The 71,811-nt window shown below is 46.2% G+C and overlaps 1 protein-coding gene across 1 annotated transcript; it reads right to left on the bottom strand.

Moving 5' to 3' along the window:
- Positions 1–13,225: 13,225 nt before the first annotated feature.
- On the bottom strand, positions 13,226–71,327 carry GAP43 (growth associated protein 43). The gene is made up of 3 exons (XM_040056721.2): positions 71,021–71,327; positions 40,270–40,897; positions 13,226–19,230 (listed from the first exon to the last, which is right to left on the bottom strand). The coding sequence occupies exons 1-3, from the start codon at positions 71,048–71,050 to the stop codon at positions 19,142–19,144; spliced, it is 747 nt and encodes a 248-aa protein (XP_039912655.1). The 5' UTR covers positions 71,051–71,327; the 3' UTR covers positions 13,226–19,141.
- Between the last annotated feature and the right edge of the window lie 484 nt (positions 71,328–71,811).

Raw genomic sequence — 71,811 nt, 5'->3', positions numbered from 1 at the left:
ACCGGAGGGCTGTGAGGATTTGTGCTGCTGGCTGCAGAGAAGAATCCACTTCCTGCGGGCAGAGGTGGGCACTCTTTGTAAACCAGCTCCTGACTCCAAGCAAACCTGAATCAGCTTGAGGAAAAGACCTCAAGAAGCTCAGAGGACATCTTCAGTGCTGTCCAAACCCTTCCTCTTCTACTTGTTACCCCCATTACCTAACTAAAATGGAAATAAAGAGAGATATCAAACATCTCTGGCAAGGGGCTGTAACGCTTGCAGATAAAAGTTCTCAATTGCTCTAAAGCATCTCCCTGGCCCCTGCCCCAGGCAACCACCCCAGGCAGCAATGTGTCCTTGGAAACAGGAGGGATGGGGCATCAAGAGGCAGCTAGATCAGACTAACAGCATCTGATTGCCACTAAGTGACAGCTGAGTTAACAAACCAAGAGCTATTAAGGAGAATGACTGAAGAAAAGGGGGGAAAAAGGCACTGGAGGCACTTTGTGCCTCTAATGATGGCTTTGATGTGGCAAATGAGGGAAAATTAGCACCAGACAGACAAATGGAAACTCATTTCAAGAGGCATTGAATGACACAAAATTGCAAAGAGAGGCTCAGAAGATTGATTCCGTAGCAATGAAACTTTATTGACTTATTAAAGAAATATGGGTATTGATCTAGTATCAATACCCAGCTGTGACAGACAAAAACTCTCCAACAGTTTAAAGTCAGGAAGTGTATGTTTGTTACGGCCAGGCAGCACACAGGATAGCTCCCTAATATGTGCAGCGAAACTCACAGGTAATTACAAGGCCTTTCATTTACAAAAGTGTTGAATACCCAAAATACAAATGCATATTCATACCCCTGTCACCTCCCATTCCTCTCTTTGTATGCTAACTGGCAAAAAGGCTATTAAGCATGCATACTTTGTTTCTTAAAATGAGTCGGGGGTCTATTTTGGGGAGGGGTCACCTAAAATGAGGAAGTAAGATGAGTCTTCCTCGTCCTGACCTTTCTACCTTTTCAATGCATTCATGACAAATGAATCCTTGGTAGAACTTACAGTTTCCTGTGTTCAGTGGGTCCTTTAAGCAGGAAATCTGCAGCTATCTTGTGTCCTATTTACCACATTTTGGGTTTCGTTACAAGCACAGCTACATAAACATAAAGCTGACAAGCAATGAGTTACTAAATCCAGGATATCTTATCTAAGATCTGGCTTCTGTTAACTGTGAACAAAGCTTGCCTATCTACTTCAGCTATTTCAGCAACTTATTATCTTAACTTTCCTAAAAATCCTCAGTTCTTCAAAATAATTGTCTCGTTATCTCCCAAGGAATCCAGTGTTCTCACTCACTCCCTTGCTCCCTGTCAGTACTCTGGGAGCTCTCCCTTCATGCCCTTTTAGCGATCCCCCTCGCTCTCACATAAATACTAGAGCTGAGGAAACAGTTATTCAGAGCAGGAATGTGAATTTGTTTTGCTGCTATCGTCCCTCCCACCTTTATTAATTTGTGTCTGCAGCACTTTTTTACTGTGTTGAAGGTGAACAGGAGCAGGAACCCATCAACACTCATCACCGCATGACGCTAGCCAAAATCTGTTGTGTTCAGCTTTGCACAGCAGTCTGAGAAACTGGGATGGTCTGATCACAGCTAAGGTCAAGGAGGTTTGGCTTGGGACACAAAGAGAAAGGCTGTGTGAGGTGGTTTTTGCTTGCATACCAGGGCAAATAGTCCCCTTCCTCAGTCGGCTGGGCAATTTAAATTAATGAATTGCTGAACTCTCTTAGTCTCCAAAGCACTGGCAATGCCATTGCATTCTTTTGCTCTGTGTCTGTGATGTGTGGCTGCTTGGTAGTCTTGTATCCTCTTGCCCTAGGAGACAAAAGCTTGTCAAGGATGGGAAAAGGTGCATGTCATGAAGAGGGAGCCCTTGCAGTGCTCTGTCCATCCTTCTGCATCTGGTACCAACCCCAGGGTCACCTGTGAACAAGGAACAGGCTTGACAGCCAGGCCAGGGTCTTGTGTTCAGTCAAAGCAGCACAGTAATGTAGGGAGTGGGAAGTCTACAGCCTGGGACTCTCCCTGTGGCAGCAGTTCCTGCCCAGTGCTTACAAACAGTAGGGATTCGTACCAGAGGTAGACTTGTACCTGCCTGAAGTCCCTACTGGCACCTCCGGAGTTAACTGTGCCAGACCTGACCCTGGATTAAGCCTCAGTTCAAAAGTCTGGCACCAGCTTGGAGTGAGCAGATACTCAGTGGTGAATCGGGCTCGAATGGGGTCTTTTTGTCTTTGAAGCACGTTACCAATGTCAGTGGATCACTCTAAGAGGAATAGCACAGGGACATTATTTGTGCTCACCCGCTGCTCTGTCATGTGAAAAGGTTTCTGTCATTACTGTGCAATTTCGATTCTCAGCACAGAGACCTTCTTTGAGGACCTGGCACCCATGTGGTGAAAATCAGCACTGCTGTACCAGCACCAATGTTCCTGCAGGGCTGGCTAGTGAGCTCCTCTCTCATGGCAGAGTTATTAGACATAGAGCCTATAAACAGAAGGATTCCCCCGTGTCACATGATGATGGGCCTCCGTGTTTGACATGTACCACAGAGGAAAAGGTCAGGTGTGACATCTGCTCTGGAAACTTGAAGTCCCTCTGTTCTAAGATGACAATCTTACCTCAGAAACTGAATATACAGGACAGCCCATTTAGCAGAGCTGCCCTTTGTACAGCAGCCCTTTAAAAAGGCTCTGTGGGCGGTCACTGACCTGTGCACACCCTGTGTTTGCCGTGGGACCCTGACACTGGGCTCACTGGTCCCTCTGATGCTGCTTGCACGTCCACATCCCTCCACTGCCAGCAAATGACCCTGGGCAAACCCATCGGAGCCGAGGGCAGTGGCTGAGTCTCACCCAGGGGCTGGCAGGTACCAGGCTGCTCTAGTAACTTCCTTTTAATGAGTAAATTAGCTAAATCAAAACCAGCCTCCAGAAACTTTGTGAATAAAGACTAAAGGGGTGTTTGGTGGGTGCTCAGCTCCGTTCTTTTCTATTCTTGTTCTCTTGCTCCTCCTGTTTCCCGAATCTCCTTTCCCCCTTTATTGGCACGAGGTGTGGTTATTTTCCTTGCTGGGTTAGTGCTTGTCTCTTCCCTCTCTGTTTCTCATGCATGAGTTTGTCGAGCAAACACAAGCCATTTGGCCCACATTGATTATTTATGAAGGTGGGAACCTTTTATCTCAGCTGCTTAGTAACTTAGCGCTGGTGTAGAGGGAGGCTGCCTGCAAGAAGCTGCACGTCTTGCAGGAGCTGGGGGACAGGGAAGGAGGCTGAGCAGTTTCAGTGTCTGATAGGAAGGGCTTGGAGAAGGGAGACAAATAGGGCTGAACCCACTCTAAAAGGTGATTTATCTATAATGCCACCAGAAAGTAGGAGTAAAACGACACCTTTGGGATTTGACAGTGCTTTGCGTTTGCCTTGCAGAGTTCCTAAGAAAATATCAGTAAAAAGTGAGGCCCATTTTTATAAATTCCAAAAAGAAGAGATGAAATTTACAGGAATGGGTGCAAAGAGAACATGGCACCTCTGCTTTTGTACCTGCAGATGCCTCACAGTTGCCTGGGTGCTGGCTGTACAGCCTAACTTCTGTGAGTGAGGGCAGAGCCAAAAAGAACAAAAGATTTCCAGTTCAAACCAGGCTTAATGGGAGAGGAATTGCAACCCTCCAGTGGGACCTCATACCGTGATTTCTGCAAAACCAGGCAAGTCAAGCACTTCTAAGGGGTCACTGGGACGTGGTCAGGTGGAAACTGAAAATGTGTTTGCCTCCTTGGCCCCCACACTTTCCAAGCCCAGTTTTTTGTGTTTTCTCCCTTTTCGTTGCCTGTCTGCTCACAGTGCATCCCACTAGTGTGGAAGATGGGCAAGAAATGCACCTGGCCAAATGTTCTCTAGGACATTTGCAGAGGGTCCCATGTGAAATGTGCTGTTGGGAAGATCCATTCTCAGGATCCGACATGCCAATACAAGGCTGGCAGCCTGGAAAGGTGTTGTCCCTTTCATGTATACATAAGTATGCAGGAAGGCAAATTCATTGTGTGTTGGAAACTGGTCTAGAGCAAAAGGAATAGATCGACACCAAAGGACAGGAGCTGAACTGTTTTATGAATGGATATGCTATTAGCGTGCACCGCAAGCAGGATAATGGAATATCAGCTGAAATTTCATTTTACTCTTGCTACTAAATCAAAATCCTACACAGAGTTTAATATAGTCCTCCTAAAAATTTCCTGTCACTTCTGCTCTTCCCTTCATCCAGCAACAGCTGAACATGTCAGATTCCAATCTGTCCCATGGCTTATGAAAAAAAAAAAAAAGTATAGAAAAAAAAAATTTACGGGAACATAAATTTAAATGCTGCTCCAGCATCAGTGCCTTTCAGACAGAACATGTCACAGGAGCTGCCTTTGAGGTGACCAGCCAGAATAGAGTACGGGTAATGTGAGGAAAGGAGGAGGGCACTTTGCCCCCTTCTTTAGCTGCCTGTTGTCAGGGTGTGCCGTGATATTCTCCGCTGGGATGGAAATGGGACGATGGCAGGGCGTATCTGGGAGGCATCTGCAGTCAGCCAGATGAGTACACACATGCACCACGGGTCCTGTGCCTCGTTTAGCAAAGCACAGTCCCAAGGATCTCTGCCATCCCTTGTGGCTTTCTCCCCCACAGGCAGAGCAGCAGGCATGGCTGTGGAGGGAGGCTGATGTCTCTGTGGCAGGGACACGGTGCCCCCACCCCAGGCGTGAGCTCTCAGGGCCACCTGTGAGAGGAGGAGGCTCAGCTCTTGGGGTCCCTCTCAGCTGAGCCAATACCCAAGTGCAGGCACTGTCAGCGTGTTCTGCTTTTCTCTCAGCCGCTGAGCGAGGCTTTCCGTGAGGCTGGCTGAACAAAAGGCAAATCGAATTTTCCCCTCCAGCAGTCTCGGCGGCAGCAGAAAGCAGGGCTGAGCTGCTCTGAGCAGCGCAGGGATGCTTTGCTGCGACTGCCATGCAGACTGCGGAGCTCTCTGGCTGCCCCATCTCCAAAACCTGCTCCTGCCCCTGACTCCCCGGTTCCTCAGCAGGGAGCAAGGCATGCACCCCCAGCCACCGGTTCAGTGGTGCTTTGCCTTCCCTGTGCCAAGGCCTCCTAAAATCCTCATTTTCCTTCCCTGTTACACCAGCTGCTGTGTCACCACGTGGCAGAGGCTGCCCGGTGCGGGTGGCTGGTCATTGTGCTGCCGGTGGAATGGCAGTGGCACTCAAACCTGGATATTCCCAGAAGCGTCAGGGGTGACTGGCTGCGCCCATGTGCAGCGCCAAGGCCCTGGGCACAGCTCAGCTGGCACAGAGCAGCTGAGGGAGCTCAAAAGGTGTTTCCAGTTTAAAATTTGATCTCATGAGCTGGCTAGGGAGGAACTGAAAGAAAGCCCTGCCCTACGTGTGCGGAGTTTCCTGTGAGAAGCGTTTCCCCAGGCGCAAGGACAGGATGCGCTATTTAGGGAAAGGCAGAGGCGGGCGGCACATCGCGCTCTCCCCGGGCATTCCGCTCAGCGGAGCGCTCACCTACAGACACACCCCCCGAGAAACCTCTTCCCTGGTGGGTGTTCTGCTTACACAGGCATTCCCCAGAGATCGTCCCCGGAGACAGTTTTAGCCTGAGAGGGGAGCTTTCTTCATGGCGTGTATTTTTAACAAGGCTTAAAGGTATGTGTTATTGCCATCCCCTTCCCTGCAGAATAAACACTTAGGGGCAGAGCAATTACAGATCTGATCTGCCCGAAACCCCGAGAGGTTAGCTCAGCCGTGTGCTCTGTCACAGCCTCTTCCCACGCCCCTGGGCAAGCGGCAGAGCCCTGCTGCCCAACCAGGACAAAGGTGCCACGAAATGTCTGGAGGGTCTAAGCCTTCACAGCCCTCTGTGGTCACAATTACCCTTCCTACGGTGCTCCAGGGGTTGTGCGGATAGCACTGATAAGAGTACTGACAGCTCCCGGGTGCAGGGCGACAGAAATGCTGTGATGCTGAGGCTGGCAGGCTTCGGAGGTCTGGAGGCATCACCAGCGATGCGAGACAGTCCTTAGGTCTTGGCAATACTAACACCAAAGTTGAACAGCTCGAGCTGGACAGCTGCCCAGGCACCCAAATGCTGCTGGAGCATCTTGTTTACTTGTGATGGCAACCAACAACCAAGTGCCTGTGTGAGCAAAGGCCTGACATACACAGGGTCTTGAATAGCTGATGAATTGGGATGTGGAAGATTGGGCAAAATGGTTAAATTTTTCCTTTATGAGCTGAGAGGAAAAGTCGCATCTCTTTGTGTAAACACGCCTGGGTGGAGAAGTGAGCCTGTGTCTGTGAACTCCCTCCTCGCTTCAGGTCAAAATGCTGGTTTGATTACATCTCTCTGACACCAGGATTTGTATTTTAAGTGGAGATTTCTTGCCATGTGATGTCAAGCACAGCAGAGACAGAAAAGGAACCAAGGGTTCCCTGGTTCTGGGCTCTCTGGTCCCCAAGCTCCACAAAAAGGGAGTAAATTAGTGAAGTGTGACCTTAATAGCCCTAAATGCTTCCAGGGTGTATAACAATGTGATAGGACCATCACGAGGTTTTGCCAGTGCAGTGCCACAGGGAAGGAAATTAAGTCAGCTACAGTTGTCTGAAGACTCCAAACCACGTCAGACTCACAGATGGTAACTACAGAGTGATGCCTGAACTACAGGGGAAGCCTGGATCTTTATTCTGCCTGTGCCTAGCATCTCTGTGAAATCACCTGAGAGGTTACATGAGGGATTGTATGCTGTGGGGCTGATAGAAAGTGCACTGACTAAAAGGGAAGACATGGCCAGGATCTTTGTTGATGCCCACAGCCTCAGTGCAGGAGATCCCTCAGAAAAGTTTTGAAGAGCCACTAATGCTGCTCTTTGCTGCCTAAGAAAGTGCTTTCTTTTCTTACCTCTGCGGTGTGTTTTCTGACTGCCTCAGCTAAACCAAGCAGTCCTTCATTTCTTCAGAAAGTGCCCATCTGCTGAGCACCCAGATGTGCCAGGCTGCGACCCATGGATGGCACAGCTTCATAGTTCCACAGCTTTTTGGTACTTAGATTCTTGATTTTTGGTTTTTTTTTTTTTTTTTTTTTTTTTTTTTTTTTTTTTTTTTTTTTTTTTTTGTGGGGTTTTTTTTTTTTTTTTTTTTTTTTTTTTTTTTTTTGGTCTTTCCTACAGAGAGTTAACTGCCAGACTATGGACCTGGTATGTTTAAATCTCTGATCTGGCCCAGTTAAAACTGGGATCATTCACGTCTCTATCCTGCATGGAGAGACTGCTGCAGAAAATCAGAGGCAGCCAAGTCTCACCCTGTGACACTCTCAGTGTCTGCTCATGACCTGCTGCTGCTTTACAAACATCTGGGACCAAATAAATAACCAGACAACCCAGCAGCTCAGGTGTGAGGGCCCGAGCTGTCGATGGGGAGCCGTGTGTGGCAGTGGAGGAAAAACTGCAGAAAAATGAACAGACTCATTCATGGAGATGCTGCGTGGAGCTGCCCTGGGAGAGCCTGTGGGCGTCTGCTGAATGCTTAGTAATTAAGCTGATTCTGGGCATGCTGATTATCATTTCAGGGAGATGTGGAACATCCTGCAAATACTTGCATAAACATCTGATTGCCAGGACACACGCAAGCACGCGTGTATGGGTGTATGGGAGGGAAGGGGAAGCAGCCTGACTAGTGAGTGCTTTGAGAGCAAGAATAAATAGGTGCTGTTGCATCTGTGACATTGTTTTGGTTTTTAATCCAGCGGGGAGGAACCACAGGAAACGGTACATTTATAATTCTGCTTTCTGTCTCTGTCAGCCAGAGTGAACAACTCATTAGCATCCACATTTTGGTCTTTTTGTTCTTCAAAGCAGTAACGCAGAGAGAAGCCAAGTGAACTTGGAGGCCCATTGTTGAGCATCTCCTGTACTTTTTGCAGGGATAGCAATGGAGGACCACTCTGTTTCTTAGGGCACTATCCAGGTTCTACCCCGGAGTCCTTGATAAAAATTTTCTTATGACTTTAAACTGTGTGGTTTAGGAGTGTGACTGCTGCAAAAAAGGTTTGACTCTGGAGCAAAGCTGTGAGAGTTCCACCTCCCTCCACCTCCAAAATCACAGAATGTTTTGGAATGGAAGGGACCGTAAAGGTTATCTAGTTCCAACCCCTCCCTGCCATGAGCGGGAACACCTTTCTCTAGAATCCTAGAGATATTTGGTTGTAGACTTTGGTGTGGATATATCAGTTGGACTGTTAGAGCCCTGGTTTAGTACCTGACAGGTCTGGAAGATGCTCTGAGATCCCTCTTGCCCCAGTCTTTTGGGACATTTCATACCCCAGAGTGCAATCACAGTATTTATTACACCCTTTCTCCAGACTTCCCACCGGGATCCTTGCTGTGCCGAGTACTGCAGACTACATGGGGCATCCGTAATCCAAAACTCCTGTGCTTCTGTGCTGTCTGAGGGAAGCTCTGGACTTTCCCTGTATCCTAGCACAGCATTAGTGCTGAGGCGAGGAGGGAACTAATTGCCTCCAGGCATTTTTTGTCAGCCTGTGCAATTCTTACAGAGCTCTTGGCCTTGCACATTATGAAGACAGGCAGGGAGACAGATGTGGGTGTATCTGTGTGACAGGGGCGGGGGCAGCAGCTCCAGACAGTGCTCTGCTTAATTGGTTTCCTTCCTTTCCCGCTGTATTAATCACCTCCCTTTGCATGCTGCCCAGGGCTCATTTCCAGTCATTTTGCAGGCCTAGTGAGAGGGCCATGGAGAGCCCAGGAATGGATTGCTTCCCAGCAGTCCCTGGGCAGAGGCACAGGTCCCTTTTTCTGTCTCCCTGGCTCCACAGCAGCCTACTTCCCACCCAGTCCCTCTTCGATGCTCGTTAATGGAGAGGGAGGTGAGCATGAAATGGACTGCTAAAACCTATGAATATTTCAGAGGAAAAAGTCAAGGGACTCCATTAAATCCTGTTCAGCCTCTGCAAATGGAGCTGGGGGGCGGATGTGCTGCTTAATGAGAAACTCCAGTGCCGTGTGACCTCATGATGCTTTCCAAAGCCTCCCTTTCGCAGCATCCCCATAGAGTCACCCAACACTGCTGCCACCCTCTCCTTTCCCAGACGAGTCCAACATCTCTGCTGTCAGCCACGTCTCCTGCTGCCTCAGCCTGCCCCTACGTACACCCCTGATATTCACCAGCCAGCTGTCCTCAGCTGTACCTCTTCCCCATCACACTCACGGCATGAGGGACACCCTGAGCCGCCCAGCATCCCAATGTCCCATCAGCCCACCAGCTACCGGCATCCTTCCAGCTCACCTGCTGTCTTCCCCCAGCCCCTTCCCACATCCCCATCCTGATCACAGCCTCCTCCAGACAGCTGCTTCCCCCCCCCAGCAAACAGCGAGAGCGGCGGCAGCTTTCAGAGCAACAGACAGAGCCTGACAGCCCCATATGTTTCAACAGAGACAGTTCCTCCCTCTAATGGGCCCAGAGGAGCGCGGCTTTCAAAGGATTCAGCGTGGAAGTGACAGCCTGGAAAGTCTCATTAATGGTCTGTGCGCCGGCGAGGGGCCGCAGGCGGCGTGTGCCAACAGCCCAGAGGGCACGGCCAGGCAGAGCCAGCCCTCCCCAGCCACCAGACCTTTCCCTGGGGCGAGCAGAACCCTTCCCTGGGGTGTGAGATGGGATGGTGACGGGCCTTTGGCTTTTTCCTAGAGACCAGCCCGCATGTGAGGTCTTTCCAGACCGTGCACCCTGCATGGCACTCTGTTCTTCCAGCCCTGACTGCCAAACGTGCCCTGTGGAGTGTCTGGCACCAGGCTTGGCTGTCACGCATGGAGAAGAGCCTGGGGAGACAGCCCACAGCTGTAGGTCTTCTCTCTCTTTGCTACTGAGAAGCAGCGGCGTCAAGGAAGCCGAAGTGTCGGCGTGCAGGAAGTGCTCACCCTTGTGCTGGGTGCTGGCATTCAAACAGGAATTGTCCTCCGGCCTTTAAGGGACTTCTAAAGAGGGTCACCTGTCATCACTCACAGTGCTGCCCTTCTCCGTGGCTTTCAGGAACACTGGTCCTCCACATCCAAAAGCTCAAGATGTCTCTGATGTTAGACACCAGCACCCCTTTAGGCCACCAGGAAGAGTGGCAGTTTCTTAGCTTTCACTCTGTTTTTCCTAAATCACTCAGGTCTGCCTCAGAAGGGAAGAGACCCAAGAAAGAAAGACTCAGGACCTGGGCAAACACAAGGAAGGAGCCTCTGCCCCACAGCACCCACAGTGAAATGATCCCCACGCTTAAACAACGAGCTGCTTCAGAGAGAGGTGTTGAATGAGGCTTCACTGAAATTTAAGCTACAGACTGTACACAGATAAATGGCCACAGACACCCGGTGTAGAAGGGGAAAGTGGAACCCTCTCCATTACACCTCACCTCCTGTGAGAGAAACTGCTTTTCTCTCTCCGGCTCAGGGTCCTAAGGATGGCCACAAAACCCTTCAGAAGATGACTGTCTCAAGGTAAGAAAAGCATAATTATGGGCTCAGCAGGGAGAGGCCTCACCAGTGGTTTTCAGTTCACCCCAATTAACTCTTCCTTGTTATCCAGCCACCAATGACCTGTACCACCCTTCCTCTGTCTCACCACAGATAATGAATCTTCTCTCTCTCTTGGCTTACCATCCACCCACTGCTCCTGAAGTGCTAATTACATTTTACTCATAACTTGCTTAATCAACTGCCATAATTAAATTAAGCAGTGCCTTTCTACCTATATACAGCTTGTAGTTTGGGTTGTAGGCTGATGCATTTGCAGAGACCCACGTACCTCAGTCTGTCTTGCACAAGCTACCACCTCTCTTCAAACCCTGCCTCTCAGCCACAGTGGTGTTCCTCTGAGATAAATGGGCTTTCACTTCCTTCCTTCTCTTATTATTAATGTTCACAGTTTCATGCCAAGCTAGAGGAAAATTATTTCCTCTTTAATACGTAAAAGTGGCTCTTCATGGAGAAAAATAATTTCATTTTTAATAAACAAAAGTGATCTTAGGTACAGAAGTGCATAATTTCCTTTCTCTTTTTCTGCTCGTCTTCAAAAAGGGAGTAGCCCTGTTCAGACTCGATGCCAGCTCTGTATACTGGTAAAAAAGGACAAAGTGTTGCAGACTGGGAGACTGTAAATGTCTATTACAGAGGGCTTCATATTCCCTGCTGGGTAAAGGAAAGCAGACTTAGAAATTCAAGGGATTCTGTGAGAAACAATGGTCTTCTACCTGCAACCTCAGTAGAGCAATGAAGGTGGCAAGCGTGCTGTCAAGCTGTTGGCATTGTCAAAAATGGGGAAAACCTGAAGTTCCCGTTGCAGTTTTCCCAAGGAAAGGAGGTCTCTCCCAGCCCAGAGTGGGCTAAGCCAGGGGACCACCAAAGGACTGGGAAACACTTGCTCACTGAGAAACTGGGGAAAGTTTGCTGGTGCAGCCTGTGGATGTGGCAAGATATCCAAAGGGAGTTCACCTGGGCGACTGGGGGAGGTTGAACACCCAAGGTGAGTCATGGGTCATTTTCTAAAATTCAGGCAGAAAGCTGATTTCTTCTTGCAGTGGCAAGCATGTGACTCTGGAAGTCATGCAGGGCAAACTTTGTGTGCCTTGTTAGAGTCTCAGGTGGAGATTTACATTCAGCTGAACTCCAGCTGACACACATGCCCTGGGCCACCTGTTCAGCTCCCGCCCTCCCCCTCTGCTGTGCACCAGATAAAAGAGTGCAAGGCAGCCTTGGTACCTCAAGACAACCATTTACTTGGAGAGAGGTCTTTGAGTGTCCTTTTAGAGGTGTTTTGCCCCACAGAAGCAAGGCCGGTCTGCCTGGGCTGATCCCTGCAATCCAGTGATGTGGCTAATTGAAACCACTTGATTTTGAATGCTTAATATTTGTTTGCACACAAGATGTAGTCCACGCCTTTTTTGGAGAAGCCACGAGGCAACTGATGATTACATACAAGAATACAGACATCTAATTGTGTCATTTGTAAATTGGCACTTTGTCCAGAACCCATGCGAGGTGCTGAGGTCTGCTCTGTTTCCCAGGCAGCTCCTTGGAGCCTCATCAGGAATTTTCTGGTCCCTTGCTAAGCCAGCTGCTGTATTTCATAGATGTGATTTCTGAACAGTGGTTGCAAAGCTTCCTGGGATGAATAGATGTGACAAAAATGCTTGATTTCAGCTCTGCTCTTGAGCTGCTGTCAGACACAGCTCAAGATTAAGTCAGAAGCCTTGCAAAGCCCAGGCAGCGATTCCTGCTCTGTTCATGTATCATTGCACTTGGCACAAACTTGATACTGAAGAAAAAATTGGTGGGGCTTCTTAGCTGCTGAAATATATATTTCTATCTCAAAAACTTCTGGAGTTTCCCAGTGAGCTACTGAAGATTTAAATCCTATGAGGAATTTCATACTTTAGATAAGCTTGCACAAGCTTGCCTAACTTCTTTCCATTGAGGGTGGCAGAGCACTGGAACAGCTGCCCAGGGATGTCGTGGATGGTCCCTCTCTGGAGACATTCTGGCTCCTGTGCCACCTGCTCTAAGTGACCCTGGCTTGGTAGAGGGGTCGGGCTGGATGATCCCCAGAGGTCCAACCATTACTGGTTGGTGTCCCCCATTCCCATTTCCACATCCAAGCAGATTCCTTGACTCAGAACATCCCAGGCCCAGATATGGCCATGGACATTTTGCAGCTCTGTGATGCCCAAGCACAGTGTTTCTTAGTGCAGCCTTTTCCAGGCAGTTTCCAGGCAGTGCCGAGACAGCCACTGGCCTTTCCAGGGTCAGAGCGTCCATGGGGATGTCTGTGCCATGCTATATAACAACCCAGGACTTTTGCACAGGAGACCACGGCTTCCATCAGGCCGGTTGGATACTCTCCCTCAGCGGATACTAAGCACAGTAAAAACATACTGGCCTCTATGGCCTTATACTTCACTGTTTCAATTTAAAATGGCTTTTTACCCAGACAGAATTAGAAAAAAGCAATTTTTTTTCCACAGCAGTAGGACTTGACTGAGAAGGTCAAAGGAGAACGAAATAAATTTTTTTTTTGTAAAAGAATCGAAGTCCTACACAAGGAAGAAATTTCTGTTCCAGGAGCAAATAACTGCACACAACTGCACATATCTATAAGTGAGAGACTTTATTTGAACCAATTTTTCAAATACAGACATCTGTATTATTCTCACTTCTCGGGAATGTTTTCTGCTCATTTTTGAAGCTTGCAACCTTAGGACAATATTCAGGACATATGTGTACATTAGATCTCTGCAGATGGACACATTCATAATGCACAAGTACAATGAGTGAGAGACTCTTTCCAGATCCTCACACAAGAGCATCGGAAATGGGCCGCTCTAATTGTCAAGTTCTGCTCTTTTTAGCTTCCAGACATGTCACAGTTCTTGATATCTCTAGGCTGTAGCCACCTTCTTCAGGCCCCGATTTATTACTGTGTTACTTCAGCTGTATGCCAGTGGAACTCCTCGAAATAGGGCTTAGGTGATGGACAGGGATTTGTTTTATTCATTGGGAACAGGCATGAGCAGAAAAACCAAGCTATTGGGTGAAAAGTTCACCCAGGATTTTCTTTTATGAGAGTAGTCTAGGTCTCAGGCTGGGATTTCTTTTTTTTTTAGAAGTGACCAGTGGTTCTGGGTGTGTAATACATGAATCTTGATGCTCAGAGCATACAGGGGACCTGTGGCTTGGACCCCAGTGAGTTGTCTCTCAAGTTGGGCACTCCAGATGTGAGCCACTGGGGTCACTAGTCTGTTCTGCAAATCTCGACCTTCACCTCTTCTTCCAAGTATTGCTCAACAGAAGAATGTAGTAATAAAGCATTGTAGGTAAGAATGCAGGCTCGCACATGACCTGAGATCAACACCCTGAAAAATGGATAGAGGGTAGCGCTTTCAGGACCACCTAAATGACTCATGATCTTCAGTTCCATTTTGGGAAATGACTGGAGAATTTCAGGCCTGAGACCCCCAGATGCGGTGCAGAGAGGCGTAGGGACATCCTTCAGCATCTGGGCCTTAGGAACTTGTGTCTCTTTGAAAGCCAGTGAAACGTGCACTCTCAAGTGTCCACGTCACTTAGGTTATTCTGAAAACTGTACCCTATATACATATAGGTAGTTAAGGGGCAGACTTTCACAGGCACAAGTGGCAGTTAGACATGTAACTCCCATTGATTTTTTTTTCCCCCTCGGGGACCTGGAAAATCCCCCCCCTCCCCGAGGAGTTGAATCCTCCTCTCGCATTATTTTCACACCAGATTAACACCACTGGTTCCAGTGGAGCGACTCCTGAGTTACCCCAGTGTGAGCGAGAGGAGAACCAGTCCTGAGGTGCTCTAAATATCCAGTGAAAGTGCTAATGTGGCAATGCAGAAAAGCAGGGAATCTGAGCACAGGCCTGGAAGAGGACACCCAGCATCACCTCTGGTGTCGCTGAGCTGCAGGTGACCACCAAGTGGACTTCTTAGCCAAAAGGAACCTCCAAAACATTCATTCAAACCCTTCCCTCCACCTCTGCAAACCACAGCCACTCCATTTCCTTCCTAAGACATCCACGACAAACTGCAGACTTCCAGTATGAGAAGTCACAAGTGCTAGTTTGCTGTTTGTGGACCACAGGAAAAAAGAAATAACTCCTGTGGGGAATTCCCTCTTCCCATTTTTCTTCTTTATTTTTGTTCTAAACTCCTCTCCATCAGTCGTGATTATTTCTTTCATCTAGAGTAACATGTTTCCCAAGCAATTGTGTTTATGTGGTCACCACGGGTGAGTTCCTTCTGGCTAAAGCCTCTCGTGGGGCTACATTAAGGTTTAGGATTGGAAAACACAGGGTCTGAAGGGATCTCAGCAGGATACCCTTCCCCTCCCTTTGGAATGTGGCTCATGGAAAAGCTCCTTGGCTGATGCAACTATTGCAAGAGTTGTGGGGTTTCATCTGCTGTCAGCGCAGACAGTCAGGACACCACAAGCATTGCAAAGCAGACCAAATTCATGCTTACAATCTACTGCATTGATGGGGAGTTTATGTTGGACTTTTTTTTTTTTTTTTTTTTTTCTTTTTCAAGGCTTAGTCTGGTGAAATGTAGCGGTGAAATGTCAAGAGCTGGCCTACAGCTGGTACGAGCATTCAGGATAGCTGCGGGTCACTAGCATATCTTATGGCAGGGGCGTGGGAAGAGCCCCTCTAGGACCCTGAATTTCCACAGCACTGCATGGTGAGGTCAGGCACCATACTCCCAGTCTTAGTCACTCTGACATGCCCTGCCCTTTTCTTACATAAAATAACAACCACAGACACCTCCAGGAAAACCTCTATCCTCTTCAGGGAGAGAGAATTAGATACATACTCCCTGGGGAATTTCTGTTGGTTGTTACAGCAGGGGTAGTAGAAAAGTTTCAAGTACTCTGCTGATGACTCTTTGCCCCACTCTTTACTTCTGGGACCTCCTGTCTCTTCTGCTGCTTTCAGCTCACTTGATGTCTTGCTTGAGAAAAATCATTCCTCAAATACCCTTGTTCTCTTTCCAGTTTCCGTCCCATGCTACATCCTTTATAGTGTTTCCTTTTAGCGTTTGAAAATCTGGCTGAAGGGGCAACTCAAGGAAATCCAAATGCTTTTCTCTGCTCTCTTCCTGTACCCTGAAGACAGCCCAGCTTCCTATACAAATCTTGTGTATTACACATTAAACCACTGCCTGCTCAAGGCAGGGTTTGTCTCTGTGCTCTCTCTCACGCTCTCTTTGCCCTGACTCTCTGGCAGGATCAGGACACGGTACAATAATAAAGATAGGGGGTGCTTGGTTACAGCCAGTAATTTTAAACTGGAACCAAGGGAGAGGAATTAGTATTTAAATTATTTAGGTTTGCAGTTGGTAACCACACATCCCATTCTCTTCGTGAGGGGAAAAAAAAACAAAATAGAAAACCCAACCCTTTGTTCTCTAAGCAACATGGCAAAGTATGTTCTTACAAACGGTGACAAAACACGCGTGATGCCCCAACCATCAGCCAAGGGGGAGGCAACATGCGAAATACAAAGGTAAAACGTCCCTGGGGAGAGAAAGCTGTTTCATTTTTTGAGGAGGGAGGAAGGCCTATATCCGGGAAGACATGAGAAGCAGTTTTCTTTTCCTTATAAAGTTAAAAGTAGTAATAACAAAGTGGAGTCAAGATGAAACATTTGGGGTCTGAAATCAGAAGACCAGGGAAACCACAAGGTTTTTGCGAAAACAGGCAGGACAGAAAACTTTTTTTAAATGGTGATGAGAGGAGATAAGGCCAAACAAAAGCCATGGTCCCTCCTTCCTGCCTCCTCCCAAACACCTCTCCCACAAATCCTGAGAGCTGAACCTCGGTTCTCTCAACTCGGTGCTAGAGACACGGGGTGTCTGCGGCGTCTGCGCTGGGCTGGGCCCCTCGTGTGCTACGAACAGCAAACAAACTGTACACCTCTCCTCCCTACGCCTCAGCCCCCGTGTCCCTCAGGGCGCTCTCCCTCCCAAACACCATCCACACCCCGCTGCTTCCACGGCAGACACGGGCGGGGCGGCGAGACCTGACATACGGTCCGAGCAATGCCTGATGTCTGCGCTACATTTGCTGAATTGAGGTCAGGCTGGAAGGTGTCTCAGGGTTTACCACCCATCATGACATGGGAATATTAGCATATATATCATTTATGAAGTATGACACAATACCTATCTGTCAGTCAGCCCATCTTTCTACCTATTTATCTGCCTAATCTACGTTAGCTATCTACGTTTCACTATCTCTATCAATCATCTATTGCTCCATATTATCTAATTTCTTCCTGTCTCTCTCTCATCTTTTGCACTCTAATCTTTCTTTCTCTAGCTATACTCCCCTCTCTCTCCCTATCATCCATCTATCCACTCGAAAATCTTTCCCCCCCTCATCTCTCGAATCCCTGTTTTTTAAAAATCTTTGTCCAATCCATCTCCCACTCTCTCTTTCCCTCTCTGTAGAAAAAACCCTCCCTGTCTCTCTCTCTCTTATTTCTACAGAATGCCAGGAAGCACATGGAAATGAGTCCTGACACGTTTTGATGGCACTTCCAGTGAGCAGTCTACGTTCAAAGTGATAATTTCTGAGGAGACTCCGTTCATCTTTTCTCCCTATTTCCAACAAAGAGATGGAGGAGAACAAAGGAGTGGGACAAGGAGTACCATCCAGCCTTCCGAAGGCCATGGGGCTGCCACTCCAAGAGCCATTGACCACCAAAGGATGCTGGAGATGTCAGCATTCCCATTTTTTGGTCTTCCTGTTGTGTGGACAATTTAATCCTGGTCCCGCAGCATCACACAGTTATGCTGCAGGGTACTCTGGCTGTCATTGCCAACGAGGCCAGGAAACCATGCAGGAGCTGCTGGGAAAGCACATGAAAATATCCAGGGCAGTGAATGAGCAGTAATTAGTTTTCATAAAAGCCCAGATATTACTAAATATATTTTAACTGTTTGCTCCCACAGCTCATAAAGACAGCAGCAGACCCAGATGGCTGTACAGGCTCAGGGTTTGGTGTCTGTCAGTCCGCCACTGGGACAGGCTGGGTGGCACCAGGGAACAGCCCACAACCTGTGGGAAGCAGTGGTGGGGCTTTGCCCACAGCCATAAATGACAGCTGAAAGCCTTCCCACTCATCAGAGCTGGGTGAGGCACGCTGGGTTCAGCAGGAGCAGGAATGAGGTATTTCCCAAAGTGCCATCAACTGGCTCCTAGGCCACCAGGCCTCGTCCCGCCCGTGTGCCTACTTATTCAATAAATATTGAATAATAATCGGCCCGATTTATTTTGCCAAAGAGAACAATTTTGGGGGGGCCACGCTATGCTACTCAGGGACTTCAACTCCAGCCCAATGGGGTGAACATCCTCCTGCTGTGGCGAGAAGCTCAGGTCCTAGGGCCCTGTCCCCTCACAGCCCTTGGCACACCCTTTGGCAGGGGTTAGACCCGGGCACGGATCGAAGCTGGTCCCCCTGCAGGCTCACACCTCCAAGGTCACCATCAGTTCTCCAAATCAGGGCCTAGAGGTCTCCTAGAGGGACCCTTTCAATAATCTTTGCTGAAACTGATTTGGCTAGTTTCGTTATTTATGTTAGTCAGTGCTAACATCTCGCTCAAAATCCAAGCCTGCTCCCCTTAAAAATCCCCTCAGTAGTGCCAGGGAGAGCAGTCGGTCACAGACTGGTGGCCAAGGAGCACAGCTGGGCCACGCAAGAAGCAGCCCACCGAAGACCACAGGCCAGCAGGATGTATGGCAGCATAGAAATGCGACACGGTGGTGTTAATGATAATTATTCTCATTTATTATAATTATTGTTCAGTTTGAAAAAGGAGCCTGGAGCCAAGCATTACGCTAATTGGCACATTTTCTAGTTGTTGTTTTAGTTCTGAAAACAAACTGGGGTTTAGTATTCTTTTTTGTTCACTTGTTTGTTGTGTTTGGTCTTTTGTTTGTTTTGTTTTTTGTTTTTTTTTTCGTTCATTCCATCACATTGAAAAAGGAAGAAAAGAACCTTTTTTTTCCCCCCTCTTTTGTTTTAACTCACTCGGTAAGTCTGGACTCCTCAGATGAACGTAACATTGCACACACACACACTTGGAGGGGAGAGAGAGGAGAGAGAGAGAGAGAGAGCGCTCGCAGTGGGCAGACAGACACACGCACGCGCCAGGTCAAAGAACTCTGATACAGTGCAAGAATTTTCCCAAAATGATTGGATCATCATTACCAAAAACTTGCCATAACAACACCAAGAAACAAAGAAATGTTTAAGCCACACTGTTTGACTGGGATTTTTCCTGCTTTTTTTTTTTTTTTTTTCTTTTTTTTTTTCTTTAAATGTTTGCCACACAGAGAGAAAAAGGGTTTAAGTGGTAATGGGAGAGGGACAGACAGGCTCACGGATGTGAGCAGGAAGGGGGGAAATCGAGATTGGGGTGGGAAGGAAGGATAGAGGATAGGGGGAGGGAGGGAGGGGCAATGGGGAGTCATTTCTTAATGTTCAGGCATTTTCTTGGTCCGCCTTGCTCTCTTCTTCTTTCACCTCTTCCTGCTGGGCACTTTCAGTAGGTTTGGTTTCTTCTACAGCATCTAGTGGGGAAAGAGACGGTCCAGCGTTAGTCAGCCATGATCTAGAGCATCCTGCATGTGCACACAGCCTGATGGACTGCATGGCTTCAGGCTTCTCTCTCTCCAAAGTCACCCAGCTCTCAAAGTCCCTGGAATTTCTGCAGCATGGAAAGAACACGCCAAGGTTCAGCCCAGCACGCAAATATGTAGCTCTCACAAAGCACCTTCAGCCAGAAAGCATGTGCCACTGGAAGGAGCTGCCTTGCTCGCTGCTGATGTGCCAGACAACCACTGTTCATTTCATTAGGGGCACTGATTAGACTCCTGGCTTATCAGCTAGACCACACACCCTTTTACAGAACCCACAGTCTGTACCAACCACTGTTAATCACTGTCACCCAATTACAGTAGGGATACTCCCAGCCGAGACTTAAAGAGAGTCACAAAGCAAAAACTCTACACAAACTTGAAGCCTGCAAGACCCAGAGGGAAAATTTTTATACCCTGCAACTCAGACTTCTCTCACACTGAACAGAGATCTAGAGAAATGTCTCTAGCCTTCAAGAATGGAGCCTTCATCCAGAGGCTGCCACATCTCCCCAGTTTTCTGGTCTCTCCTTTCAAAACCACAGCTGCCCTGCGGGGAAGCAGTGAGTATGACTGGAAGCTGGGTCTGCCTGTCAATCAGACACCTTGTTCTGGCACACCATTCACATCAGAAATTAAAACTACTGCTAGGAGCTATCCCACAATGAACTAGGCAGAGCATCAGAACCCAGGGGAAGGCAGAGGCAGCCAGGAGGAGCAAGACAAATGAATGGAATGCCTCTCAAGCTGAAGTGATCTCACTCCTGGGTTCATCTAGCCGGTGCCTCCTTCATTTGCAGGACAGACTTAATTGTCTTGGAGTTTCTACTGCCCAGCTCTCATCAGGGTACACTAACGTGTTCCCAGCCTCTTTCAGAAACAGTGCATGTACTGTGTGGATTGCTTTTTACAGGACAAGGTGGTAGTTGTCCCAGGGCCGCAGGGCTGTGAGATAGAATAATGCACAAGGGTCTTAGTGCACTGTAGTGACTGGGCTGCTCCACTGCCATCTCTCCCTTTTCCTCACTCAGTCCCACAACATACACAGCCCATGGCGAGGTCAAGCAAGCAGCAATCCAGAACTGGGAAAAAGAACAGGGAAAAGAAACACTTGGGATACAAAGAACAGGGAAAAGAGACAAGCACTGAAGGACTGTGTGGTGTTGGACAGACCACATGTCATTGGTGTGACACATACCTGTACCCATCTCAGTCAGAGAGCACTGTGGGTTCCCTGCACAGCTCCTGGCTTCTCTGTTGGGCTAGAAGTAGATCATACTAGTAAATAAAATGGGCCAGGCACTGCTTCCTGGCCCCAAGGCCAACTGGCACCACACAGCTTATGTCCATATGGCCAACCTCTTTTCTTCTCCAGAGCAGGGTAGCTGTGTCTGGGACCCGTCTGATGCCAAGCTGCACAAAAATCATGCCAGGGCCTGTGCTGTCAGCCTAACAATGAGGATGTTCAGTTGCCAGTGTTTAGTTTGTGAGGATTAGCATCCTCACACCCGTGTTTCATGAGAATGCTAACTGGGATGTGAAACTTCCATTACTGACACCGTTCACACATCTTGGCCTGGTCCACTTGATGCCATCAGATGGCAGACTTGTATTTGCTTCCAATACTGGCAGTAGGTGCTACATTCCTGCTTCCCTCTTCCCCTCAGCTCTTTTAGCCTAAGTTTTAAACATGTTCCTGAGCACCACTTCCTTATGAATCACTTTTAAGTTGTGTGCAACTTTCCATTCTGAATCATCTTCATTAAAGGCTCTGCTTCTGGACCTTCAAATAGTTTTTATCTTAGTGAATACTGACTGCCGATTTTCCAGAGGGAAAAAATTCTGTGGGAACATCCCCATGGCCTCAGCCACTGCATCTGCAAACCCCCTGTCAGCAAAAACATCTGTGGAATTTCCTTCCCTTGATACAGCCTTGATACAGAACAGCTAAGCAGGATGCTATTCAAGGACTCCATCTATATCTGGTACAGCTACCACCACAGACCAGACAAAATAGGCTACTGATTAAAATAGGATCGTAATAAGTATCATTGGGAGGCAAAGCTTGGCCTACTTTTTTAATTTTCCTGAATGACTTGATCACTGGGAGGGAGGAGAGTCCATTTAATGTCGCTCTTCAAGGCATTCATAGCAAGAGACACACTGAATTACAAAGCTGAGAGTAGAATCCCAGTGTGCAACCATCTACCCCTAAATTTGAGTGAAAAGACTACTGTTAGCCGGCAGCAAAGTCTGATTTCTTACAAGGCTCTGACAGACCCTAGTAAGGCATGGTTTCTGGGGTTTTCACCTCACATAAATGGAAGATGAGTGAAAGAGCAACCAAGAGACATAACATGGTCTCAGGTGGACAAGTCCTGATGCTGCCTTTCATTGTGTTTAAAACTTTTTTGTGTCTTCCTAACAAAAATGCGCACAAGTTTTTGCTGGCAGTCCCACAGCCCACTCAGGACAGCACAACAGACAGGCCCATAAAACAGCAAGCACAGGGACAGACAGACACTGGGGGTCCTGCACATCTGCTGTGTTACCAAGACACACAAATAGCTGAAAGTGGGGTCCAGCTCCTACAGTGTGGGCTCTTGAAGGAGGGATGGGCAGGAAATCTGCTCATGCTCAAGGTGGAGGAGCTGGCAGTGGTGCTGCTTAGCTCACAGTGTTCCCATGCTGTCCTTGCTCTTAGGATAAGCAGACAAGCTGAAACACAATTTTCTGCCATGTTCTATTCCCTGTTAGCTCACCACAGTAGCAAATCTAATTTCCAGGGAGTGCCCGTGGCGCCTACAGATCCCTGGCTGGCAGAGGAACGGCACAGAGGTGCCTCACTGTCCCCATTAATGTTCTCTGGGGAACAGACAGTGGCAGGCAGATGACCTGCTAAAGAAGGCCAGAGACTGCACTGATTTCTGCCATGGATGAATAGGCTGGACTAACTGGGATCACAGAGCAGCAGGAACAATTTAAGGTCACTTCATCACACATTCAAGTCAACAGAGAGGGATCACACAACTCAAACGCTGGACTGTGCATATCCCAAGTATAAACAAGAGCTCTAGCTTTTTGAATAAGAATTATCACACCAAATTCTCTTGCATGGTATTGAAGCAGTAAGAGGAAACACTCTGGGAGCCTTCACCTACTGGTACACCCTGCTAAGCTCTGTCTTATTTCCTACAGGCTTTACCAGCACTTCATCGATCTTTGGGATGAGGGAAAAGAAGCAACTTGGTGTTACCATGTAGTAATGAACTTTAGCAAGAAGCAGTATCATGAAGGAAAAAAGAATTCAGCACAAAAATAATAAATTTCAAGTTGTGGCACTGCTAAACCACAGCAGTAAAAAGAAGAGGATTCGCTCTGTGCCATGGGAGAAATGCATCACAGGTCCCAGTGACATCAGGGCCAGCTAACAGCAGTTTCTGATTCGCAAGGAGAGGTGACAGAGGTTATCTGACTCACCAGTTTGTTTGATGCAGGCTATTTCTGCAGTATGTGTTCTGGGCTTTCTCCAGCCTTGTTTTCAGTGTCCCAGAAAAGGGAGGCAAGATATCCCCAGGGAGATAGCTGTCCTAGGGATTCTATACATCAGAGAGGATATCTCTTACACTGCTTTTTACCCAATACTAGTCTCGATTTTCCACTTTTTTGAACTCTGGGATATTGTACCTGTGGGTTTGCAGTGGACAAATACTATTAAACAGCCAGAACTGCACAGTTTGGGCATTTTTCATTCACTCTGCACTTTGTTGCAAAGGTGACGAAAAGGTGGTTGAGAATTCAAGCCATCCCCTGCTTGAGGAACAAAAGCTTTTCATCCTGGGTAGCCAAACTTCCACCTGTCTAAAGCTGCCTCCTTTCTGAACATGCCAGCACTGTGAGATCTCCTCCTGCCTGCACGATCAGAGCCCCCTCTGTCCACTTGCAAGGGACAGGACCAGCAGGAAGCAATGAGCTCCTTCTTCAGGTGGGCCTGGACCAGGGCAGCATCAATGAGCTCATGGTGACATCATGAAATGAGAAAGCTGAAGTCAGCGTGGATGGACCCTAACCCCACCTAACCCCAAATATCTAGAGAGAGACATCTGCAGCTGACCTTCTCATCCTCTCCTTCCTTCCTAACTAGTGGAAATAAATGGGACATGTCTAAGACTATTAAACTGTCTTATTTGGATGCCTACTTTAGGGCAAGTTGCAGCCTGGGAATATCTATACCTGCAGCAAGCCAAGGTGGAGACATTTATACTTGTTCTAGAGCATTCCAGCTACAAAGCAAAAGGAAAGACCCAAACTTACAATATGAGAGTGGGGGAAAGAGGGCAGGAGGGGAGACAGAGCTGTAATATAAAGAAAAAACACCCACAAAACTTTAGAGGGGGCCAAAACCAAATTCAGTCCTGGAAGGAAAAGCAAGAATGGCTAGGTCAGAAAGCTAAAAAAAAAAATCACTTCAAACTAACAAAAGCAACCGAGTCTATGCTTGCAGTCACCACCCTTACAGTTCTTTTAATGCACACCAGTCACCCCTTGCACTGTTCGTGGTTACTCCAGTCCTGTGGTCCCACCGTTCCAGCTTTGAGATTTTAGTTTGCTTTTTTATTTCAGTCTTTGGAAATGTATGCTGCAGTCCAGATCATCTTATGGCACAAGATAATTTTGCCAAAGAGACAGGCGTCTGTGGGCTGAGCTGCCACTGTACTCACTTCCATTTTAGCTCTCTGGTTGGGGCAGTCAAGTTGAGAAACCTTTTGGGCAGCCTTGGGCAAACCTTAAGCCATTACTGCAGAATTGTTTGAGGGTAGAGCTGCATGGTAGGAGAGGCTGACACTGAAGGGCCAGTGTCAAAAAGAGGCCTCATTCCGACAGCTCCAACTGGTACCTGCTGGGGAACAGTGTTACCCATGGAAGGGAAACAATATGGAAGTAAGATATAGAGCTTTTCTGCAATAGTCTTAAACTGCTCCTGCTCCTCAGCACTCCACTTATTTCCTGGAAAGGGTGAGAGTCATGTCTGCGAGCCCTGCTGGGGAGCAAACGCCTGGAACATATGCAGCTCTGGCTGCGGTGAAGCCGAGGCAGGCACGCAAGCAGCAGTTCTGCTGGATGGTGGTGCTTCCAGCTGCCTCTGCTGATGCTGTGCGCTAATGGATGAGCATGCAGGCTCCTCTCCAAGTCTCTCCACTGCCCTACATTAGTGAAATTAGGTTGAGTGGATTTCCGGGTAAAACACTGTCTCTTGGGACCTGCCCAGCTCCCGTATGACTTGCCAAGATTAATTAAATCAGAGCAGACATCAGCTTATGACCACAGCAGCAGCAACCTCTCTGATGATCATTTTTTTTGTGACTGGTGGCTTGGGTTTTGTTTTCCCTTTTGTCTCTGTTCCACTGCAGATCTTTAAATTACCACAGCCAATGCCAAGAGACGAGAAATTGCACAACACTCTGGGATTCTGATACAGATGCAGAGATTTTGCTTTTGCTGCTTTCTCAGTGTTTGCATAATTATTGCTGATATTGACTGTGCAGCTAGAATTCTCCTGTGCATTCACGCTGAAATACTGTCCAAATCTACACAGACACTGCTCTCTCTAGCATTTGTTGTGCTTCCTCCTTCCTCTGTCCTTTGCCAGCTACAGCTTGGGCAGAGATGGAACCGAAAACCTGTTCCTCATCCGGTCGTCACTCTGCTCCCAAATATTAATCTGGGCTTTCCTGTCCTGTTATAAGCAGATCACACATGACCCAGAGATGACTCTATACTTATTTTTTTTTTTTTTTTTTAGGCGAAGGAGCACTAGAAATCCTCATTTAAAATCTCTGCCCTGAGCATCTCCTAGTTTTAATGACATTTCGATCCAGATTTGGATCCAGGCTTCACAGCTTGATTCATCTGTCCCAATCCATCTGTCCTTCTAGCCAGCCAGAAGTCTATTCCAGGCAGAAGATGGTAGGTCTGAGACTGCTGAAACAAGACACACTTCAGGTTCAGAGCTGTTGCTTATACAGTTCTCTTTCTGATCCATGTTAGCCCATTGCAGTCAGCCCTAGGATGCATCATATGCAGAGCTAAAATCCTCCACCCTCCCAACCTGCTGCTTATGAAAACTGGCAGACTTATGCTGCCCCAGCTAAACACCAAGAAATGAAGGAATTGGGTATTTCAGGTAAGTGGCTGTGTCTAGTCCAGGGAATTGACTTGTGTGATTTCTCCCAAGTCCCTGGTGAATCCCTCACTCAGTAGAGACAGACCCATGGTAGTGATTCCTGTGAGCCCTGGGGGTCCTGGTGAGCGCATGGCACGTGGGAGATCTGCAAACCCTTGGCACACCCTGCAGCAAGGTGGTGGGGAGGAATGTCCCCAGTGCAGGTAGCAGGCAGGAGGTCCAGGGAAGTGTCACCCAGTAATTACTGGAAAGAAGCAAGCAAGTCAGCCCATTAAGATTGAAACAAAAATGTTAATACGGGCCCAATCCATGGTAGCTTGGGCCTCCTATTCCTGTACCACCTCATCTTTTTCCAGGACCATTTAAGAATGGTTCAGTTGCCCCAGCAGTGAGGACAAAAACCCCAAACCCACAACTTCTGCAAGTCCCATGGCTGGTAACTTTGGTCCAAGCTGCCTCTTTTTCTGATCCTGCTAAATCCTCAGAGGACAGCCAGACACAGTTCTGTTGTCCCAGCTGCCTTTGCGCTTTGTCAGGCTGAAAAGCCAGTGGATTAGGGATTTCTACTCCTTCTCATCCCACCCCATGCCTTGCTTCCTCCATCATCACCATGGAATTCCAAGCCTGCACTGGCACACATGTGTACAGGAGATGGAAAGGGAGGGAATGGTGGGAGAGATGCTCGAGGTGTGCAGCAATGGGGAGGGGGTGTCGAGGGGAGTCGGGCTCACAGCTCCATTGCAAAGCATCTTTCACAGTGTCTAGACACCAGCTGCCAGGTTGCCACGGAAACTCCCCAACTTTGGCTGAGGGAGGGAGCATCGAGGTCTCCAGAGAAAGGGAGTGATGGAGGAAGAGGGTGGGGAGAGAAAAGGGAGGATGTTCCTTGTGAATGTGAGGTGTTAACCCTGTTACAGCTATGTTCGCAAATATTCTTCCATCCTGGAGATTGGGAAGAAGCAGCTCTCTCTCTCTTGCACTGCTGTTTCTTTCCCACATCCATGGATGCAGGCAGACATGGAAGCTGAGAAAAACAACATGCCTACTGCTGACTGTTCATTTACCTCTGCCCATTACCAGCACTTTTGTCCCAAAACTCCTGCCTACTGTACCCATGCCTGGGCAATTTCAACCCAGCTACAAGTGGAAGAAGCCCTGCCAGGGTGGTTAGGTTTTCAGACAGCAAGATCTCCTTTGGCAAGGCCAGTCCCTTGGCCGCTGTCACACTACAAGCAAAGGCAGCTCCAGGGAGGACAGGGTGCTCCCACCTGGCAGCAGTGTCACCTGTCATGGTGCTTCTCTGGGGATGCTCCATCGCACCAGAAAGCAGTGGGCAGGTGGGGGGCTGTGCAGTACAGTGGGCAAAGGCAAGGTAAAAGCTCTTTCAGGATAAGAGTGCCTTGGAGGCAGATATTTTACACTGGCATTGAGGGGCCTCCTACTGAACAGCGTCAAAGGTGCTGTGACCTCAGACGTGCTGTGACCTCAACAGACCTCTACCAAGGTTCCATGGTCTTCACATCCAGGGAGCTTGAAGGGGAGAAATGGGAAGTGACTGGTGCAGGGGGTCCCCAGCCATCAGGTGGGATCAGAATTGATCTGATGAACAATCAGGTGCTCAGCTGTCCCGATGAACCAGCAGGGCTCCCTCCAGGAGTGGTTCCAAGCTACCAGCCCCCCTATCTCCTGCATTCACTACTTCACCTGAGGAAAACCTTAGCCAAAATTACCCCTAAGTTGTTCTTTACTCCTCTTCTCCCCTGCCCCTGTTGATTTCACATAGGTCCTGCACACCAGAAAGGGTGCCCTTTAATTCCTTAAGTACCTTATGATTCAAAGACCTTGAATATAGAGGTTTTAGCTTCCTTCCAGCTGTGGAATATAACAGTTGACAGCTGCTCTTGTATTGGAAAACAGGATGTCCCCATCTCATGCAATGGCATTCTTTTGTGCCACCCACCTTCTCTCTCTTGCTGGTTTAAGTTCTGGAGGATGTTTTAGAAAGAGAAGGCATGTGAGGGGACAGAAGAACAAGGTTTTTCTAAGAGGCAACCATTTATTCCTTAGCTTCTTCAAAGCAACTGCCCTATGAGATTATAGGGGAGAAATCAGAGGAAAGATAAGAAGAAATGGAAATACCCTAAGAGACATAGGCCAATTGAATCTTATTGAAGTGACAGACAGTGATTGTTCTACAGCCAGGACATTCCTAGCAAAGTAATTAATTCAGGGAATGAAGCTTACAGCACTTTGGGGATGGAGGTTTGAATTTGGAGAGGCCAAGCAGATGCACAGAGAATAGCACAGCAAGTGGCAGAAGTTTGACAGACAGATCAGGTCCTCAGAGGTCTGCCCATCTCACAGCTCTGCTGAGCAGCCTGGCAGTGGTGGTAGGATCAGTAGGGGGATAAGAATGAACCTGAAACTGTGGCAGACTGCTGGCATTCACGCACTGCTGATCCTGAAATAAAGAGGGTTAAGAAGAGGAAGGAAATGTGCAGAGTGGTAGAGCCTTTGGGTTCTCCATCTACAACTTCCACCTTCTCACAAAGGACTGATTGTGAAGCTCTTCTCCTCCCCTTCCCCGGCAAAACTGGCTAGGGAAAAGAAACTAAAGGAGAAAATCTTCTGTAATTGCAGCAAAATGGTCTAGAAATTCCTCCAGTGCATCCGGAATTAATGTGCTGCTCCTCCCCTCACACTCCTCCCACTTCAGTTGTCAGTGGCAGGAAAACAAATTGCTGCAGCCCTTACTACAAACCATGCTCCCGCCTCCCTTCCCCCAGCCCAAAAGACATGTGCCATTCATAAGCTGCCTGACTGCTGGTCTCCATTATTAAAGCCTAGAAGACTGATAAATTGGGGATTCATGGAGCCTGCAAGCCTCCAACAACCACATTGCCATGGAAACCAGAGGCAGCCTCCATCTCCAGCAGAAATGATATTGATCTAGCTGAAGGCAGGGAATTACAATCAAGGGGAGGATATAAAATGTCTCTTTTTCTTCCCTTTGCCATCCTCCCATTTCGAGTTTAAATGAAGGAGAAATTTCATTTAGAGATCATTAGTTTGTTCCCGTCCATCATCATCCACCAAGGCCCTGTAAACTGGATGCTAAAATTAATTAAATGCCTGTTGTCAGGCTTTCCACAGCCATCTTCTTTATAACTGTCCCCAGCAGCTGCAACATCAACACCACTAGCTCTTTGCATCAAAGAAATTACTAATATTTCTCAAACGCACAGCTGGCACACCCATTGAATCCCAACACGTTTTGTGCAGGATGGAACACAGGCACTCCTCTCCAGAAGGCAGTTTAGGCTTCATGCTGTACCCAGGAAAACTCCTGGAAGCCTTTGCTTTTCATTTTATCAGGAGGAGGCTTGAGAGCCCAGACACAGGAAGAAGCATTTTGAAGTACAAACACTTGTGGGAAAAACCCCATTTAGAGACAGCACAGTGGCACTGTTGGTGCAGAGCAATTCTCTCCTCTTCCTGAAATCCCTTATCTGGGATTGCTTAGCAACTGCTTTTCTGAGGATGGAAAGATCAGGAGTCACAGCATCTGTCCTGAAAAACAGGGTAGGGAGCTGGACAATTTCCCCAGATCATATAAAGGCCAGCTGCTCCTGGTTTGACTTAAGGCAAGAGATTGGGCTATGTAGTTGTCCCTTCTGCCCCAAGAAATCTCTGTGACCAGAGTTGTGGGGTGCTTGCTCAGTAAGTGGCTTGCTCCTGCTGTAGGGCAGCCCTGAGGCTGGCACTGGCCATTTTCAAAGAGCCAAGCTGTATAGCAGGAAGGAAGGAAGGAGCTGCCTGGAAAACCTCTCATGAGTGCTCTTATTGCCAGCACCAGTCTTCTCTCTGTGAAGGTGGCAGCAGCTTGCATCAGTAATTGTGATTTTAATTCAAATTTGGCAAGCTCTGTTTTATTTTATTTTTCAACTAGTTTTGAGAGCCATTCCTCCCAGTTGGGGAGGGACTATCGAGTCTCTGAACTCTCTGGGTGCTGTGCCAAGTGAACCGATGCAGCTGTCCCAGAGTAGCCATCTCGGTTTAATTGGCTTTTCACAATAACAATTCCATCAGGCAGATAATGAATTCGGCCGTGACATGAGGGCACTCGGTGGGACAGCTGCAAATGCTGGGGAGACCACCTAGGGGCAGAGCCAGGCAGCCCCATGCCCTGTGCACAGCCAGCTGTGCCATAGCCAGGATGCACCACCTCTCTGGAGCAGATTGGGGTGTCGGCAGCTCCTCAGTACCGTCCACTGTGGTGGAAAGAAGCACCCTTCCAGGGAGCTGAGACAGCCCTTTGCTGACCCAGTCTGCAGTGACAAGGCTTCTCTTCCTCGTCAAAGGACATTTTCCTTGGCCCTGATTCAGCTGTGGGACCAAGCAGTAGCTGCTCCTCCACCATCTCGTGTGCAGCCAAAGCCTGCCATGAAGCCCAGCCTTGCACAGGTCCATGGAAGCTGCCAGTTACCACAGGTTCCATGTGCAGAGTTTTTACGTTTTTGTCCAAGGTGGAGCAACACATAATTTTGGCTTGAGCACCATAATTTTGACAACAGTGGTCACAAGAAGAGGGCCTGATATGAGGCACGGACTCATCAAGCTTGAGCTGCTCTGAAATTGCACTGAGGCAGAGGAAGTGGCACCCCACCATTTTGTGCTCTTATTGTCTCCTCCTGCTGAGTTTATTTGCTATAAAGGTCCTTGGCTCGGGTCTTGCCTGCTGGTCACGGAGCGATGTTGTGAGGTATCCATGTGGATGAACACGTCTCTCTTACTCTTCCTCTCCTGCTGGAGCTGTTCCACTTCCATAAACCATTAAATATTTATTGGGCCAGAGGAAAACATTGACTCTGTAGACCAGTGGTGAGGGCACTCATCTGGAATAGGGGAGACCAAATGCTACATCCTGGCTCCAGCAAACAATAAATAATTTATACAAAGTGGAATAGCTCCAGCAGGAGGAATCAGGGGAAAATGTGTCTAGAAGCCCAATGGCTTGCTTGCAAAGCTCACTGGATTTCAGCTTCCTAGCATAAGGCCCACCCTGTCTTCTGTCCCATTCAGGGAGGACCTGACCCTCACATGCTAGCTATTCTAAAAGCAGGGAAAGGTTTTTCTTACTACTTTATTCTACAAATCCCATAATTCCTGGTAATGGTATATACTATGCTTGGGTTTGAATAATTAAAGGGTTCACAGAAGAATTCTGGCCCAGCAGGACTTGGAAGCCCTGCATGGTTGTAGTTTGAACCTCGATCAGGCTTAACTCCTCTGTTTGGCAGAACCATGTCTATGCGTTTCCCTAGAAATGAGACCAAGAAGTAGTTGCAGCTACATCATTTAGGAGCATCTGGAATTTTCTCCTTCCTCCCTGGTATAAAACTCAGTGACTCCATCTGTCTTTTTCATAGTCATTTGGCTTCAGCAATGAGAAAAGTTTCTATCCTGAGGCACAAAAAAACATTTTCTTTCTCATGTTCTGTCTCTTTATTGTGTGCAGTGAACAGTGTTGGGTTAGCATCTCTGGAGACTGAACTCTGCTGCTCAGCAGCAGTGCTGTGCATTTCTTCCCCATGCCTTCCTGGTGGGCCTCAGATGTGTTTAGGAAGGGTTGTGTCATGGACAAGAGGTCAGGTTTAGTCCAAACAGGCACCATGCTTGGCCACACTGGTAAGTGTCCCAGCAAAGTCCTGGCAAGAGTGCTGGGATGGCTTTGTGGAAACATATCTTCAGCCCCAAAGATAGGCTTAAAGGCAGATGCCAAACCTGTTTGCAGTGTTTGAACAGAGTTGCAAGATCAAGATGGCACTCATGCCTCCTCACTGCTTGGCAGCAAAGAAGTTACCTGCTTTCACCACCCGGATCCCTGGGGTACCAGTTGAATAAGGGACTGCAGGGAATGCAGACAAAGGGCCAGACAGAATTGCTGCTCCTGTGAACTGTAGCAGCCCTGCTGAAGATAAACCCACAGTAGCCCTCTGATAAGATCCCGTGAATGTGGGGGATTTCCATCCCTCCTGACAAAGAAAAGCAGAGGACCAATGTTACAAGATTACACTGAGTGCCTTCCAGGGGGAGAAACATTGAGACCATTTGTGAGCAGATCTAAGATTAAGACACACTACTTCAACTCGCAGATATTTCTGAAGGGGGGAAAACCCAAGGCCAGGGTTTGTTCTTCTGTGACATATCCCTTTTTTCAGCACCAATGACTGGAGGTTATTCTGAACTGCTTGTGGCAGTGAGGCTGAAGCCATGGGTGAAATCCTAGCCTTACTTAAGCAGGATAGGTAACATGGGATATCTAAACTGTTTGTTTTTTTTTTTTTTTCCTAAGCCCACACCCAGTAAGGGAAGGGAGTTCCATATTAATTTGAAAACTAGATTGTTATGGACATAGTCCACACCAACTTGCATCCACACCTCTCTGTTAGAGACCTGTGTCATTTTCAAATCAGTATGCACCCCAAGCTTTTATGAACATCAAAGATGTTTTTGAAAGTACTTGCCACCACCTCAACTTTAAATCACTTTTACTTGATTCCGACTTCCATCTCTTCAAGTGGTTGTCAAGTAAAGTCTTTGAAACATTTTTCACAGCTGCTAAGACAGTTTTGTCAAAGTCAGCAGCACTGGGGAATGCTCCTGCATGATGGTCACAGCTGTTGTTCCTGCTCTTCTGTCCCTTTCCCTGTACCTGCAATGCATTATCAGCTCTGGTTCTGTACCACTGCACCCACTTCAGTGTTGGGATTCAGATGCTATTCCAAATGTCAGAGAGATTTTCTTCTTCATTAAGCCCTGTAGGTTACAGGTAATGCCCAGTTATCATTACTAGCATTACCAATTACTGTGTTTTGCTGAAGGAAGATGGAGAGGTTGAATAGCGTCTTCCACCTTCTGCTTTCTTTCATAATGAAAAGAGGACTCATTTGCTATTGCCTCAAGGTACAGCTGGCAAGTCTGTCGTTCTTTGAACACAGGATAATTGAGACCTTATGACCTTTATCTAAGACTTATTTGCATGAAGCACTGAGTCTCACTTTTCTGGTCATTAGGGGAACAGCATTTTCCTTTAGATCCCTGGACCCTGTCCAGCTTTCCATAGTTCTTTTCCTCAGTACACCACAGCCTAGCGAAGGGCAGGTGTCCAAGGTGGACTCCTGACTGCCAGGACTTCAGCTGAGATTTTCCACTCTGTTCCAGTGTCCCATGCTGACACTGATGTAGCTAAGGATGCAGAAAGAAAAAAAGAAACATTTGCACAGACCAAATTCACGTCTGGTGATGATATAACCAACTCTTTACATGGCACAGGCCATTAGAGCTAAAGGACATGTAAAGGGAAGCTTTGGCAGGGAATACAGAAGTAGGAAAGAAGTCACAGTTCTAGTAACCTGCAAAACCAGACCGGACTCTTCTTCAAAGAACAGCAAAGCACACAATAGCAGTACTCTCCATCATTTGAGTTTCCTACACACATTGTTTTTAATATCTCGTCTATTTTCTGCCTGAAAGATATCCAGAGAGGAAAGCTAGGAAATGAAGAAGCACTTCTTTAAATCAAGCTTGCAGCATGAATGTCACATCGAGAAATATTGTGCCCAGAAACCTGTTCAAATTGAGCTTGTGTAATATGGTCTTTCACAGGTCTATCAGAGGTCCAGAACTGGAGGTGGAAAACTGCCCCACAGAGCTGCTGTCAGTGGCATCCCTTGACTTGTAATCCTTCTGTCACTGCTTACATTTTCCTTGGTTCTCTTGGTCACTCCCCAGTTTCAGAGATCATCCTAGGGCTAAATAAAATATTTCAGTAGTGTCTTTACAAAAAGAGTCATTGCAGTCATCAGTGCTCATTCAGTAGCTGTCTGCAAAAAGGAAAGGGGTTGGTGTGCATAAGGACTGGGATGAGGAACAAAACAGAAGAAATAATGCCTCTCTGGAAACATGTAAAAAGTTACAGCTTTTTTTGGACTAATGTGAAGAGTATCTGTCATTCTATCTCATAAAATAGAATTGCAGATTTGGAGGGAGTCCAGAGAAAAGCAACAGAGTTCCTAAGAAGCATGGGAATAATTTCATATAAAAAGCAGTCGAAAGCATTGCTTATGTTTTCTTCAGGAAAGTGATGAACAGCAAGGGCTGTGATACTGTGCCCTCTGTGCATAAATGCATACTGTATGATGCTATATACCATAATCAAAGGCATGAAGAAGGGCTATCACAAGCTTTTGCTGTTTCTGTGACATAGCACAAGAACAGAAAGATATTTAAGGCAATGGTGGCCAATTTGTCACCAAACTTTATGGCCATTGTACAGCTGGTTGGAGTTGGTAAAGCTGTTGATACTTTGTCAATCAGATCTTTTGTGTGCGTACACACACACAAAAATATATGTATGTGCCCTATAACACCACAGTTATATTAGCATCAAAAGAGAGAATACATCATGCTTTACCTGTTAAAACAAATCCTAGACAGCAGAAGGCAGGGATGAGTCCCAGCAGCAGAGAAGCAGTTTACCCTAGATCTGCCCATAGCAGTGCTTTGTGCTAGCCACAGCGAGAAGTACAACAAATGGATATTAGCTCTGTCCTAGCTTGGCAATTTCTGTGTTCCTCTGCCAGTTATTTGCATGGATCCTTGGGAGTGCAACTTCACCTTGCCAGAGTCCATGAAATTTCCACAGAGATTGGAAGTGATCACTGCACTGACATTGATAATCCAATATTTATGCACCTATTAAATAGCTCTTGAGGAATGTCTAACTAATCTGACTGTGCGTACCTGGTGAATTTTCCAAATCCTTTACCTCTGCATGTGGCAGCCATCTGTACCACAGAGTCAGTATTTCTACTTCTGAATTTCATCTCCTTGGAGCTGTAAATCCCAGCTGATAATCTGCAGGCTCATATCTATCTGAAAAGTCCAGCCTATTTGATCCTAGTGCAAAGAGATGACACTGGCAGTGGTGCAGAGCACTTCTGGCAGCTACAGCAAACAGCCATCACTTAAATTTTGTCTGTCTGTCCAGCCTGTCCACAGGTCTGCTATTTGAGCCCTCCTCAGCAGATATTTTGTTTTTCATCTATGACAGAAAACCTTCCTCCCATGGAGCATTTTCTGAAGATGATCTGAATGCAAATGCAGCGGGCCACTGTGGAGAACATTGGAATGAGGGCGATTTAGAGCAGACTCTAAGTGGAGTTCAACCACTGGTCTCAGCTGTAGAGAGCTGTGTGTTAGTGTGAGTGACTACAGTACAACATGGCACACACTGTGACACTGCCCTAGGCAATGTCACCCGTACACTGGTATTGGTGTGGTTTGGAAGAGCAACAGCTGTAGCTGCCAGCAGCAGAAGGGGTGAAAGATTGCTGTCACCTTTCCTATAATTTGCATCCTTCACAAAATAAGCCACTGACTCCAGTAACCAGCCATGAGTGTCCATGCACTTCTTACTGAGGTTCCAGAAAAACTGGTACCTCTTATGTATGAAGGAGTGGTTACCCCGCTCTCCTCAAAAGACCTTTTCCAGAGTTGTCCTGTACCTTTTTGTCAGTAAATATGTTTAATGTCATCTATGATTTTATTAAAAGAGGTCAAATACTGCTTCACCACCGACCCACTAGTGCAGATCCCACCCCTAGAGGCAAGCTGCGTCTCATTAGGAAACAGCAGACCTGAGGCACACATGGGACAAGAGAGTATTTCACTGCAATAGAGGAGGAAATCCTGCCCCTGTGCCATGCTGTGTGTAGGAAAATTGTGACATTCCACTTTTCACGCCCTCCCCCTCACACAGCTATTTGCACCAATGCATACCCAGCTATGAATTAGGCGATGTTTATACCCATGTAGACACAATACAAAGATTAAAATTTCAGAGCAACTGAGGAATAGAGACAGCCTTCATACTTCAGCATGTGTCAGGCAATCTAAACTGCATTTATAGAGTCTTAGTTTGTTGCTGGAGTAGTACTACAGACAAGAAAGCGCTGCCATGCTTGCTTAGAGTTGTTCCCTCTGGGACAGCCATGGGAGGACTAGTGTGTTTGCATGGCTTTCCTTGGCTGCCAGGTGTAGCAGCAGAGATAAGCTCCCTTGAAACAGGAATGGCAATGGGGTTGTCCTGCCTCATGCCAGCTACTCATGGGCCAAGACTGAAATTCCAGGTCCCACAGCTGCAATCCTCTCACATAGTGCAGGCTGCGTGTTCTGGCTGGCACAAGACAATAGACAAGTCTCCCTTTCCAAATCTTTATACAGCCAGTGCTCCCAAAGCGCAGCAAGCATTGTCCTTCCATCAGTATGGGGACTGAACTGAAAACAAAGAACTGATTCAACTGTAAACCATGAAAAAGGATCCACAGGGACTTGCTCCCTCTGAGGAAGGGAAGGGAAGATGGTGCCTCCCAGTGCTCCTTGCTTGCAGGATTCAGAGCCCTGGGGGAACTGCTAGCCCGCTTACATGCAAAGTACTTGTCACCTGGCAGATTTTTCATTTCAGCTGTGAAGCTGCTCCATTGTAAAACTATTTCATGAAGCAGGAAAAACATTCTTCCTTTCCCAACAAAAGAAGATCCATTTGTTTCCTTAGGCACAATTTACTCTTTCACATTTCTGGGTTTTGTATTCTTACCTGACAATCTGAGAGTGCTCTGATGTGAGAGCCAACCAAATCTGGAGGTGAGACCTGAAAACTTGTGAAAGTACAAATCAAATCCCAACACTGTGTGACATTCACCTCCTCTCCTCCCCAGGAGGACATCATAGCCCATGTTCTTCCATAGTCTGCTGTGCTGGATGCTGATCTCATTTCAAAGCTGCACTACCAGACTCTTTCCAGTAATTTTCATGGGTACTCTGGATTTAAGCCAATGCAACCATGATTAGAATCAGTCTCACTTCCTTATCCATATGTAATGCATAAATTCCCCTCATCACTTTTAGATTTTGTCCTGTTCAGTAGGTTGGCATCTAAGGGAGCCTCTCCAAGCATAATGCCAACACCAAAGAGCCAAAAGCTGGATCATAAGAGGAAAACTTATAAATCTAAGTCTTGACAAGGATGCTCAGATGACGAGACAACTTCTTCACATTCCTGTCATCCACTGAAAGACATGAAGAGGTTTGAGAGATTGTCCTCTTACATCAATCCTTCATTGCCACTGAACAAAGCCCACTGACTCATTTCATGCCTCACCCAGGCTGGAATCCATCTCTTTTTTACTTTTAGAAACACAGAGGATTGCTTAGGCACTGCCCTGCTTTACAACTGGAAATGCCTGGGGTTCCAGACCAACTACTATTGGATACAGGACAGTTGTTTGAAGCCATTTCCTAGGCCATTACCAAAAGACAGATAGAGCACATAGAACTGAGAAACAAGGAGAGAGGTGAGGGCTGTCAGGGGAACCACTGACTGGTACAAAAAACCACTCTCTCTGTCTCCCACTCCAGAAATATTAAGCATTAAAAACTGCGCACTTCTCTTTATCTGATTAGTCATTCCTTTCCCCACTCCCTGTCCTTTTCTGCCCTGCCCGTAGAAAAAGGCAAAAATCTCTTCTGGGTGTGAATTAAAAGCCCATGCCTTTTGCTTGTGCTTGCACCAGGGAAAGTATCCACAGATAGCATGATGCAGCCATTGTAGTAAAATTCAAGGCAGATGAACACCACCACCCCAAAGCAGCACGGTCGGCACGCCTCAGGGTAGTAGCAGCCAAGCATGCCAGGGCAACCAGCCAACCGATGACACTGGCCAGGAGCCAATTTGATTTAATTTTGGCAGCCTGACACTGTGCACTACTGTGCCAGTCTTCGATCACAGGAACGATAAGAGGTGACCTTTGAAGGCCAAGGGGACAGATGAAGCTGAAAGAGGATCTGTCCCTGGGCTGGAGGAGCACTGAAGTGGCAGATGTCCCCGCTTTCATGAATGACCAGCGCTGTCACACCAGCAACCACCAGTGCTGTGTTTGCCGGGGGAAAGGTTGAGACCTGGGAAATGTGTTTAAGTCTATGGAAAGAGTAAGCAACAAGAGAGATGGAGAGGTTTAAAGATACGAGAGAGTAATAGGACGAAGATGGTAAAAAGAAAACATAGGCTTTCTGTCAGGAACTATTTCCTGTCTGTGGGTACTTTTGTACTGTGATGATGCTCTTCAGAGGAATATTCTTTCAGAAGGAAACAGCTTCCTACTATTGTGGACATTGTGCTATAAGAGCGCATTGCAGAGCACAGCCTGGAATCCTCAGAGAGATGTACAAGGAGACCTATTTAATCTTTTTTGCATTTCTTTCTTGGATGACTCTGGGGTCACTTAGCCAGCTGTTCAGGTTTGTGACTGGAAGGCTGATATCATACTGGAATAGAAATTCAAGAAAAATCTATATTCATTAACATTTTAAAGAGGCTATCAGCTTGACTCTGGCCACGCACCTTCGATGTTTGCCTTCTGCAAACATTGCTAGGATTGAATGTTACTGCATGCATACTGAGTAAGCACAAATGGATGCACATACTGGTCTTGAGCACTCGGTCACTGAAAACTCATTTTTAAATATATATTTGATTGCAGATTTTCCAGCTTCCTCTGTTGGCGAGATGTTTACATAAGTAATAGTATCACGTGCAAATGCATATTAAATTGTGCATTTTAAATGGCCACTTCAAATGATGTGTCTATGAATGGTTGGCCACTTCAAGTGGTGTCAAAACCAACAAGAGCGTGGGGAGGATATCTGAAAATGATTCAGAATATTGAGTAGAAATAAACCATTTTTTCATGAGTGACAACTGAAAACAGGTAAAATAAATGAAAATTAAAATCAAATAGCTTGCTACTATAAATGCCCTACCTCTATCCATTAGAGCAGATTGATCTGAATAAAAATGGGATGTCAATTCAAAGCAGAATCATTCTTGCTTAGGAATAAGGCATCCCATTAAATAATAGGGAATGAGCATTCATTATCCTGTGTAAAGAGGGCCCCAAAACACTGATTCACCCTGCCCTATTCTTGCCATTGACGTTTGTACCTTTGCCCAAGTATAAAACCAACAAGTACAGCACACAACGTAGCAAATTATATTTCACTGACCACATGACATTTATGTTGCCACTTAACTCATCATATAAAGTAAGAACAAATAGCTGGAGACCTGGACAACAAAAAGCAAACATGGACATTTCAATTTGAAGGCTTATTTCTAGAAACTCCTCAATAAGCGGAAGTAAAACCAGCAACCCTTCGTGCTTCTGTACAACCAGTTCAGACTCACATTCTTGAAGGCTGCTCCCCTTGCCCATGCCTTAAATCACAAATGTCCTGTGTGAGCTCCTCTCCAAGTATTTAATCTGTCCCTTTGGATACCTGTTCTTCCCTATCTGTCCACTTTTGTTGAGCAGGAATAGAGTTGCCTGAAGCCCCAGGTTAACTATGAGGCTTGGAAGCCTAATTGGAGAGTGGGAGTTGCAATTTGTGGAGGAGAAGTAGGGGGCCAAATGAAATTATGGAGAAACATGTGTAAGTAAAAGACTGGGTGCTGAGGCTCTCTAAAATTTACATCAGGCTGTTTATGAACATCAAGGTGATATGCAACATTTTACCCCAACAAGCTAATGAATGCAGGCTGCCCTGTAAAACACAGTATTTCATGAATGTGAAGGCCAGTGTTGCTTGATACTGCCTCTGAATTGAGTTTCATGTGGAGCCTACCTCAAATATTACCTTTTTCTTTTTTTTTTTTCCTTTTTTTTTTTTCTTATGTTCTATTTCTTTGATAAAATAAGAATGGTCAAGAACAAGAGAGAAAAATATCCTCAGATCTTTGATGCTTTTTCTACTCAGCTCACTATCACAATTTATAATCAACTCCTCTTTCTGGTTTGTCAAAAAATGTCCACCTTTGCCTCTCAAAACTCTTCACCCCTTCCCAGGGGAACTGGTTAACCAGGCTTGCACTCTGTCAAGAGTGAGGAGTTAAAAACACCTCCTAGAGTGACTTTTGGTATTCAGCTCTCTTCTGTCCTCACTCACTGATTTATCAGGGCCTTTAAACATTCCTTTTCCTATCTGATTCTCTTGCTACCCATGTTTGTATTAGCTGACATGTCTAAAAGCTTCATGCAAGCATGCCTGGCATGGGTTACTCCAAGTAAAAACCATATAGGTATGGGTACGGGTGAAACTATAAGCCCTGCTGATAATAAGATGTTCCTGACTAGGATGTGGCTGTACTAAGAACCTCATCCATACAAGCAGGTGGAAGAAAGACCCTTTTGACTCCAGGACCATCCCACCAGCAAGGTCTCCTGCAGAATAAGAGAGCTTTTGTTTTGTGAGATTTTCAGCTGAAGTTGAAAGCCTCCAGTGGCCTGGCCAAGTTTTCCCACTGGAGCTTCTCTCTGCTAGTGTGACTGAAAAGGCTCATCTTGATCTTTAGGATGTGCAGAGCTTGGGGAGCTCTCCCTCAAAGCCTCCCAGCTGGCAGACACTCTCCTGCCACCATGGAAAAAAGGGCTGATGGCACCTCCATCTAGAGGAACAGGAACCTCAGCAGGAGCTGCAGTATTTCCAAAAGCTGACTGGAAGCAGGAAAGAGGGTACTAAGCACAAAATTAATCTCCCCCACCCCTAGAAACCGGCAAGGGGATTGCTCTGTTAACTCTAGATCTGATCCCCACACCAGCTCTTGCTCCCAGGAGACCGAGGCAGGTGTCCATTTCTGGAGAGGCCGGTTCCCTAGCCAGGCGCTCACTCACCTGTCTTCTCTTCGGTTTGGCTGCTCTCCACTGTCTCCATTTGGGGTTGCGCTGTTGCCTTGGCAGTAGCATCCTCTGCGGCAGGGGTGGTGGTGGCAGTGGTGTCAGCAGCAGGCACGTCGGCTTGTTTAGGCTCCTCTTTGTCTTGGGCTTCGTCAGCCTTCAAGGACGGCGAGTTATCAGTGGAAGCTTTAGTGGCACTTTCCCTATCGGGGGCGGCGCCAGCAGCGGGCTTTTCCTCCGAGGAGGCAGCAGGGGTGGCAGCCTGTGGGGCTGGCTGCTCCGAGCCCGTGTCGGCGGCTCCATCTCCTTTTTTCTCCTCCGCTGGCGCGCTGCTGTCTTTGCTGCCCTCCTCCTGCTGGGCACTGTCAGCGGCGGCCGCCTCTGTGGCAGCAGGAGCCTCGCTTTCTTTGTTCTCGGCCGCTCCGCCAGCAGGGCCTTCCTCCTTCTTGTCGGCGGCATCAGTCTCAGATGCTGGAGCATCTCCCTTCTTCTCCCCCTTGAGCTTTTTCCTTGTTATGTGTCCGCGGAAGCTGGCCTGGATTTTGGTGGCTGCCTTATGAGCTTTATCTTCTGGTTTGATGCCATCTTGCTCAATCTTTTGGTCTCCGTCCTCATTTTTTTCAACCTTTGAAGAAGAACAAAGGAGGAGGGCAGAGGAGAAAAGAGGGAGATAAGTTAAGATTTCTTCAGGTGTAGCAGATGCTCTAATTTTATTGAGAATATCCCACCTTCCCCTCCTGGTAAGGAGTGAAAAATTTCAAAATAGGCTTTCTGTTTGCTATGGGTTTGAAACCAGGTGGCCCTAATTTCATCCTAAGGCTGGACAGAAGTAGGTCTCCAGCCAAATCTCCAATCAAAGGTTTGTAAAAGAAATTTAAAGCCCCTCATCATCTCTGTCAGTAATGCTGAGAGCATCTTGGCTGTGTGGAAAGGCTTTCACCAGCTGGGTTGTCTCTATTCCCATGATTTATTTTCCCATTAATTTTGAAATATACCAATTTTTTTTCCCCTATTCATTTTCAAAACACTCTCCTGAGGGAGATTTCCACAGTCCTTCCAAATCCACCTCTGCTTTCAAGTCGGTGTTTCTTCTTAATGACACCTTGTTTCACAGGTGTGTGACTCCAATGACACCAAGTGCTTTGTCTTTTACAGCTTTTTTGACTCGGGATTGCCAACAGAGAAGGGGATTGCTGCCTGCCCATCTGCAGTTTGTGCTGCTGGACACACACAGATATTCACAGGATGTACTCCTCACAAACGCCCTGCCCGCAAGCGCCCCAAGCGCTTTGCCTTTGCTCTCCTCTCATGGTTTCGCTGAAGGATTAATGGGCAGATTAATATCACTCTTTCCAATTTCAGCTGACTATTATTATTTCTTTGACTGTTGGGGGGAATTCAGCCGTACAACAAAGGACAGGCATTCCCCGTGTTTTTTTAGGCTTAAATCATGCATTAAAGTCTTAAATGGGACCAAACCAGAGCCTGTGCCTCACGCTGGTCTGCTGCAGAGAGATAATGCTCAGCTTATAAACCTGCACTGAATCTACAGGACAGACCACACTTCACCCCAATAATTTAGCAGCCCTTGGGCAAGTAACAGCTCAGCTGCATATTTATGAAAGGACACTGGTCTATTAATAGTCCCATCGGGAAACATTCAAAAGACCTATGTGGAAGCAGAGCCACCAGTCTCTTTGCTGTCTGCACTGGTTTCCATCACTGGCTCGGGTCACAAAACAAAGAAAACAAGCTGACTGGGAAAGATGGAAGCATTTGCTCCTGTGTGGGAGGAGGGAACCACTCCTTCGGCCATTGCAACTGAGATGTGCCATCTGGGGAAAGGCTCCGGACCAGGAGAGTAGAGAGAGGGGACAACCTACAAACACATTCAACAAGAGTGTGGCAGGGAGAAGGGAGGAGAAGCCACTGCAACATGCCAATGTGCCACTGGAAACATCACGCCTGTGGAGAGGGCAAGAGAAGAATGGCCACAGCAGCAGCAGTTCCTGGGAAACAGACTGGGAGTGATCACTTCCCCAGAACAAGACACAGCCAAGCACACATGGGAGTGATGCTCAGCCAGGAAACCAATCTGGTGTCCACTGCCATGCCAGAGATGGTACCCCCTGTGTCCCACTGTGTCCCCAGTGAGCACAGATCCCTCACCCTAGCATTGGTGCCAGTCATTCCTTAAGTGGGTGTGGTGGCCAAGGAGTGAGTGAGCTGCCCCAAATCATCAAGGCAAAGAGCCACCCCACATGGCTGTGCAGGGACATGGGTGGGTCTGTATACAGCAGGAAATGGGATGGGATGGGCAAACGTTGCTTATGTAGGGGGTGAAAAAGGCTTTGAGTGAATATGTAAATGGGATTAATACACATAATTCTGCACAAGGAGTTTTTGTGCTTCTGACCATGCCCAGGGACAAAATGGTTGTTGCACCAATCACAGGGTGAGCATTACGTCTACACTTCCCCAAGTGCAGTACATGACACAGTATGGAAAATGGGCTTTTTGTGTTTGTCACAGCTTGTCAGAGAGCAGGTGATAGTTATGTGCAAAGATGATACAGGCACCAGCAGGCTGCAGCCACTCCTGTGTCTTGCATGCCTAGCTCGACGCAGTTAGCTATTATTCAGCACCTGGGTAAGCTTTTCAGCCTACTTCAGCACAAGGAGGTGGAAGCAAACTGGAAGTACATTTAAACTAGTTATATAGTGCAGAGCTCCACACAGGCTCATCCATCCTGTTCCTTAGACAAGTTTTGCAGCTTGCAGTAAGTCCTGTGTTGCTGTAGCAACCTAACCGCTAATACCTGAACTAGCTGGTTTAAGGAGATCTTGGATACGCCAGCATTACACCGTAGCCACAGCAACGTGAAAATAGACTGGTACTCCTTCAGAGAACTGTATAACACTTAGATGCTGTAGCTTTGACTCCTTCTCCCCAAGGACTGAGGCTAGTCTCAAACAGCAGCAGGATTGGGAGACTGGAAAGACAATTCAGACATGACTACGAGGCCTTAAGGGCACAGTCCCCATGTCTTATTCCTGCAAAACCATTAGTGAATGTGACAAAATTGTTAATCCCTGAAGAAACAAGAGAAACATTGACTGAAAGGAGATGTCTCTTGCACTGGCTTTGTTGCTCTCACATCCTACGTACTTCCTACACCAACCAAGAGAGCTTTTACAGATCATGCTGCATGCCTGACTCTCTGACTGCAGAGCTGCCCTGTTACCTAGGCTGTGCAGCCCTGTAAAGGTTTATCTCCTTCCCCGGTTGGCCAGAACCCAGGACACAGTGAGCCACAGGGTTGGCCCTGTGTTCCTGTCAGCCGCTGACCTGGCAAGGGATGGGAGAATACTTCTCTCCAGGGTGGTCAGACCAAAACCTCTCACCTGCACCTACAGCATAGCAGAGCTAAAAGTTTCCTTTGCTATTCCAGTGACATCACTGTCCTATTCTCCCAGCTGGGAAGACATCCATTTGAGTCCTTGCCAGATCCCAAGTTGTGCAACTGCAAAATGTATTTCCAGTAGGGTGCTTTCAGCATAATTTCAGATACAAAAGATAAGAAACATGAGACTGGGGCAGAGGTGGGACTCAAGATCATGGATGGAAGAAATGTATTAATAGTTTATCTTTGCCAACGTGGCCCTCAGGAATCCTGTTTCTATTCAGTCCTTCCCCGGTAAAGCTCCCTAGGCATTTCAAATTACTTTATTTTTCAGGCTACTGGCCTGCAGCTACTTCTGAGGTACAACGTGGTATCCTTAAACTATGTGTGCCACGTTGTGTAACAATGGGTTGGGTAACAGACAGGTTGTTCAGGGGGAAACTTCTGTTCACACACACATACACAAAAAAAAAGAAAAAAAAAAAAAAAAAAAAAGAGCCAGCCCCAAGGGCTTTTCATCTGTGGATTATGTGCACAGCAGATAAACCCTAATCAAGGAAGCGCTCAAAAATAACCTGTATACAGCAGAAGCTCCTGGAAAGCAATTTGTCTTCCTTGGAAAACTAAAAGGGTGAGTCAGCCCTGCCAGGATGCATTCAAAACCATCTCAGTGGAAAACAAGAAAGCTGTCTTTCTATCTCCCAAGTGCTCATGACATCTTGGCTGTAGTATTGTTGCTAGAATAAAGTGACTATTATTACTAGTGTTTGCATGGAATCTAGAGTTTCAGGAATCAGGTCTGGCAGGGATAGGATTCATAAATTAGTATTCCATCATCCCCCTCCCCTCCATTTACACAGTTCTGTGTAAAGTAAGCTCACATTAATGCTTAATACTGACATATTCCTGATACTGTTAGGGTACGTGCAATGTATTGCCATTTTACACAGAGCAAATGTCCTCTGTTTCATTTAGTTTTAAACAAATCATGGATCCTGTAATGGCAAAAAGGTATCACTGAGGCAGGTGGATGAAGACCTAAACAGATCTAGAAAAGAACATAACCAAACATGTTCTTTTTTTCAGTCAGACCATCCTCACATACCCCATGAAGCCAGTGTGCAAAGCTTTTCCTCTATGTAACACACATTTACGTCTCTATCTACACAGCCCACAGCATCTTTCCAGTCCTAGAGGGATGATCCTCTCACCATCCCCATCTGCTTGTCTGCCACACCTCCAGGTTTCTAGGACATCCCTTCCCAAGCATACTGTTCCCGTAAGTGAGAATTTCCTTGCTATCAAATAGCTGAGAGAGTAGGAGATAAGAAATTAATGTTCAGTCACAGATAGGGCAGAGGTTAGTTCTTAGGTACCAGAAATGTAGAAATTTCATGGAGACATGACATGATTGCTAATCTCTGGCCGCTTTGACACCTTCCATCTCCAAACTCACATCTTGGGGGGTGGAGAGGAGTGGTGTCAAATTATGTCGAAGAATTAAGGAAGTATTACTATAACCTACAGACCCTTTTAGATGTCTCCTGTGCTAGCATTTCAGGAAAGGAGAAATGGACCACCAAGGTGTTTTCCAGATGTTCCACATGTTTGCAGCCACATATAGATAAAGAAAGGAGAGGACTGAGTGCTTTGGTCCTTGCTTGCTGTTAGTCCACTTGTCTCTCATGGTGCACCTCATTGGCTTTCCTTGGCAAAATAACCACATTGTTTTGCATTCTGAATGCTGGGGTGGAGAGACCAAGAAAGAACTTACTGTTTCACCAAAAGGTGTTTGAATATCACACTGCTTCCTCTGCTTCTGTCTCTAGCTCTCCTTTTCCTGGTGTTTCTCAGCCTCCAATATACAGCATGTATCAACCTCCATAATGTTCATCCTAGGATCAGGCTGCTATATGCTATGGCCATGCCATATGCTCAGCCATCACCCTGGTATCCTCCTCCTTTCCGTCCTTAGTTAGGAGCTGCTCTTAAACACGACACCAAATCCCAGAGCCCTTTGATACACGTGGCCATCTTCTGTATTCTGAAAACTTCATGCTGGGAGCCCAGATTTAGGACTTACACACCTTTCACCAGACAAGGCATCAATACTGGCCAGAGCTTGCATATCCATAGGACCACTGACACTTGTCAATAACCCACTTCACCCATTTCACCCAAGGGAAATAGGATACATGATTGTTATTGGGGGGAAAAAAAAACCAAAACAAGCAACCATGTTCTTCACGCCAAGAAATAAGGGCCCAAAGTCATTCCTTTCTCAGGACACCTGTGCTAAACCTTTGGAATGGAAACCTTTGCTTCAGTTATTCAGGTGAACTAGTGCTGAATCACCCAAACACCTGTGCTGTTGGTGGGGTTAAGATGCCATCTCAGCCCATGCTCTGTTCTTGACTGGAACACAATGTATGTTCTTACTCTTGTTCCTCAGGGCTGCTTGCACTAGCCAGGTAATGCAGAGCTCCACACAGGCTCATCCACCCTGTTCCTTAGACAATTTCCTTTCACAAAGAAATTTAGGCATTCACCTCCCAATGTTTCCCTAGGATTGAGTCACCTCAGCGTTTTTTGTGGACCTGGCACCACATGACCTGATTTGTCTCAGAGACGGCATTTAAGGAGCAGAATGTATTAAAAAAACAAAAAAAAACCAAAAAAAAAAAGACCAGCTGTCTCCCCAGAAGGAGTGAGGCATGGACACGTGAAAGAGAGAAAAGGTTTTCACACTTTGGGAAGTGAGGAAGCAATTTAGCACAAAGAACAGCTTTTTTTTAACCCAGTTAAACGGTGTGAAGACACCTGGCTAGAGGATAACACCTGTCAGCACAACCTGTCTTCAAGGTGAGGAAACAAACAGAGTTCCTTTATTTTCCCGGAATGACTATGGTGAATGGTGGGTAAAATGCCCTTGAGAAAGAAAAGGTTAATTCACCCCTCTGAAGGCCTAGGTAGGATTGTTCCCCAGGGTATAACTAGCAGGGTTTCAGCTCTCCCGTTCCAAGTCCTCTAACAATGGAGTTTCCACCCTTTCCTCTACAAGATCCTCTTATATATAGGGAAATTCCCCTTATTTTATGGCCTAGATTAAAATAAGATGACAGGCAGAGGGATAGATGTTATTCACTTGTGTGCAGTGGCTGCAAAGAGAAGTAGAAGACAATATAAGCTAGACCTATTTAGATATTTCTAGTCAGCCTTCTCAATAAATCCCTACTCTCCTCACCTGTTTAGTGACTCTTCCTTCTGTTTGTCACCCTGTTTCTCTTAAGCTGGTGGCCTACCACCCTGAAGCTCCAACAGCTCCAGCAGTTAAATGGAAAAAAGGCACTCACTACTGCTTCTGTTGCCTTTGCAGTCTGGGTGAAAGAAAGTAGAGCCTTCCCCCTGAAGGGGACACAAAGTGGATGATGTTCAGGATGATGTTCATGTTTCTGGAGCAGAGAAGCTCACAGGGGAAAACACTTGCCTTGGGTCTGGTCTGAGCTCTGTAGAGCACTTTGGTGGTTGTAGGGCACAGGCTGCGCTCACTCATCTTTCAACTCAAAGTGCCCAGAGTCTCAGAGAAAGGATTGGGTGGGAACTGGAGAAGGTGGTGCTGTTATAGTTCATGCCAAGGGTGTGTGTATACCCTGGGGTGTGGCCTAAGTGTATGAGGGCACTTCAGGACACAGGGTCTCTGGGGACTGTGTCAAAGGGCTTGAGTGTTTGGCACAATCAACATCTATGCTCTTGCTTGAGGTTGGATCCTGGTGCGTACTGTACTGTCAGTTGTGTCTAGTCTCCTTTTTGGAGGGTAATACTTGTGTCACTCCAGACGGAACCAGTCAGCAGGCATTCAAATCAAGGGATCAAAGCCTAGAAAGGAGGCAGGAAGGTATCCAAGCTGACAGTGTAAATCTACTCCCAAAATAGCCCATATTGAAGGAATTCAGCAAAAGGACCAGGTGAAAATTTCCCTTGAACTATGCTTTGATAGAAAAGTCCATTCAAAGAATAGGTGATTTTTGATGTAGATGTGCTTTAATAGAAATGCAAGCTTGGATATCACTGGACTAAGGAAAAAATTTATCTTTTTAAGCTCAAGCTATGTTGTTTGCTTCGTTGTGTTTGGGGCAGTTTGGGCAAGGATGGTTTCTGCTCTGTGGACTATTTTGAAGTAGCACCTTCAGACTCTGAATCCGTAGCGTGCTGACCATGAGCAGGTAATGAAACCCAGAATTACAGAATTATCAATGCCTCCCCCAATCTTTTCTCTCCCAGATCTCCCAGTCTCTCTCTTTTTTTTTTTTTTTTTTTTTTTTTTTTTTTTTTTTTTTTTTTTTTTTTTCCCCTTGCTTGCTTAATTTTGGACTCCACTAAATTTTTCGGGGAATTGTTATTTGCTCAGTTTTGGACTCCACAAAATTTTTTAGGGAATTGCTATTAGCCTCTGGTGGCTCAGAGCGCCTGCCCGCATGAGTGCCGGACACATTTGATTCTGATCTAGCTGCACCCAGGGCACAGAGGCTAATTTCCTGCTCAGACTTGGTCCCCTGAGATCTTGGGCAGACAGCTGCTGAGATTCCCCACAGTCCAGGCTTATGCAGGGTCTCCAGAATGACTTCCACAGGAAGCAGAAGCTTATGTCCTGCTCCTAACCCAATCCTGCCATGGCAACACAGGGCATCCCATCCTTCAGTCCTGTCAGCAGCACTCAGCTTGGTGTTGCCTGCAAATATGCTGATGGTGCACTTCATCCCACTGTCTCTGTCAGTGAGGAAGGCATTAAGTAGCACTGGTCTCCATACGGACCCCTAAAGGTCAGCACTTGTCATCAATGTACACAGGGGCTCCAAGCTGTTGACCGCTACCCTCTATCCAACCAAGTCCTCACCCACTGAGGAGTCCTCCCATCAAATCAGTCTCTCCAGTTTAAAGAGAAGGATGTCATTAGGGACCATATTAAAGGCCTTGCAGAAGTCCAAATGGTGACACCTGTAGCCCTTCCCCTGTTCACTGGTGTAGTCCCTCCATCACAGAAAACCACTAGCTCAGTCAGGCAGGACTTGCCCTTTGTGACACCACTACTGCTTTATACCTAGCACCTGCACAGAGAAGAAAAGGTGTTTCTTCTCCTGAACTGCAGCTGTAGCTGGGGTAAAACCTTGTGGCTGCCACCCGTGCTTTCAGTCACAGACAGCAATTAAACTTCAGGAGGGACAAAGGTGTGTATCCCAGCTGAAATTACAGGGTGAGCTGAAGAAAACAGAAACCAAGATTTTTGATTGGGATCTGGCAAGGCCAGTAAAGTTAAGTACTGCCTTTCTTACTGTTCCATTAACCTACTGGTCAGATCTTTGTATTTTGTTTTTCCAGTCTTGAAAGACAGCCTAGCCCCAGGCATCGCCTTTAGCCAACTGCTTCCCCATTCCCTCAGGAGCACCATGCAATCTTTCAAGTCATCAGAGCTGCTCTTACCAAAACCCAAAAAACCCAGACTTGTAGGTCTCCATGGTTTAATAGACTGGCTTAAAAACAGCTCTGCCTAAGATATCCTTTCCCAGAGCCTCTTCAGCTTTAGTTCCAAGTAGACCAATCCCACAACCCCGCTGCAGAGCTGAACATTTTGGCCCCATGATATTGTATCCCCAAAGAGCTGCAATCCACTGCAAAGGCTTCTACCTATTGGTACAGACTCTATCTTCTCACTGGGGTAGCTGGCTTTTTCTCAGTTTCTGGTTCTGATGGATTCAACAGGTCTTGCTGGCATGGCCTTTCCTTAACCAGCCAGGGGTAGCCCTACTGGCTCTGCTTCTTCCTCCATGGGATTTCCTGACCCTGTTAACACCAGCCTAGCTTCACTAGGACAGCATATCAGCCTAGCTGCTGGAAGGCAGAGAATGATGGTGTTAAATCTGGATCTGATCTTCATGGAAGCTCAGTCTGTTGATTTGTGTTGTGGAACTTCGTGCCCAATGGGGCTTGACTAACCCAGAGATTGCCCTTATGCACCCCCTGGCTTGCCCTAGCCATTGTCTCCACCCACCTTTACTTCAGTGGCACTAGTGCTGATATTTGCCCTGCAGAACTTCTACAAGTTTTCTGACAGGACTGTCGTGATAGCCTGTGTATGAATACAACACAAGCAGTGGGTGCAGTGGGTAAGACATGGACCCGTCTTATGAATCTGAATTCTTCACAGCAGCTCCCTGTCTTGGATGCCAGGAACCCTACAGAAAACCTTATGTGAAATTATTCTTGGCCTACATTTAGTGTTCATTTTTCGTAAGTGTTTAAAGTAGAAGAAGAGAAAGGAGAGATATCCGTATCTCCTCCCTGCTTAGGCACTACTACGAGTGAGAACAGGAAGAGTGAGACCTACTTTTAAGATATCAAATACAGGAGACAGCTCACTGGTCTCACTACGAGATCTTACATACTGCTGACTCACAGAAAACTGTGAGAAGACCCAGACCATCTTTTTCTATTCTTTCTATCCCAAGTTATTAAATTATTAACTTACTAACAGTTGTACGGAAATCTTGTTTGAAGTCCAGTGACAAAAGCAATCTCAGATGATGAAAGTGGAGTTGCATTTCATTGATTCCAGTGACATTTCAATAGGGGTAATTTTTACAAGACCTCTGTGGTGCACTGCTCCAAACAACTTACAAATGGAGATATTGTTAAGTTCCAGAAGGACTCTGAACATAGTTAAATTAGTATTTATAATGCTGCAAGAACCTCAAATGCATGGTGTGTAGCTCAGTAAAGAATTGTGCAATATTTAAGTGGTGCTCTTATCTACTTCCTCCTGTCACTGCAGGATGAGAAAAAACCAGAAAGGGGCTTAAGTGTCTGCCAGAAGTTCTCCAGAGGGGATGTGTATGACACAGCTTCTTTCACCCAAGAATCTGGGCTTGACTGCCTGAGTCCATGCCCAGTTTGTGTAACTCCAGTGCTTCTCAAGCACTGATCAATCAGGCCTGTGATCACAGCTGTCACTCCTAAGTAGCACAGTCTTGAGGGCATAATGTTCTGCCATACCCCTCTCCTCTCTCTCCTCTCTCCTCTTCAGGTGGGTTGTCACCAGAGTCCAGGCATGGCTTTGACTGGGAAGATCCTGAACACAAGACCCAGTAAACCCAAGGCTTAATCACTTTTTCTAGACCCTGGCACTGAGCTATGGGAAATGCACATGTGGCTTTGAGCCATTTTGTTTCCTCCTTTGCTCCTTTACTGTATTCAAGTCTATTGAAAAGGAGGGAGGGGGAGGCAAGCCTGCAGAGCCTGCTGCAAAAACCCCTTTGTGGAACCCTGCTATTCTAGTGCTATAAAGACCCCCAGCCAAAGGGAACATGTTGAATAGATGTGCTAGGGAAAAAGCCACAAGTCTTTGGATCCACCACTTATAAGGGCTAGTATAGCACAGTCACATTTAAATAGTCATCCAGATCCTCTCCTAATCTTCCTACTGCAGGACAATTGTTATTTATCTCAATTTTTTCACTGCCTGAGCTTCCCATTTTAAAGTTGTTCTTAAAATAGCGCATCAATAAGTATTTAGTATCTCAGTCTTAAGGTCTTCCAGTCTTTTTTCCATCCTTCAGGAAGCATGTCAGTAACGTCAAAGCACTGCATATTGTAATGTCTTTTCTCCAGGCACACAGTTTAGATGACTCTGCAGCCAGTGCATCTGTGGCAGAACTGTACTCTACATCCAGAAATCCCTGGAGCCCAGCCTGTGAGGGGCTTTACTCAGAGGGCCCCTGGCAGAGAAGCTGAGGGAAAGGGACCCTGGTAAGGATTCCTAGGATGGCTGGGCAGGCAGAGTGCACAGAGCTACTTCCACATCTTTCTACTCGATGCAGGTGTGATTTGGAAATAGGGTTTTCATCCTGAGACGGACTTAGGGTTTCCAGAATAGGAACCTTTTTCCCTCAGGAACCCATGCAAAGCCAGACAGAAAGCACTGGGAAGCTTGCACAGTTGATCTAACACCAGAAAATGGACAGTGTTTCCACTTCTCTTAGTAAGGGCCAGTTCACACTGAGCAGCTTTGTCACACACTAAAAAGGAAATAATTGAAAATCTCTGGGGTCCTCTAGATTCTTCCTGTACAGTGCAGAATGGCTGATTTTGTTCATTTACCCTGAAGAAGTGGTTTTTACCAGTCATTGGACATTTGCCCCAAAAAATGACCGTCTGGGTTCCTGTGGCAGTTTATTCCTTCAGTGAGCTAAAGAAATCCTCCCAGCGCTTCAGCCGGCCCTTGCATCTTGCCCCTGCTGACACTAGTTTCTTTCTGCTTTCCTAGTAAACCTCCTTCATATATCAATAGCTCTCAGTTGTCATACCAGCTTCTTTGTCAGATCACTCCTCCTAGCCCTCTTAAACCCTAACCAGAGATCTTGCTTGATTACCCAATTTACATTTTTTCTACTGAGGAATTACTAAAATGTCTCCCCAGCTTCAATGAATAATGAAACACTATACTTACAAAAATAGTAATTAGCAATATAGCTCAAAATAAATCAATGCGTGGATCAGACTCCCAAAGGCAGAAGGAAAAGCTACAGCCATTAAAATAGGTGGAACTGAAAATAGCTAAGCACTTGGGGATAAAGAAAGGGAAAAAAAAGTTTAAATGAACTTATGAATGATCATGTCCTATAGATAATTAGCAGTCCACCCAGGTTGGACTGCTAACACTATCCTGAGTCTGACTGCTCTATTTCCTGTCAGTTCCCCTCAAATACTATTCAGCACATTTAGGAGTTTTCTGAGGATGTCAAGCCAAGAAAAGTAAAAGGAAATAGAAGAATGTCAAACCCTCATCAGTGGTTGTCCAAGAGTTTCCATCTGGGCTCCCATCGTCCTTCCTTCCAGATGAAGGAAGAGGTGCCCACTCTAAGAAAAACCAAATGTGTAAGGATTTATAACACTGACAACCATTATTATTTCTACATCCTCGGGATGGATCTCCCTTGTGGTATTGGAAAGGAAGCAAAGAAACAAGCAATGGGAGACAAGACAATGGGAGTGTTTTGAAAGGGCATGGGGAGCACACTGGTTTAGAGGAAAAACAATTCAGATACTACAGCAGACAGTTTGTTTTCCCCTAGCACCACCTAAATACAGTGTTATTTTTTGGTAGAAAGTTATGATTCTGCCTCTTCAGGAAGTCACAGGACAAAGTTGGTTCTTGCCAGATCAATTTATTGACCCATTAACAATAAAAATACTAAATTGTTCATCTTGGGAGTCAAGCAAATGGTAGGTCTGCTCAAACAACTCAGATTATGGTATGCAAATGTCTACATTATGCAGCCAGGTGACGCCACTTACTGTACTATGCTTTTCATGTTAACCAGTCCCTCTGTCAGGAAAATAGAAACCATGCAAAATCCATGCAAATTCCATCATAGTGAATGATTATCTATTTAAAATTTTAGCCCAGGAGTGTGGTGGTTTCTTTTCTTTATTTCTCTCTCTTTTTTTTTTTTTTTTTTTTCCTTTTCTTTTTTTGTAACTATTTATTTGTAACTCCTTCCCAGTCAGGGAGAATAAATCATATGGTACAACTATCACCAACTGTATGTCACAAACACACACATTATCTATGAACATAGTGGAGTAAGTGAGCAAATTGCAACAAATACACTGCCTGAAGACAGTTTGCATAGTGAATTCACTAAATCCTACTGAAATTAAATCAGAAATTAACCCTAGATAGAGAATACTTTCAAACAGATTAAATTCAAAAGGGCTCATTTGATCCTTTCCAGAAAGAATGAACTATGAATGTACTCCGTACTCTCTCAAACCAGCCACAAAACTTTTTGGAATCTGCCTGATCCTTAGAATATCTGAGGATACTAATGTAGAATTGCACCTGCTGGGGCTTTCAGGTGACTAACATTTTGATTTCAGTGCAAAGCAGGGAAAAAGGTTTCAACATGTAATTTGCTTTGGTTGCAGAAGCAATTATTTTGAAGCCTGAAGAAAATGTAACACATTCCCCCAAGACGCCTGCTTTACAGATTGTACTCTCACAGAACTTTACCATGAATTATTAACAATTTAGTATACATTCCTATGCTTTAGCTCTAGTGGTTCGCTATAAACTTGACTCAAAGAAGAATTAAAGGGCCAGGTTTTAAGGAATGAATGGTGGAATCTTAACAAATGCCTCATTGCCTTAATCCTATTGAAACCAGTGCGAATTAGGCACCAAGGCTTTGGGAAAATCCTGCTAGGCTCCTGCCTATATAAATCTTATTTGTTAGGGCAGTTCTGTAAATTACCTAATACCACCCTGCCACTGTTTGGAAAAAGGCTTGTAAATATCTGCTGCGAGATTGCAAAGTAAAACAAAGTAGCTTAAAGAAGACTTAAAGCGTTCGTAGGAAATCTGGATATTTGGAGCTTAGGAAACTTGGGGGTATAAAGGGATTACTCTAAAATCTTGGTCCTAGTTTTTGCAGTTGGAAGTTGAAAGTTAAAATGCAGGAGGGAAAAGTTTGGCAAAGGAGAACAGAGGATCCCAAGGTTAAGGCAGATGTCAGATTGCTGTCCTACACCCCTGCCCCACCTCTGCTGCTGATTCCTCTGTTATCCTGGCCCGTGCTTTTCATGGGGTCATTCCAAGCAACAGGTTCTGCATCTCGGAGTAGCTGACTTCAGATACCTTGAGTCTGATTTGGAGCAATGCCGAGCACTCAGAGCTGCAGCTGACAGTGATGGGAGATGTTTTCAGATATGTGCAACTGAAAACAGAAACTGTTAATAAAGGTCAGGCCCTCTTTTTCTGAAATTCAGGACATAAAACTAGGGCACCCTGCTGACCAAACTCTTCGTGCCTTAGCTGTCCACCTGCAAAAATTGAGTAAAAACACTCAGTTATCTCAGATGGATGTTGCAAAGATTTACTAAGTGATATTAGGGATGTGTTCAGAATCACAAGACAGCTCAGGAGAAAATTAGTATTTCTGATTTCAGAGCAAGATTTGAATACTATTAAGCTAAGTTGTGGGGGTCACATACTGACTTATTATGAGAATTCAAAATATTGAATAACTGCTCATTAAGTGAGCACTGGCCATTCTCTGAGCTGAATGAGGACAGAATCCCTGAAAAGAAAAATGTCTTCCTGTTATTAGAAGTGTACTAAAATGCATTCATAAGAGGAGACCATACTGAGGTTGCACAGACAACTACATTCCCAGTGTTGGCTTATTTTTTTTATATTTGCCTTAGCATCTTTAATAACTTTCTTCTAACAACATTTCTCCCTGGATTTTATCACACATATATTAGCTTATATTGCAGCTGAAGTCTTAACCTATTTCCACTCCCAATAATATAGCATAATTTAACTTTTACCCAGATTTCACTTTCTAAAATGTGATTAACTACATCATGGGAGCTCAAACCTCTTGGCTTCATAAGCATTTTACAAAAAATGCCAAAAAAACCCCAAAACAACTTTCAGTGTCCAACAGGTGTCAAGCCCCTATCCAGAGTCCTTAGGCAAGGTGTGGGATTTTTCACCAAGCAGCTCCCAGGCAGAAACAAGCAATGGGTTCCAGCATCCAGTGTGGGATGGGATGAGGCCAGGTGTCCAGCTGAGTGCCAGAGCTTGTAGGAAGCTGGTGGCCTCAGAAGCCTCTGGGAGCTTCCTCCCACATGGAGATATGGATGAAAAAGCACTCCTAACATCATCAGTGTGCTGGTAGTAACACAACACATCCCCATAACGCCAAGCTGCACCAGGGGATGTGCAGGTTTGACAGGAGGAGGAATTTCTTCACAGAAAGGGATGTCATGTGTTGGAATGGACTGTCCAGGGACATAGTGGAGTGGCCACTCCTGGAGATGCTCCAGAAGTGACTGGATGTGGCACTCAGTGCCATGTTTTTTTTTGACAAGGTGCTGATTGGACAAAGGTTGGCCTCGATGACTTTAAAGGTCTTTTCCAACCTGAATGATTCTGTGATTTTGTGATTCTGTGATTCCACTGTGGGAGTTATATGTCAATCACTCAGTATCTGCCTCTGAGACCAAAACCACAAGTTGTCCATCCTTGAATTAGGTGAGGCAGGATTATCCATGGAAAATTAAGGGTTTTTTTATAAAAATAATAATAAAATAATAGAAAGTACATCTTATCTGGCATTTTAATGAATGCACAATTACTGCATCAGGGAAAAGACCCCTAAAGATTTAATCATTTAATATGTACAAAATAAGCTACTGAACAGAGACTTATTTTATTCAAAGGATCCTATGCCCTTGCCTAGTTTTTGTCAGCTCTGTAGCTACCCTGGAACATCAGAGCTGAAATAGCAAGGCTGCTGCAAGGCAGAAGCACAGGGCATTGATAAAAGTGGAGCAAAGGAATGGCAGAAATTCTGTTTAGCACTTTCCATGCTCTGTATAACTGAACACCATTTCACTGCCACTGGCAGTAAAAGGACCTCCTGTTTACATCACAGTACTTGACCTTGTGGTTGTTTAAAAAATTGTGCCTATCACCAGTTCTGATTAACTTCTCCAAGCATTTCTGTGCTGCTCAGCTCTCACAAATGGGTCTCCAAACAGCAGAACTTCTTTGTATGGTACCCCTCAGAGGTACTCAGCATCCTCTGCTGTCTGCTGCACCTGCCAGCAAAAAGAATTTAGAGGCAAATACCCAAGAGAAGTTGAAAAATTACTGGTTGGGGATGTCAGCATCGATGATACCATAATGCATGAAGCTGAGAGAAAATGAAATGCATGTTAAAGATGGAACTGGGTGGATATAACGAGGCAGAGCAACAAGAACCACATTTTGCCTTCTGCAGGGACCATTCAGAACGATGGAAGAGAAGCAAGCAAGCCCTGCCAGTGGGGCCACTTTCTGCACTTTGTGAGATGGGAAGGCTGACCTTCTCTTGGTAAGGCCCCTTCAGTTCCAGGGCAGATGCTTACAAGTTACAGTATTATCTGCTGTGGTCAGTCATTCTCCTTCTAGAGGGATGAGAAGCCAGTGAGGTCCCACAATCACAGATACTTTCAATAAAATTATCTCCGGACATAGTCCGGTGCCTTTTCTGCCACCCCCTCCATTTCTGTGCTGTTGCAGTTCACATTTCCACAAGGGCTGCAGCAAGGCGAGCCTAAAATCCCATCTGATATGGGAATAGAAGGGACTATAAAATCCCCACTATCCCCCTAACACAGTATCTACATTTCCAATGCCTTCCTGTCACATGCATCAGGTTTGGCCCAGAGAGACAACCACATTTTCACTTGGCCAGGTCTATTTCTTCCCTACACTGACAGCCTCTTCTCTTCCATTCTTAAGTGGCAGAGGGACAGTGCCCTTCCTCCAGACCTGCAAACAAGACCTTCTCTTTGGCCACCTACACTGCTTCCATGAAATATCTCTTCTGATCACTCTGGCTTGACTGTCAGCTCTGCACCAATGCTTTGTGCACCCCTTAGAGAGGTAACTTTCTTCTGGAGATAATCCATGGACACAGAGGCTGAGGAGGCAACACAACAGTTCAGCAGCAGCTAGCATATGTAGCCACGGTAGGAAAAATTCCCTGCCTGTGCCTGACTAGAAAATTGTGTCCCATCTTATACACCAGAGTTTTGAGAAAGGCAGTACAAATATTCACAGTCTCCACAACAGCAACAGCATATTCAGATTTGGAGAAGGCTCTCATCAGTAAAAGTGTATGACAGTGTACCACCAAGGTTCTTGCCTCTTCTCAGGTTCAGTATTAAGTGCAGTTTGAAGGCTCTGATCTCTTTCTTAAGTGCATCCTAGTGTGGAGCTTATGATCCAAACCCTGTTGTGAGCACAACCTCCCCACCTGGAGATCCTCCAGGGCAACAACATGGAACTTCATGAGCAGAACACAAGCTCAGAATGCAGGACCTATGATAGCAGGGACCCGCTTGCTTCCACTACTTCAGGGTCAGTCCTTCCTTATGAGATCCTCCCATGGAGTCCTGTAGGCAGATGGTTCCTTCACATACAAATGGAGTAATAACAAGAGTGTTCCAGGATTGATTTGTTAAGGAACTAAGCTGAAATCCTCCAGTATCAATGAAAAGTGTAGTACTAGTTTCAGTGATAACAGCTTTGGCCCATTTTTTCCCCAATTATTTTGCAGCCTATCGTTCACAGGCACAAGTCAAAAGTAATGTGACTTGTGTATTACATAAAAACACTTGTACTGTCTTACAAGCATCTTTCTGGCCACACGTTAAAGGCAGAATCAGAAAATGTAAAATGGAGACCACCTCTGAAGCCTCACTTTGACTTCCTCCTGCGGATGCCTTTTAATAGTCTTTACTGTATCATTTTTTTTCCTTAAAAGTGTCCCCCACCTCAGCTGCTACAAAGGACAGAGCTCACAGAATGGGTAGCAAATCTTCCTGTTATCCTAATTTCAAGCACAGCAAACTGCCTTATTTGCCAAGCACCATTCAAACCCATCACTGAATTCAGAATACTGATTTCTTCATGGTCATTTTCTGTGTTGCTATTTTGCCATAATATCTCATTGCTTCACGAGCCTTAATGGATATTCTCCCAGGGAGATAGGTGGGGTTGTTATCTCTATTTTACAGACACTAAACTCAAACAAAAAGAAACTAAGGTCAAAATGGCCAGAGCAATAACAAATTTTGGGTCCCCAATTTGTGATGCCTCAGATTAGTATTTCCCCAGCGCTGTGTGTGTTGACAGCAAACCTCCATACAATACCAGCTCTGCCCTTCTGCACTTCTGCAAGTCAGACCCCAGGTGTCTCAAACTGAGAACCCAGAAAATGAGAACACACCAATTAGTGGCCACCTATGGAAAATCTAATTTACGTGGCCTTTTCATATCACACAGGAACTTGTGACAAAAGGCAGGAAAAAGCCTAATTTTTCAGGGCAGTATTCAATTGCCAAATTATGAGACCATTCTTCTGTTTTTGAGCAGCCCCCTGCCCAATTCAATACATAGCCTTCATCACTGGCAGTAAATGAAACAGAAGACCTATAGAAATCAACACTGTTTGTGGCAAAACTCATTCAGTCCCTAAGTATATTCCATTCTGTGCACTGAATGAGACAGGGATCCTATTGGAAAAAAAAAAAAAAAGGTACCAGTGTTTGATCTTATAATTAAGAACCACATTTTTAAGTCTATTCAAGAAGAAGACAAATTAAAGATGGATAGGCAACCCTTTTAATTAACTTTCTGTACTCTAAGTGTTTGACTTTGAAAACTAAATGTATGCTTAATAAAGGTGTTTAACCTTTTCTTTTAAATGTAAACTAAAAAGGGAGAAAATAGGAAATTCCATCATTTGAAATCATAGCATTCTTCTCCTTTGTATTATAAAGGTGCAACTGTTACCTATTAAATGGTTGAAAAATTCTTTGCACTTTCAAAGCTCTACTCCTCTAATCTCAACAGACAAATGAATTAAAAAACCACAGTGTCTATTTGAAGAAGACCCCTACCAAGAAAATTCTTGTCCAAACAGGAAAAGCCCAGCAAAGTTTGATGTAGATGAAAAGATTGTCTTTGACTATTGCAATTTATCTCATCTCCCAGAAGCTGGGTAATCCTGACTATAAGGCAGGGTGTCTTGTTCCCCCTCTTGTGTTGTGAAAAGACTCAGGAATAAACAAAGGCTATCTTCCTAAGGGTTATATGGATTTAGCATGAGATGTTGGAAGATTCCACAGATCAGCTTCAGTTCTTCTATATTCCCATGCAGCAATAGCTCTCCTGCTGCATGAGAATACATCCAGGGAAGGTGAAGTATATCTCAGTATAATTTATTCTGTATTCCCAGCAACCACTAGGACACATCATAATGGCAGCAGAGGGGATTGAGCACTGAAGGTGACTTCTAGTCAGAGTACAGCACTCTAGTAGGGAATTTCTGAGTGACTTCCATACAAATGCTTTGAGACAATTCATGCCAGGTGGGTAGAAGAAGCCACCAACTGATAAACCCCTTGTGATAATTCTCGTGTGAAGACGATGAACAGGGCACCTCCGTGTGGAGTTCCAGCAAATGTTTACATTCAGAAGACGGATGCTGGAGCTAAATGTAGGAAGAAGGTGAGGTGTCTTGCTTAAACCATAGCCTCAAGTCTGCTAAGAAATACGGGTAGAAGTGGACACCTCAGCTCCATAATACACCAAGGGAACGCCCTTTGAACCTGCCTGTAACAAATGCTGAAGACAGTGACATTTAAACAGTCTGGGTTTAGACATCTTGCTCTGGTAATTGGGGAAGTATCTTCTGGTTTGGACCCAAGCCCTGAACCCCTGCACTGAAAGAAACTACTCTAGTTCCTCTCTGACAGCATGTATCAAATAGGTATTTATTCAGTATCTCAGTGGACACACTAGCTTCCCTAAATTATGGAAGATGTTGATTCAATCTCTGCTGTACCTGAAAAGATCTCAAGTCTTACCTCCCTCTTACAAAAGATTGTTTAGAGCAAGCTGTTCTTAGCTTCTCCTGCTTTAGCTCCTTGGCTTTTTCCATGGAAGAATTAAATAATCATCAGGCCAGAGACAGGGAGCATACAGAAGTAAATATCACTTTATATCCTACTCGTTAAGTACTGTTCTGCAAGAGGACAGACTGCGTCCAGTTTCTGCTTCAGTGAATATTTGATAAGAATCATATGGAATAGTGTTGAAAGAGCACAAGAGACCATTTAGTCCATCCTCTGGTCCAGAGGTACTTCCTGCAGCCCTTCAGCGATGGAAGCAGCCATAGTTTACTCAACATATCACAATGAATCACAGTCCTTTTGGACACCCCATTAAAGACCATTACTCCTAGTTTTATAAATTATGGGCAGCAGGAACAGATTACTCCTATTTTCTTTCACTTGCCAGCCTAGCATCTGGACCACTCTTGGCCTTATTCCTTTTACGTTAAACAACTCTAATTATTTCAGTCTTTTCTCCTTTGACCTCAAGCAGTTCTCACTGTCCCAGCCTACATCCTCTCACTGGACCACACTTCCTCAGAGTGCAGTACAAAACTAAGGCAGGATATTTCAGCTGAGTCCTACATGTGCCCATCAGAGCTGAAAGCTTATGAGATGTGTGTGACAGCCTGTGCTGCCACTTGCACAGCCTGGTGAGATGGTGTTCACCTTCTTGGCAACAGGATGACATTCTAGCCTAAATTGTGGTACTCTAGAGACCCCGTCTCCCCTCCTGAAGGGGGACAGCCTGTGGTTTCCCACATAGAACTGGCTGCAATTTATTAATCATTCCCATGGAGAGCACTTCTTACTCACTCTGATGCTGTTCAAACCAGGTTCCTGGTTTGACAAGCTTTTCTTGAATTACAGCGGTTTCCCCCAGCTCACCACAGCTGGTTTATGCTATCTGCAGGTTTTATAAAACACTTCCTCTAGACACTTATCCAGGTTAAAATTATAATATAAAGTACAATGTATTTAGTGAAAATATGAAGCACTAGCAGGCCACAGCACAAGCTTGCGGCAACCTGCTCAATAGTCTTCCATTTCAACAGGAAATCAGTAAGAATTGCTCATTGATTAAAATTATCTATGCCAGTTCTGCATCCCTGCTGTAATACCTTCCTTTTGAATCTGTTTCTTTGCTTCATTTATGATAAAAGACTGTGAGATAATGTCAAAATCCTTACAAATGACAAGGTATGACAACTACTTCCTCTGTATCCACAAGGCTTGTTACAGAAGAAAGCTAAATTAGTTTGACGTGATCTGTTCTTGACAGATCTGTGCTGGCTCCTAATAATCTCCTTTATTTGATTATTTCCACCATATTTTTTTTTTCTCCAGGAATGAAGTTAAACTGGGTAGTCTGCAATTTCTTATCTTCTGCTTGTTTTCAGCCTTCTGACACCTCATCCAGCCCTCATGAGTCTTCAAAGCATTCAAAGCTTATGGTTCAGAGACTGCTTCCCTCACCTTCGTAAATAAGCTAGGATGACTTGAAAGAACCATCTTACATCAGTACATCCTGATTTGTTCTGCCCTTTTCCTAGATCCTGATCTTCCTCCTTTGTGGCTCCTGTTATCTCTTTTAGCCATCAACTTGCAGCTGCTCATGTTGCTGAAGACATGCAAGATGGGCATAAAATGCTTTGGCCTTATTGACAGCACTTGATGTAAATCTTCAACCACAGATCTCCCCTCCTCTCCACGAGTACCATAAACCGAGAGAGTCAGGATGATATTATTTCACTATCTTGCTCTGGCTCAATTGTTACTTTGTCTGTGTATCGAGCTGATTATGGCTTATAAAAGGATCATCTAGGCATGCCAGGAAACAGCCCACAAATGTTATGGGGACTTTACAGTTGTAAGTGTAATTGTCTGAAGGCTTTAGACACCTTCATGATCAGAAAGGGAGGAAGCTCTCAAGTTCTACAGCGTATGACAGACACCTCTAAGAACATACTTCAGTTTAGAGCAATGCCTTATTTCTCAGTTCAGAACAGTGGTAAAATACTGAGAGACGGTTCAGAATCCTCTTGACAGTCACACCCTGATCAAAAAGTAATTAAATTCTAAAAGATAAGGCATTGTCTCATGGTATCTCTTCCTGATTTGTGGAATCATAGCACTCAAATCAAGAAAACAATGAATACAAGTAAGAATTAACTGACCTTTAAATTATTTGCTAAGAGTTCCTATCTATGAGCCATTGGGGTAATTTTTCACTAATTTTTTTTTTTTTTTTTTTTTTTAATCTTTTACAGTATCTTGTACACTGGTATCATAATGGAGGGTTCTTTTTGCTTCATGTCCAGTTTTACCATATAAGAGCGAGTTTCAATATTGTTTAATATATTGACTTTGCTGACTATTCTGTCGAAGTTACCCAGGTAAACTTCTGTTTACTTCATGGAGATTTCAGCTGGCTTGAGTTCTTCAGCTATTTTGGTGGAAGACTATTTTTTTTTCCTTGTTCCATTTGTCCTTTCTTAAGTTTGGTTTTTTTTTTCTTCTAGTTGGTATTCTGAGTAGAATTTAGGATACAAGGGAAAGGTCATTTGCCAGTGCTGTGCTTTAGGCAGGACTGATTGCATCCCTATCACAATTCTCACTCCAATTTTAACAGTCAGCATTAAACATCAATTTTTTGTTGCAGTTGTCAGTCCTCTGAACTGTATGTAGGACTTGAAATGGTCTTGGGCTTTCCATGGCAAATGTAAATAGCAGGAAGTGTTAAACCTAGTGTTCCATCTTTGATCAGGCAAAGTCTCCATTCTTACAGAATCATCTCAGCCTGTGCAATCCAGGTTGTTGCAAGCTGCCAGTCTGACATCTCCAACATAACAAGGCTAAGAATTAAAATGTTAACAGCAGGCAAAGTGAAAGTTCACAGCTCTAAAGACCTCAGTGTCCCTGCTGGAGGTAAACTTTTGGTCCAGCTTCTAAAAGCCCCTTTGCCTCAGATCCCCATCATTCCATTACTGTCTTCGAGTTTCACCACTCCTCTCAGGCACAGCCGAGCAGGTGCTGCCCTCCTTGCATTTGCTCAGCAGGTGATTTCCAGTAGTGGATTTCACTCTTACATGAAACCAAAGGGCTGCAGTTTTACTGTCAGCAAATCAGCAGCTGACACCTGTTTCTTTATGTCTACCCTTCCAAACCTAGATGACTTTTTGTTAAATTATTTATAAATCCACTACTGAATGCCTTACTCCTAAAGCTGTAGGCAGACAGAAGGTGGAATGATACAAGGAGAACAATGATCAGATCAAAACCATTGTGGTTTACATCCTGCTGGTTTCAATCTGAATTAATATAAGTGACTGGCCTCTTCTGCAAAAGAGCATAGCATGGCACCACGGTGCCCAACCTGCACACCCTGGAGTACTTAACACTGCAGATTTATAAGGTCATTGGATGCTATTAATAAAATAAATGGATTAGACTCCACTCAGTCTGAGGAACTGAATGCTAATTGCTAAGTCTTAACAGTTATAAGAATAATCGGAACTGTAAATTATTCTGCACATTACCAATTATTAGAAATCGTCCCAATTCAGAAAAAAACCCAAAGTTCCTGAGAACACAGTAGCACTTCTAAGCAATGGGAAGGGTGGAATAAAACTAGCTTCAGAGTGGGGTTCAGATTCAAACACACTCCCCTGCACCCTTGAATTTTAGGGGCATTCAAACCAGTTAAGTGAGATTATTTTGGAGCCTTTTAGCTTCACTAATTACCAGCTCTTACAGAAAGGTGTATCCTCCAGAGAGAATGCCTAAATACTGTGAGATGTCCCAGCTTTCTATAAATAGAGATATACTGTGATTATGGCTGGAATTAATTCAAGAAAATTTAGATGCAAGATGAGTAATGAACGGGACTGACATTTATTGGTCATAATTTAAGAGGCTGTAAGTACATCCTGGCTTCCCTTTTGAGACATAAATGCCAACCATCCCTGGTTGGCAGGTTCAGGACATCCTGTCTTGGGCCAACAAGACAGATGCAGCACAGCCTGCCACCCAACAGTGGCATTAGAAGCCAAAGGACAAGCTTGGAAGAAGCATGAACTGTCAGGAAAGCAGGGATGCTGACACTCGTTTGTACTGCATGCACTGCTCCTGTTGCAACCATTCCCTTCCCAGCTGCTGCTGTGGCTGGGCAACCTTTCACCTAAGCCAAGAGCAAGGTGAGAAGTGAAGATGCACCACCTTGCTTTCTCTGTCTAGGGATGCTCATTTATGTCAGCTGCAGCTCTGCCCAAATGGAGAACTGAGGCAGATACAAAAGCAACTGGAGCCCGAAGAAGGAACCCAGTTTTGCCTCGGATACCGGTGCCAGGAAAGGTGAAGGGAGCCAGACCCTGGTGGTAGAGGCTGATGCTGCCAGCAAGAGTTCCCAAGAAACACAGAGTAATACAGGGCTGGGATCCAGCTGGGGAGACAAGGAGCAGCAGGAGGACTGCATGGTCAAGGGAACAGGGGAAAGGCAAGGAGCAGAACAGATGGGAGAGGAGACAGAATGAGTAACAGGCAGAGACAGCAGGAGCAGGGTAACTCCAAAAGCACAAATTCCTTTTGCTGTATTAAAAACAAAACACTATTTTCATTACACTGTTCCTTTACCCCATACACATATTGTAGGCTGGATCACTCTGGTGGTCAGGGAGGAGCTACCACTGGTGAATAGAAGGGAGAAAACTAGATTTTATCCCTACTCTCAGGCCCTGGTCCATTGTAATAAAGCCTGGGTCTGGGAAGAAAATCAATGGTTTGTGTTAAGGGGCTAATAAACGTCCTAGCACTGCAGGAGTGACTGAGGATGGATAAAGCAGAGCTTTGCCTGTCTAAAGCATCTCTCACTTGAGGGCTTCTGAACCCCCTTTTTTTCCCTACACTAATTGTTTAGTTTTCAGATTAAAGGAGCATCTTGCAGAGATGGCCATAACAGTCAGAGAATGTATGCTTAGATCAAGTCAGAAAGCAGGTTAATAGCACTGCCAGAAAGAGAAATCAGCTCTCCCTAAACCAATTCCTATGTACTGGCCTGTGGTGCTCACAACCATGAAAAGCCATCGAGTTTTACATGCACTCAGCAGGTGATAGAAGGAGCCCTAAGGAAATACAAACACCTTCTCCACATGAGGCCATCAGAGCCCTGAGGTTACATGTCACCTCCTGGCGTGCTCAGGAGGATCTTGGAATTATAGAATAAATGGATGTGGATGGATTCTTGACTTTGATTTTGGACTTCAGGTGCTGAAACGTGTTTCATCTGGGTACCTGCTCTGGTACTACCACAGCAAGATATTCTACCAGCAAGCATTTGGACCTTCCACCATGTCCTTCTGGATGACCAACCTCCTCTTATCAGCCCAACATTCCTCTGTGTAGAGCTACTGGACTACAGTTATTTCTTTAAAACACTCGACACTGGGATTTCAAAACTTAGATACAGACAGGTAAGGACTGCTGCCAAATCTACCTCTGAGACCTGCCAGACTCACAGCAAACAAGGGAATCACACAGTGACTTCCAAAGGGCATCAAAACAGAGAGCTGCCATCAAAAGGTTTCTCATCCTCAGGTGTCTTTAGAGCGCTGTCATCAGAGATATTGTTCATTCTCAAATCCAAAACCAGCCCTCCCTGTGTAAGGAAGAAGCCCAAAGCAACAAAGGAATCACAAAGTCATTTATGGTCAGGAAGAGGACAACAGGAGGGTTGTACAGAAGGATGCATGGGCCAGCAGTGCATGCACAGAGCAAATGGCAGTCAGAAATGCACCACCAGCCTTCCACAACACCACGAAGAGGCCTCAGCTTATAGTGCACGGTGCTAATAACACCAGGGTTCTGGGTTTCATCCCATATAGACCGTTCACTTAAAAGCTGGACTCAGTGATCTTTGTGGGTCCCTTCCAACTCAGAATATTCTGTGATTCTGGTGCTTGTGCTTTAGATTATCTCAGCCAAAAGCAGAAGCAACCTTCAGGCTATAGCTGCTCTTTTACCTGTTAACACACCAATCCCTCAGCAGATACTTGTCTGCTTGGTGGAGATTAGGCAACACCCACTTCTGCCCCAGGACCTCTGCCATGGACAGCACATGGAGCACACGAAACACTTTGAGGAGCACACGCCTCACAGCACAAGCACAGCAAAGCCAGGCAGGAATACACATCCTTCATTTGCATCATGCAAGACTGTCAGCCTGCCTTCATGTTGCAAGGGCCAATGGGCCTCGTTCACCTTCCCACTGGCACAAGAAGGCATTGCAACTTGGCAGCTGCCAGCAGTGAGAAATTCCTGCTCCCTGGGAATGGGGAGAGGGAAATATACTATCTGTGCAGGATAATGCTGGGATGGCATCACAGAATCCAAATCAGACAATATTCTGAGTTCCAAGGGACCCACAAGGACCATCAAATCCAGCACTTAAGTGAATGGCCCACCCAGGGATTGATCACACAACCTTGGTGTTAATAGCACCACGCTCTCACCAACTGAGCTAATCTCAGGGTCCAGCACAGCTGGCCTGAAATGAGAGTGGATTTAAGGTGAAAACTCTTTGCACTTTCCCCTTCTAGTCGGTCAAAGCCACATGACTGAAGGAGAGGTCCCTCTCATCCCTATCCCCAAGCAATGCTCACCCCCTCAGCATGGCATGGACAGAGCCTGGAGCTACCATTTCCTTATCCTGAGGCAGGATCAGCTCTGAGATCATTCAGGCAGCCCCAGCATTAGGCCAGGACAGCCCTCAGGTAATACATGTTTGTTCCTTGGGTTGGACAAGTGTCCCCAGCCTGGCATGGTGACACAGAAGATTCAGGGCAGTCCTCTAGGCAGGGGTGTCACTGCATACCTGCAGGTACTGACTGTCTGGGTTTTGCTGGGACTTCAGGAGCAAGTGGCCAAAGACAATTTGGATCCACAGATAGGTTTCTTTCCCACTAAGCACTACCGCTGTCCTTCTCCCACTGGAATCTCAGCCTGCAATTAGTTCCCTCAGAGGGGGCTTGCCTGTGCCATTAAGAACAGTTACATTACATGATCTAGGAGAAATCAATGTCTCTAATAGTCAGCAAAGGCAGTGGAGGAGAGGGTGATGGGAGGGCTGTTTCTCTGGAGACACCCTTCTCAGTCAAAATCCCAGGGGTATTGCCCCAGGAAGAGAAATAGTGAGGACCTGGAGTAATTAAACTTCCACGGAACAATTGTTTACTGGCAGAAGCACAGAAGCTGCTCAGTATCTCTCAGAAAGGCAGAGGCAGTGGCTGCTCTGAGGTCAGCAGTCTGTGGTGATATACACCATGTTGGCAAGTGGTGGGAGGAGGGGTGTGGATAGACACCTTTCCTTTAAAATATCCCTTTTCCTCTGTTCAGAGTGGTATTTAAAGTTAAGATCACGCCTTGCAAGTTTGAAGCATCTGGATCATGCAGTATAATTATGTTATCCTAAATGAAGCCTGAGACGTTTTAATATCCTGAGGCAAGAAAACCTTAACTCTGCAGGCATCCTCCTCTCTTTTTCTCCATTTCCTCCTTCTTGTACACCTCTGCAGTTCCTGGAATGACAAGCCACCTCACCGGCTGGCTGTAATTGCTGGAACTGTTCCCTAATGCTTTTGCCTTCTCCAATTGCATTAAACTGCATCTTTAGAGGTACAGCCCTGTTTATTCATGCTGCTCGTGTGGAAGGGGGAAGAAATGCAGACTGCCTCTTCTCCCCTCTCCCTCCTTTGATTTGATGGGTGTGGCAGGTTTAAACCTTTGCAGCCGCTGGCTCTCCGGCGCTGGAGTGAGGAGGAGAGCGTGGAACGGGAGGGAAGCCGTCGTCTATGGCCGGTGATGAATGAGACTCATCTCACCCACAAGTGGGAAACCTGCTTGCGGGTTATTGTTTAATCACTCATGCAATCCAATACTGAGCACATACCCCCATAATGTCCATCTGTTCTAGCATGCAGTGCATGCAACACTTGCATTTCTAGCCACCTATCTCACTGCCCAGCCCTGCGTGTTACCAACTGCATCTCTCGCTGGCAGGAAAGGCTGAGTTCAGGTTTTCAGATATATCTCGACCCAGCCTTCCAGTTATGCTACCTCTCAGATGAATATTTTGCGGGCTCAGATTCAGAGCTGCAGTCAGCTGTAGGCAGAAATGACAACACTTTGCTATCTACATCTCTCATGGGCGGGCACAGTCAGTCAGTCAAATACTTCACCCTTCACACTGGCATCGCACCCACGAGAAAGAATAATCTGCAAGGTATGAGCGTGTGAACATATTTGTCTCCGAGGGGTGGGAGGACAGACACACACAAGCACACCTAGACACAAATGCGAAGAGATTTCTTCCACGCCCAAGCCTGTAATTTCAACATTTTGCTCTTTAGCTGCCAGAAAGGCGGGACACCAGGGACTTCCCCCGAAAAATAATTTGAGGAGAACCGTCTTTATCTCGAGAAGGAAACTCCTGCCACTGCCGAAGAACCCATTCCGTCTTTTTTTCCCTCAGAAGGGAAACTGAGACCTGAGAGGTCTGGGTGGGGACAGAGGAAGAGCACATGCTGAAAACCGATGTCTTTCTCCGGTGTACCACCAGCCTTCCCGAGCGAGTTGCTGCACGGCCAGTTTGGCAGTCGTGGCGAGCGCTCCGCTACAGCAGCAGCGGCGGCGGCGGCAGCCGGGCTCGGAGCGCACCGCTCCCCACGCCAGGCTCATGCGGGCACGATGGGGCGGCGTGCGGAGGGGCGCGCACCGCCCGCCCGTGCGCGCCGCGGGGCCGCGCTGCCGTGAGCGCGCAAAGGGGCGTGTGCCCTGCGTGCGGCGCATCCGTGCGGGAGCGGCCAGGGAGAGGGCTGCGTGTGGGCAGGCACCTGCACGCCACGCGTCCCTAAACGCCACCGAACGCAGAAAGACGGGAGTAAGCCCGGAGAGGGATAAAATACATCAGCTCCGTTTCGGAGCTTTAATGCCCGACCTGCGATGGTATGGGCAGAATGATTCCTATTCTCTGTAGTTCTCTTCTGATTCCAAAGAGCCCCAGGGCTCCCAGTTCATTTTAAAATCCGCCGTGCGCCCCCGCCCACTGCTCTGTCACTTTGCCTCCGTGTCTGCCTTCCTTCTCCTCTGCTCTTTTCATCCCGTATTTGCCATCAGAACGTGCTCTGCTGGCTGACTGCAATGTGTTCACCCCCACTCCCCAGCCTTCACCCCTTCCTTCCAGATTTTAGTGAGCATATATCATTAATTGCAAAGCATTTGAAAAACCTGCATGAGGAGAAACACAGGATGACGCAGGGTCTCCTTCCATTCCAATCATTTGCCCCTCCCCATTATTCTACAAATTTCTCCTTCGTTTGCTAACACACACATCTCCATTCAGAAACACACTTTAACCTGAATCTTCTTTCAACACTGTGCTGTCCACAGGCACTCTGTGGTTACTCGCATCAGTGTGTGAACAGAATACTGCAGTGCTACGCTGTTAAAGACGCTGGAATTTACGCATATATAAAGAAAGTGACCAGTATGGTGCTGTGCCTGAGTTGAGTTTTGTGCTCAGAACAAGAACCAAAGCTCTTTGTCGCTGCTTACAAATCCGTAATTCTTGGAAGTTTCTAAAATGCCTTGCAAAGATATCTAGGGTCAGTTCCCGCCTCAAAGTTCCAACTGCATAAATCCAGCATCCTCCTGAGGAAGTCCAAGAGGTTCAGCCAAAAAGGCTCTCTTAATCAAGAGCAGGTTTGGGCTTTCACACAAAATATAAGGGGGAAGGGCGAGGGGGAAATGATCCAAGTAGTTTTTTATTTCTGATTTCATTATCATTTTCGACACAAAAATTTTGACACTGAAAACTAGCCCCCACCCAAAGCTTCTCATCATCTCAATTCCCTTGTAGCAAAAGCCAGGCAGTACCAGGAAGGAAAATGAGCCGATTTCCAACAGGTTCACACCACGAGCCTCTCTTATCCCACCCGAGTTCAGAGCTAACAGAGGCGTGGTCCTCTGTCTCTTTCCCAGCTGGTGCACAGTTGTCTAACTGGTTGTACTATGAAGGGTATTGCAAAGAGGGTGACTCTCCCCCTCCTCAGGCTAATGCTTTTATTATTACTTAATTGGATTTTTCACTATAGCATAAGTTAAAAAAAAAAAAAAAAAATCCTTCAGCTTAATTCTTGCTCAGAGTGTTGTAACACACACACAAAAAAAGAATACACCTGTCCTCCACGCCACCTCACAGCACAGGCACATAAAGCAACTCCCATTCATCAGAAACAGGAGCAATTGAGAGCGTTCTGACCAGGGATCAAGGCTCACTGGGCATTCGTTCTTTTTTGGCATAAGATGAAGAATTGCTTCCTTTATCTCCAAGGTAGAGCCAGATCTCATCACGTTTCCTGCCAGCCGCAACTCTCCCCGCCCCCCCCCCCCCCCCCCCCCCCCCACGCCCCATCCACACCCTCAGAACCACAGACAGAAAATCCTAGGCAATATAACTGCCCCTATTAAAAAAAGAAATAAATAAAATAGAGGGGGGATCCTGGTAGGTCCCCCAAATGTGGATGTAGGCCACCCCCCTTCCCCACATCACCAGCCCCGGAAAGGCAAAACAGTCACGTTGCAGGGTGTGAAAAGAACCTTCAGTCGCAAGATGCTAAAGAATTGCAAAATAGACGTCTGCTGAAAGCAGTTGAAATTTCCTCCCCCCCTTACCCCAGCCCCTGCCCCAGCCCCTCACACATTCAGGCAGACACGCACCCCACGGACATCCAGCAGCCTGGGAGATTTCTCAACGGAAAGAAATATAAAAATCTGAAGCTCTACCTGTTTTGTTCTTCTCATACAGCACAGCATGATCGTATTGTCCCCTTCCTTCCTTCTTCTTCCTTCCTTCTCCTCTCTCCTTTTCCTCTTCTCTCTCTTATCTCTCCCCCCCACCCTCTCCACTCCCTCCCTCCCTCCCTCCCTCTCTCTCTCCCTCTCTCTCTCGCTCACACACACATACACACACGAGCACACGCTCACACACACACACACCAGGGCAGTTAGCAGCAACTGGAAGGTCCACAGCTATTGCTCATCACACATGCACACGCTGCCTCTCCCTGCCTCCCTCCCTACCCTTCCCAGAATTGTTCACCAGCTCTCCCTGACTCGTCACCTCCCCACCCCACCCCCACCCCGGCAGCCATCCCCCCCCCCCCCCCAAAGTCCCTCGCCAGCCTCATGAATAATTAAAATCTTCAATCTGGACCCAATTACCCAACGACTTTCCCACTGTACGGAGGCGACGGGGGAGAGGGGACACTGCGGGCTGCGGAGGGGTGGGGTGGGCTGGGGTGTGTCTGGGAGGCACCGGCTGAGGAGGGGACCGGGCGCCTGGGGAGCCCCCGGCCCTGCTCCCACCGGAGCAGCCGAAGCCCCCTGGCCACGGCCAGCAGCGGGATTTACGCGTGAAGGAAGCATAAATCTTTGCTTGGGTGGGGTGGCGTGGGGTGGGCGCGGAGGCGAGAAGAGGGAATGGAGGTACTGCCACGGCAGGCAGTATATGCCAGGCACAGGTGATGTACCGTAGGTGGGAGCTGCGAGCTAAACGGGAGCTGGTAAATATGTTA

The sequence above is a fragment of the Hirundo rustica genome, chromosome 2 (genome assembly GCF_015227805.2).
Source record: "Hirundo rustica isolate bHirRus1 chromosome 2, bHirRus1.pri.v3, whole genome shotgun sequence".
Lineage (NCBI taxonomy): Eukaryota > Metazoa > Chordata > Aves > Passeriformes > Hirundinidae > Hirundo > Hirundo rustica.
The sequence above is the reverse complement of the archived record's forward strand: the minus strand, read 5'-3'. Positions and strand labels throughout refer to the sequence as shown.

Bases quoted from the DNA above. Each gene is read 5' to 3' on its own strand.
- GAP43 (XM_040056721.2), bottom strand. From the start codon at position 71,050: ATGCTGTGCTGTATGAGAAGAACAAAACAG. The intron at 40,898-71,020 runs GTAGAGCTTCAG...TCTTCTTCAAAG, and splicing joins GTATGAGAAGAACAAAACAG to GTTGAAAAAAATGAGGACGG. The intron at 19,231-40,269 runs GTGAGTGAGCGC...TTTCCCCACTAG, and splicing joins CCAAACCGAAGAGAAGACAG to ATGCTGTAGAAGAAACCAAA.